General features: G+C 41.6%; 2 protein-coding genes across 2 annotated transcripts; one reads left to right on the forward strand and one right to left on the reverse strand.

Moving 5' to 3' along the window:
- Nucleotides 1–9,571: 9,571 nt before the first annotated feature.
- LOC103172895 (melanocortin receptor 3) lies at nucleotides 9,572–15,662 on the reverse strand. The gene is made up of 3 exons (XM_042341947.1): nucleotides 14,705–15,662; nucleotides 12,532–12,588; nucleotides 9,572–9,633 (listed from the first exon to the last, which is right to left on the reverse strand). Exons 1-3 carry the CDS (start codon nucleotides 15,660–15,662, stop codon nucleotides 9,572–9,574), a joined length of 1,077 nt encoding a protein of 358 aa, XP_042197881.1.
- Nucleotides 15,663–30,443: 14,781 nt separating this feature from the next.
- Nucleotides 30,444–58,627, forward strand: LOC103191116 (formin-H). Its single transcript, XM_007912072.2, has 17 exons — nucleotides 30,444–30,614; nucleotides 33,247–33,372; nucleotides 34,184–34,261; nucleotides 35,399–35,572; nucleotides 36,638–36,795; nucleotides 37,520–37,696; nucleotides 39,778–40,282; nucleotides 41,515–41,683; nucleotides 43,363–43,474; nucleotides 46,086–46,176; nucleotides 47,132–47,218; nucleotides 49,162–49,314; nucleotides 49,916–50,045; nucleotides 50,351–50,383; nucleotides 55,719–55,816; nucleotides 57,449–57,532; nucleotides 57,627–58,627. The coding sequence occupies exons 1-17, from the start codon at nucleotides 30,570–30,572 to the stop codon at nucleotides 57,747–57,749; spliced, it is 2,343 nt and encodes a 780-aa protein (XP_007910263.1). The 5' UTR covers nucleotides 30,444–30,569; the 3' UTR covers nucleotides 57,750–58,627.
- Nucleotides 58,628–67,088: the final 8,461 nt, after the last annotated feature.

Below are 67,088 nucleotides of genomic sequence, written 5' to 3' on the forward strand. Positions count from 1 at the left end.
CTTGATGAGACCAGAAGATTGTTTACATGAGAGTATGTCCCATGACATACACCAGGAACTTTGTACCCAGTTATATAAACATCAGCAGTGTTGCTGAAGAGGCTCAATACCAGCATAGAACGAAAAAATACAGGCACCGTGTTCAGCACCCCAATTGTCGAAAAGCTACTTGAATTACCACTCTTGAGTATCAATTGTGCATAATATCTTTTTCCTCTCCACTACTTTTTTTTTGTGCAGCCAGGTGTCTGACACATGCGGAAACCCTTCACCATGCCCAAGAGTATCCAAACCAAACAGAGATTTCCATGCATCCCATATATGCACGGAAATTCCAGAGACAGATTGTTGGAGTGGAATGCGCACTCTCTCCCTGGAGGGACCCATGCTGTTTACCTAATCCTGGAAAGTAATAGGTGCAGGTTGGCAAGAGCCAAAGCTTGGTGACCCCAGAGCGTGCGTTGGGATAACTGCTGGAGTCTAACCAGCTAAAACCGCATAGCTTGCTGTTGATATTGTTGCCTGGCAATATTCCCTCTTTTTCTCCTTTGCATTTGGAATAGAGCCTTGTCACGTCATTGTCAACATCTTAAAACACTTCACAGGATTCATTGTAAGTGTAAGCACTGTGTATTTTTGTGTGTGCAGCAATGCCCCGTAAACAACCATGGAGCGAATGACCAATTTTATCTGGAGACCAGGGAGACATTCCCTTCTGCTGAGCTACAATTGCACAGATGTCTTTCAGTATCTCAGTCAACTGGCCATTACTTGTTGTGAGCTTTGCCAGTGAGTGTTGGCAAGTTATTAGACTGTGGGAGGTATTACCTCTGAGCTCGATCAAAACCGCTGAACCCGGATAATAGTCGGAGGCCTGAAAATTGACCTTTATCCTGAAATTTATGATTGTGCAGGATTGTGTAAAATTCTTCATTTTAATTTGGAAGTTGGTTCTTAAAAAAAGCTTTCAAATTAAGAGTGAATTGAAGAATTTATCTTAAGTTTTGAAGCAAATACCGTGATGATTTTAGGTCCTCTGGAACAATAATAATAATCCTTGCATTTGATATAGTGCCTTGTCACGTCTTCGAGACATCTCAAAGTGCTTCACAGATATACTCTAAAGTGAATTGACTGTATATTTTGTTGGAGAAATAGCAGCCAACTTTGCACAGGAGTGTCCCCCAAACAATCGTGGATTGGAGGGCTTTGTATGTGAGGATAATAACCCTGGCCTCATTGATATATACTGAGGCTTTCATCTGTTTTTTTAAACTAAACCTCGAAAGCATTTTACCCAGCAAAGGGTTATTTGACCATGGGGTATGCTTTCCCTGAGGGCCCGAGATGCAGAATCAATTGAATTGTTTGAAAGCGAGATGGCTAGACACTTGAGAAGCAAGGGTGTTATAGAATATGGAGAAAAGATGGGGGAAAAGGGATTTAAGAGATTAAAAAGCTACAATGAACTAGCAAGAAGGAGGAGGCAGGCTGGACTACCTATTTCTCTTCCCTTCATCTTATTTTCGTGATGCTTGATATGTTTCCTCCTACTAATCCATGATCTTCCTTGAAATTCACGGTGGCAAAATTACAGTCCTACAGGTAGTTCTTATTATGAATCAGATGCGCACGACTCTCTCGTTAACTGCATTTCTCCTGCAGAGCTGCAGGCAGAGGGAAAGATTGGTGATACATCAAATACACTTTTGTGTAGAAATACATCACTACACTTTTACAGTAAAATTCTGTGAAACCCTCTGAGATGCCTTGATGATGTGAAAATTTAAAGATTATTTAATAACACCCACAGAAATTCTAAGTGTTCAGTGAGTGCAGACCTAGAATATATCATCTCAAAGACAGTCACTGAAGGCCATGAACTAAATTGAGTGAAAAGTCCATAGTTTATGTCAATCTGTTTAATAATTGGAAAGCACTGATACAATACAATACAAATTTCTATTTATATCATGTCTTTCATACAGGGAGGACGTCCCAAGGCTCTGGACTGTCTAAGGTTTGCACCCAAGCTGGGAGTGAGGAGAGGAAGGTGTTAATATTACTGGTGCATGTTCAGTGGAAAAATCTCTTCACTATGTTAGGTGTCAGCCTGACTCAGTTGGTAGCCTCTCAGTCAGAAGGCGATGGATTCAAGCCCCCTTTTAGGGATTTTGAATTCACAGTCTAGGTTAGGCTGACACTCCAATACTTGCCTGGGCAAATGCTGCACTGATTTAATGTCTCATCCAAAGGATAACATCTCTGACAATGTAAAACACCCCCAGCACTGCCATCTTAGACTATGTGATTTCAAGTCCCGATGCAGAGGCGTGAGCGCTAAGAATTACAGAGAAGCAATCTCTACAAAACTAGTGACTATTCTTGAGAATAATTCCTATGTAGAAACTCTGTTCAGCATTACACCTTTGGTGATGTGCACTCAAATTCCATCAGTGACTTACATTGTGAAAGATTAATGCTGTGATGTGATAAGGCAGTGTAAAATTGTAAGTTCTTTCTTTCTTGCTTCATTCCGAAAGCCAGAAGAGGTTTCTGAGTGATATTCGGACATCTATGCAAACCAACCCAATTATTCTGCACTACTGCAGACTGAGGTTATATGGGTAGAAATAGGGTTGTTCAAAAGTTGTGTTGGATTTCAAAAAGTTTCCAATTCTACTTGAAAACTTTCCTGGTAAGTGGTGTGCAACATTTATTCTTTAACATTGCAAAGAATTTTTTTTTATCCACTAACAGGTTTTGTTCTCAGCCGCCACGGACACTCTCTTCCTGGATGTCTTCCCCTGCTGGTTTCACCATGGCTCTAAACTTAATTATTATTTAGGCTTCAACTCTTCTTGGTATTGCTTTCCACAGCTCAACTGATTCTCTGATTATCTTGTAGTCAGTCCAAAACATCCAGTCTTCAGTCAATTGCAATTAATTTCAAACCAAGTAAGACGCTTCTAACCTTGACCACACAGCCTGATTCAGTGGTAGCAATCTTCTTCTGAGTCAGAACCTTGTGGATTGAAGCCCCATGTCGGGGCTCACGTAGTCTAAGCTGACAGTCTAATGCAGTGCTGCCCTGCCATCCTATGAGACGTTAAACCAAGGTCATGTCAGCCTGTTCAGGGGGACGTTAAAGAATCTATGGTACTGTTTAAAAAGAGAAGGGAGTTTCTCCTGGTGTCCTGACCAACAAAACCCCAGATAGAATTGGTCATTCACTTCATGACTGTTTGTGGGACCATGCTGTGGTCAAATTAGCTGGTGTGTTGACCTATACATACACAGATTTGCTCCAGCTGAGATTCCCTCCATCATTAAATGGCTTGTAGATACTATGAGTTGGCTCACAAATGAAGAGTAGAGTTACTGCTCAGTGCCTGGGGATCTCTATGAATCAGGGCACTTTTAGTAGGCGAATTGGAGTGGAAAACCATGTAAAAATACAAATAATTCCCAACCTGTTGCATAACATTACAATAGCACACTGCTCTGCCCCTATTCTACTTTATGGTGCATCCTGTGAAAGGCTTTGAGACATTATCCCGATGCATAGAGTGATATATCAAAAACAAGGTTTTTTTTTATTATTGTAATCAAAGGGCTCAGATAACCTCCTAAACCATTAGAAGGAAGGCAAGACAAATGATTAAATGTAATACAAATCAAATTATATTGCTGGCAATGGACATTAGCCTGAATGAACAAACTTTGTAGCAGTATAATATAGGCCATGGATATTATAGAATTGCTGGCAATCCATTTGTTTATGGTGAAAAGAAATGGGTAACACAGGGTAAAGGATTGCGGTTTGCTGATTGATCTGTAATGTATACCACACATTATAAGGTGAGGTGGTCGTTGAATTGCTCTCAACATTTCTGTTTATTTCTGTTGTAACTTTTCTTCCAAATCCTGAAACTGGAAGAGAATATTTATGACAGTTCCTTGTTAGCAACCGACGTTCTAGATTCCAATTTGCACCGACCTCCTAAGGCATTCTTTACTAAAGACTTCAAGTTGCAAGTAGGCAATCCTGCTGGTAACCGGAGGCATGTGAAGCTGACGTACAGGAACCCTGTCACCTCTATCAGTATGCTTCGGATAGCTTTTACTCAGATTGGCGTGATGTACATTTAGTTCCTAGCAGGATAGCCTGTTTGGGACTCGGAGTCTATATCGATGAATCAGGTTAGAAATGGCCCCAGACTAACGCTTGACAGCTGTGAGGCACTTAAGTTTCCCTCAGATCACCGAGCACACAATGGCAGAAGTGCATTTAGAGAGCTTTCTAATTTAGAATCCTGCCAGATCCAGCAGAAAATTGGTTTGATCCGTGCAATCATCCATAATCATAAAGTACTTATTCCGAGATTCTATATGTTTTCTACAATGGCAGATGTGCAATTGACAGTTTTGTAGATCAATTTGTGCAGACCTTTCTTGTCCCAAATTATACCAGTCTTACAACTGGCATTGACTCCTTTAATTTTAATTTTTAGATTGAAAATTTAACTTTCAGGAGCCAAGCGAAAGTTTCTTAATGCCCCACAAAGCTTTACTCTGTTATTTTCTACATTTTGGAGTTTCTAATGTACTGAGGTTTATTTAGTCTTGTTATAATCCATTTCTTAGAGATTCAGTAGAGCCCATTATAACATGTTTTGTTATAATGTGGTTTTGGTTACCTAAAAAATCCCAAATATGTGCACCCTCTTCGTTAGTGTTTCAAAATGATGGCCGACACATAAACAAGCCAAAATGGCGGACTTCTGGGGCATCAGGTTGCTGCTAATATCACTTCACAGGAATGTCACTTCCTATGCATCACTTTCTGCATCTGGTACTTTCTGATGCACTGGCAAGTCAGCCATTTTGGCTTTCTGTGTGCCGGCTGGCATTTTTGTGTGCCAATGGGTCCAGCTGTCTTTCTGCCCACATGCACAGTAAATGTGTAAGCACTGTCCGGCACGTGGGCCCTGTTATTGCACAGGTTGAGATTTTATGCACTCCTAAACTTCTGTTTTCTTAGGGGCTTCGAAGTTCCACCTCCCTTGCCTTTGCTATTTCAAAGAAATGTGAGTGTTTCTGGTCTATATTCATCTCCCAATCCAAATTCAAATTAAATGGCTTCTCATCACCATATTTATGAGGTGCCCATGGTGCGGATTAGCTGTTGCGTTTGTCGATGCAACAGCATTCACTTTTCATTTCTGTTTGATTATATTTTGTGAAGCGCTTTGAGCCATTTATTTTCAAGTGAGAGACAAGTTCTTATATGCCTTCGACAAATAATAGTTGGCTGTCAGTGCTCCGAGACGCTACCCTGCAACTATAACTTGTTGTTGTAGTGTTCTGAAAGCCTGTCCTGTGTGAAGGGTGCTACATAAATGCAAGTTGTTGTAATTTTATCAGCACATGAGGAGATGATTATTTTAGGTGGGAGTTGACAGAAAGAATCTGGTTGGCAGAATCACGCCATTCAAATGTACGAAATCAATCTAGCTGGAAAAAACAGTCAATGAATTCTCTAGATAAAAGGTTTTGTGTGCATTACAGGGCTTTCATATATTAGGTGAAGTAAGCCAGTGCTTAGCAACAGAGACTGCTAATGGTTATTGTTGGACTTCACATTGCAAAAGCCAAGCATTCAAAATAATGACTGTTGTAGATGTATTAAAGCACCACTGTAAAACGATATAAATAACAGACTCACTGTCCGGCCACCAAAAAATACCAACGGTAATTTATTTGGAACAGCCACAAGTCTAGTTGTGCTGTGTGATGCATAATATAGAAATATTCTTAAAATGTGTCTTGTTTATATAACTGATCATTCCAGGCAATGTGAATGTATCACTGTTCTGTGCAAAATTGCTTTTGATAATTAAGATTGTGAAAAAAATATTTTATCATAGCAACTTTGCACTGGGGTGTTGAGTTGAAGGGTATGTTTAAGTTACTCACAGTTGATTTCCCCACAGACTAATCCACTTTCCTTTGGCAAAATCATTTTGTTCATGTCTGATAGAATAAGATAGATTCTTCAGTCTGGATAACATTTATTGCAATTAGATTTCTCGGAAATTTCAACTTAACAGTTTGCAATAGGGGTTCAGTGGAAATGTACCCTCTCAGCATCAGGAAGATATATATATACATACATACTAGCTGGATACGGTTGCAAACAAAGGATCCCATGTGGAATGTAGATTGACACACAGACAGACAATATTTCATCTTATCCATACTAATCTGGGAGGACTCCTGTGGGAGGACTCATTTTTGCAGTACTGTTCTTTGAGTGGACAACTCATTTTGGCGTGCTGTTGCAGTCCTTTCAGCATTAAAGTGCAGCTGTGCTGTTCTTTGTTGTTCAGTTTCATTTAAGGGGCCTTCTCTCTTTGTCTAGCGTTTTTACTTATTCTTGAAAGGTTTGATTTTCGCTTAGGCATCTTTATAATAGTAAATATAAATGTGTAATTTATATTTACTATTATAAAGTTTGACTGTGAGGTTCTCCCGACGTGAAAGGCGCTTTAAAAACGTAATTTTGTTGTTTCCGTGGCTCAGCTTCGTCTGTGTTCTTTGTTTTGTTCCCGCTGCCGCTTGGCTACGTGCGTGCTCTGTGACACAGGATGCCACAGCTCCATGGTCAGCCAGTGCAGCCACCAGGTGTAACTGCAGTGCATATGCACATATGTTCGTGCTCTGTGACTCATGATGACACAGCGTTATTTTGACTCGGCGACCACAAGATTTAACTGCAGCGAAAAATGCAAAACTGAAATCATTTTAGGTCATAACTCATGAACGATAGGAGATACCCGAAAACAAATATGCCCATGTCACTCCCGGTTACAAGACCTTTCCAATGAGGTATACATCATGTATCTACGTGGGTTCTGACAAAGGCTCGTGGACCTGAAACTTTGACTCACTTTCCTTTCTCCATAGATGCTGCCTGACCTGCTGAGTGTCCCCAGTGACTTCTGTTTATGTTTCAGACATTGTTGTTTTATTAGTATAGATATTTACAAGGTGACCAAAAAGTGTGATATCTACCCTATTATCTAAAAGAAAATCATAATTTCTTTAAGACTTATTAGACATTGTAATGGTATCATGACATTTTAGTCACACTGTATATATATCTTTAAAGTATAACATGTATATACAATCAGGAAAGTATATTTCAACGACGTGATAAGGCACTATATCAAATGCAAGGATGATTATTATTATAAAGGGTCCTGATTTTGTTTAATGAACGATGAGTCAATTTGACAGAAGAAAAGGATTCATTATCTGAGTGGGTGGAAGATGAGAGTCTGCTGGTTGTATGCAGCCTTTGATATCTGGGTTCTTGTTTATGCTGAACACTTAATAATAATAATAATAATCCTTGCATTTGATATAGCACTTTTCACATCTTCTAGACGTCCCAAAGCGCTTCACAGAATATACTGTAGAGTGAATTGACTGTATATTTGTGGGCGAACACGGCAGCCAATTGCGCACAGCAATGTCCCACAAACAGTCATGGATTGAAAATAACCAATTATTTTGTTTTGGAAGGATTATTATTAGGCTCTGTGTGGAGTAAGGAAACTGCCCAAGGTTTCGCCCTCTGCCTGGAATTGAACTCAGGTCTCTCACTTGCAAAGCGAGTGCTCTAACTACTGAGCTGCAGGACTCCACTTACCCTAATTTTGAGCGGCAAATAGCATTAAAATTAATGATTAATTCCTGCTAAAATCAGAAGAAATAATCCTTTCATTTAGTATAGTACCTTCCACATTGGGAGGATATTTTGAAGCGCTTCGCAGGATTTACTGTAAAAGTGTAGTGACTGTATACTTTGTAGGTGAAAGTGATCGTCCATTTGCGCACAGCTGTGTCTCACAAACAGCCATGAAGTGAATGACTGATTTTTTAATTTTGGGGATTGTTGGCCAGGACATGGGGTCTCGCCTTCTCTTTTTAAGTAGTGCCACGGGATCTTTTAGTATCCACACAAACAGATAAACTGGACCTCGTTTGACTTACTGTCAAAGGACAGTAAGTCCAACCATATGACACATCCTCAGCACTGCATTGGAGTGTCAACCTGGACTACATGAGTTCAAAAGCTCAATGTGGGGTTTCAATGCACAACCTTCTGACTCAGAATTAACCAGATGACAACACTACAACCTGTTACCTCTTAAACAAGCATTAGTTAAGGATGACAAATCGATACATCTAGGTTACTTTACCTAGAGGCCATGCTTTATATGCAAGCTGAGGCAACGAGCATCAGCAGGGGCAATTTCTATGTGGGTCCCAAGAAAAAGCCTTGCGTTGTTACAGAAGGCGAGTGCTTATTAACAGAGATATCCTGTTTGTAGTTTTGAGTGTGCACTGAACAAATCATTTCAGCGTCTCAGAATTCAAATGGTTACACAAGGCTATTTTGATCGGTAATCATTTGTTCAACAACAACAACCTGCATGTATATAGTGCCCTTCTCAGAAATAGCCTCCTGGAGTGCTTAACAGCGGTGTGGTTTGGCTGAAAAGAGAGGGGAGGGAGTTCACATTGTAGAGCTTGTTAATGATCCTAAGTACTATAAGGATACTAATTCCAACTATGGCATATTAATCTTAGTAGCTATTGCTTCTCAGAAGTTTAGATAGCTCACTTTTACATAAAGGCCTAAGTGTTCTATTTTAAATTCTTTTTGATAATAAGCAGTGAAAACCAGAGTTAAAAGCCCTGCATTTGCTGCAATTGCAATTCAATTTGTTTTCAATATTAGAAGCCTTTGAGGAGCAGATGATGGTCAAAGCAGTGTTTATGTTCTGACTAAAACGTGAAGAGCTTCATGTACATTTGTTCCTGTTCTCTATTCCATGCTCGAAAGCTAGAAGCAAGCTGTGTTGTGCCTTCATGTGTGGGTGGGTTTGTGTGTGAGAGAGAGAAAGAGAGACAGAGAGAGGGATGTGTGACATGGAATTTTAATATCCGCTTCACCAGGCAGATGAGACTTTGGTTTAAACATCTCATCCAAAGGACGGCACTTCCGATAATGTGGCACCTTCCCAACACTGCCCTGGAATGTTAATGCAGAAACATTTCTGTTTCAGTTTGCAAGCCCCGATTACCTATTAGTTCCTCCTGACTTAGCTGCTCAGTACTGGCTGTGAATTTCACGATTAACAGTTGGTATTGTACTATATATTATCATGTGAGGGAATTGAATGGATAAGGAGAGGTGAAGCCTCATGTAGACAAACACACACACTGGAGTGATCTATTGGGCCGAATGGCTTGTTTCTGTGCTGTAACCTTGTATGCTTGTAATTCTATACAAAATCCATTATCAGGCACACAATGTATGCAAGTACTGTAATGTTCTCTTTTGTGCTGTATCAAACAACCTTAATTTCTAATTCAGCCTTTTCGATGCTTCCTTTTTGTTCAGAAGTTAAAGCCATCAGCAAAATCCATGATGACCGCTGTGATTTTAACCTTTTAGGTGTGCCTGTAGACATTGAATTGAAACAAACTCTTGCTCCTAAGTGAAGCAAGCCTTTGACAGCTTAGACATATTGTAGTAAATTCTGCACCATAATTTCTCTGTGCAAAGAAAGTACCTGTTTGGTCGATATGTTCAATATTAACAATAATAATCCTTGTATTTGATATAATGCCTTGTCATGTCGTTGAGACCTATCAAAGCGGTTCACAGAATACACTGTAAAGTGAATTGACTGTATATTTTGTGGGCAACCAGCTGTGGGTTGATTGACCAAATTATTATTTCTTTCTTGAGGGGATTAATCCCAGAAAGCTATCCACCAATTGACTAACAACAAGGTTCCTACTTACCGTAAGGTAAACAGAGGCGTGTGGAGTAAGGAAAGTTGCCCAAGGTTTCACCCTGCCTGGGAATCGAACGAAGATCCTCTCACGTGCGAGGCGAGTGCTCTAACCGATACATGACAGGACTCCATACGTTATGTTGCTGGTGAATTTAGTGAAACACTTGACGATAGTAGAGGTGAGTGAGTTGGTCATATAATTCTGCTTTCGCTATTCCATGGAAGAGAACTTCCATTTTTTCAAGCTGCATATAATAATAACTCTTATCGCTTTGAAGTGCATCACAGATTCCCTGATTCTGCATGAGAAATCAGGAAATTTCACGAGAGCCCCCATGATTAGTTCCTGAGCGACCCTCACGAATTTCCATCATACTGTACATCACAATCCTCAGCCCTTTCAGGGAGCGAGTGAATTGACATTTTGTGTCATGTTCATGTTCATTCAGCGCTCTTGAATTATTACGGATAATGCAATGACATTGCCAATTCAGATCATTAGCAGTTTGATTCGCATTATTTCTGCATCATATTTATATACAGGGCAATTACGTTAATGAACTGGCACAGATGCTCAGAATGAACGCTCAGAGGCTGTATCTCTTTATAAGAGTTTTCCATGGGATACCTACCGTGATACTTTTTCATTGAGAAACTTGCTGTTTTTGTGATTGCCGCACTTCACCAAATTAATATTGTGTTAACTGCGAATGTTCAGGGTTGACGTTTGGTTTCTCTCTTTTAAAACGGCTCAGAAAAATGGGAATCAGCTCTTAAACAGCTTGTCTGTACGCAATCAAAGCAAGCGCATTGTTAAAAATTGCACATCTCTGAACAAAATGAGAACTTGCCACTTTACAGTATATTCTGTGAAGCGCCTTGAGACGTCTCAACAACGTGATAAGGCACTATATCAAATGCAAGAATTATTATTATTATTATTAACAGTGGGAGGAATGCTCTGTGAATATTTGATCTCTTAGGGTTGGCAATGTGTATTCATTAATAGATGATGTTGATTTTCTTAGGTTATTTCTCTGTGATTCCACAATAGAGTTCGGGCAGCATCGAGTGCAGGCAGGATGTGGCAGAATATGAGACGGATTGCCATGGGGCAAGAAGTAGTTATTTTCACGAGTGTCAAAGGCAGCCTCGTGTGTGACCAAAATATTGCAGTGAAACAGAGGGAGCTTTATATCATTATTAACGTAGCACGCGCTGACGGCCTGAAACTTGTGTTAATAACCTTGTGTATCCTCGCTCTCAGCAAGCTCTGTGTGAGAGAGGAACACGAGATGAATCATGCTTATCGAGGGAGTGGCTCTTGGACATTAACAATCATTGCACTGTGCCTAAAAATGAACTCCTGCCAATACCTGGAACTCCATCACTCCAGCCCCTGAGAACTCAACTCTAACTCTCGATCCCATCAGAGTTGAGACCCTATCGGCAACTCCTTTTATGACCATGGTCTTTTTACACTCCAATACTGAAACACTATTGACAACGTGATTGTGTAAATTATAGGCATTGAAGTATTTTATTACAGTTCAGAAATGCAGGATGAATAGACAGACAGTGCACTGATAATTATACGCCGTGCAGGATTCTGAGATCCACACAGATTCACAGCTCCTTTCTAAATGGATATGAATTTGCATATCACAGGTTTTTCAATCAGCCACAATATCAGTACATTTATCAGGCAGCATAATAGGCACACTTTGCAGTTTATTAACAATTACGATGTCTATCCAGGCAATATACTCATTTGTTTTTAATTAATCTGCCACTACACAATGGAACACTTTAATCTACAGTTTTATTGCATAAAAAAGCAGTTACTACGCTTGACGGTAATCATTGTGAAGCACTTTGAGATGTTTAACATGATAAGGCCCTCTTTATAAATACAAGCTCTCTCTTCTTTCCTTCAACCGATTGAACAGCCAATGCAATAGCCAAGTGCAGTAAAGTAATAAAACTTTAATTGAACAATCACAAGTTTCTAAGCATGAAACAAAAAGCATATCACAGAGTATGTCTGTTTGTGTGTGTGTGTGTGAAAAATGTGGTACTTGATGTAATTATCTTTCCTTCTCCTGCCCTGAAAGTATCACTTTTTTGTTTTCTTTTAGCATAGGGTTCCACAAACACCTTCTGCTATCTAACTCAACTGACCATTATTAGAGTGTTGACAGGTTATTTGACCAAGGTGGCATTAACAAACAGATGGGATCTTTTCCTCACTTCAGGGTCACCCACGGACACCTTCCAGCAGGCTGTTCAGGAACCTGAGATCATTTTCCCTTCCCTACCCCCCCAACATTCTGGTTATGCAAGTCTTTGCTGTTGCCAATCTGCACCCAGGTGCTCTCTAGAATTAGGGAAGCAGGGTGCATCCCTCAAGAGAGAGAGTGCACATTCCAGATGCAGGGAAATGGCATACATATGTGGAACTCAGTCTGGTTTGAGTCTGGTGATGGGTTTCTGGGTGCGTCAAACACTTGGCTGATGGTGGGGAAAAAAGACCGCTGCTGATAACAATCAGATTTCCAAGTGAGAACTGGATTGAATTCTGCTGGGAAACCACTGTGTGGTCAAATAGCCTGTGACTGACATCTACTGTCTAGATTGATGGGTAAGGAATCACCATGTGAGATACTGCAGATCTGCTGGTATTCCTGACCATTCAGTGAGCAGTCATTGCCTTAAGAGACAGAAGGAAGACAATTTGGAGGGGTGGGCAAAGAGAACTTGTTCATAAAAAGGCTTTATCTTTATTTGTATTCAACATTTTATTGTACGATCTTCATGAAGTTAGAACAGAATCACTGCTATTGTATAAGGTGCAAAATGCTTTTCTTGAATGCCAATTTCATGGCCTTCCCGACGTGGAAGGCACTACAAACATGTGTGGTGAAGGCCGTAACTTATTTGAAGGCAAAAAATTATCAAGCATTCTTACTTAAAGCTATGACAATTTTTTCTTAGAAAGACTTTAACTTTTTCAACATAAATCTATTCAAACCGGATAGATTTTTTTTCTTGAAGACGGACTTAAACAAAGTATTAGGAACGTTTTCTTTTTGGACATAGAATAGCAAAATAACAGCAACAACTTACATTTGCAAAGCGCCTTTCACATCGGGAGGATGTTCCAAGGAGCTGGACAGTCAGGGATTTGGCCCCAAGCAGGGGGTTGGGTGGGGGTGGCGGGGTGTTGAAGGGCAGGGGTAGGAAGGTGGCTGGATGTGCAGTCTAAGAGGGTCTTGAGACGTGCTTTGAAGGAGGCGAGGGAGGGAACAAGACAGAGGGACTGGGGATGGAGGTCTAAAGGGTGGAGGCAGAGAAGCTGTCGGCCCAACCACCGTTGGCGCGGCGGGCCAGGCTGACTGGGAATGTGGAGCAGGCTGGAGCCTGCTGAGTGGAGGGAGCGAACAGAGTGATATGGGGTTAGAAGGTCACAGAGGTAGGAAGGAGCAAGGTCATGGAGGGCCTTGAAGGCGAGGAAGAGGATTTTGAACTGTATCCTCTGGATGGCAATGGGGAGCAAGTGGAGCCGGGCAAGGGTGGGGGTGATAGGATGACGGAGCCTGGTGCAGGAGAGGACATGAGCTGCAGAGTTCTGGATGATCCGCAGCTTGTGGAGGGAAGAGTTGGAAAGGCCGACAAGCAGGGAGTTGGGATAGTCAAGCCTAGATGTAATAAATGCATGAATGAGGGTTTCTGCTGCCTGAGGGGAGAGGCAGTAGCGGAGTCGGGTGATGTTGCGGAGGTCGGAGAAGGCAGAGCTGGTCATGACACAGATGTGGGATAGAAAGGACAGTTGAGGGTCAAACAAGATGCCAAGGTTTCGGTCTGGCTCAGTAAAAGCCGACGAGCACTCCAGATCTTATGAATAGTTAACAATAAACGTATACCAAGTGAAAGCTATAGAGAATACGTTCGATAAACTGTGCTGATGCAACAGCACAAAGTGAGCATGAAATAAAAAGTTTGCTTCACTTTCAAGGATTATCTTTGGAATGGCAAGTATCACAGGACTTGACCAGTTTTTGTGAACCTGCTCTCTAAATCTCACTTATCTTACCTTAGAAAAGCCAATTATTTACAATTATTTACAAGAGATATGGATTGCAGTAAACACCTATCGATCATTCTTTGAAAAATATATTATGCTGTCGATCTATATCTGGGCCATTAATAAGACATTAATTAAGCCCAAAAATGCAAATTCACTTTTCTTTGGTGATGATGTTTGGCAGGTGAACAGGAATTACAGAAAAGTTCAGACCAACCTTTTCACTCACAAATTAGGCTTGATCATAAAGAACTGATCTTGAGGCGAGCTTGCTAGAAAAACTCATTTGGTCTTGCAAAGCAGAAAACAGATGATAGCTTTCGCTCTTGGAAAACCAAGGGAACACCAATAAGGCTGTGATGCACGCGATCAAACTGAGAGGGCAACTTGATTAAAGACCGACGTCTTTCCAAAGTCACAATGACATGATGATTCACTTGTCCTCTCTGTTTCTGCAGCATTTATACGGTGAACGGAAAGTACCTAAAAGTCCTCCACTGTTAAGTTAACGGTCTGGTCCGATTTCTCGATGAGCAGCTGTCATTGTGATTTGCAGCATAAGAGTTCCTGATGACTCGGATCCAGGTTTCCTTCATTCAAGTCTTGGTCCAGAGATTTTTACATTTGATTTGACAGTGTTGCAGGGCGAGGAGTTAAATCAGGGCTCAAGTGTATCATATCAGATTGAAGGATCCTTGACTTTTTACAGCGATGGCAGATAACTGATGAGATTAGTATTTACAACGCGAGTTTAGATTCATACCGTAGCAGCAAGCTATCTCCTTGAAAGTCTTGCGCATCTCTTGACTACGAAAGGCATAAATCATTGGGTCGATGACCGAATTGCACATGATGAGGATCAAGTAAGTGTTAAAATGCGATGTGTAGCAAATACAATATGCGTTCTTTGGGCAGGATATGATGAGGATAAGGTGAAGAAAAAAGGGAGCCCAACAGATGATAAAGATCCCAAGTAGGATGGTGATGGTGATGGCCCCTTTCATGCAGGTTCTCGGGCGGACAATGCCATCAACTGGGAGTGCAGCGATCTTTTTGATGTGGAGGCGAGCAAGCATGAACATGTGGACGTACAGGGTAGTCATAAGGACAAGCATGGTAAAGAACATAGTGATGAGGCAGATTATGACCGTCTTGCTGTTCGAGTAGATAATGAAGATGATGCCACAGAAAATGCATGCAATCCAGATGACTATGATTAAAAGTAAAGCCCGTTTGACTGTCATGATGCTGTGGTAGCGCAAAGCGTAGAAGATGGTGATGTACCGGTCAATGGCAATAACCAACAGGTTGCAAATGGAGGCCACAAGGGAAATGCAGATCAATGAGTCAATAACATTGTCCATTATTTGGATGAATTGATCGTTAGCTACTAAGTAGCCGTTGTTCAACAAAGCCATCACAATTGTCTCCAAGGCATTGGATACACTTACCAGCATGTCAGCCACTGCTAAACTGCAGAGGAAAAAGTACATGGGAGAATGGAGATTTTTGTTCTTGAGTATTGCGAGGATGACCAAGATGTTTTCCAGGAGACTGATGATGCCCAGAGTCAAAAAGACTTCTGACTTAATCGGGACCTGCTCGCAGAATCCAGGATTGCTCCTGTTAAGGATACTGCTCTTGTTCAGGTCTCCTGAGCCATTCAGTTGCAAGTCAAACAAGAAGTGGGTTGAATTCATTGTGGGGAAACAAAAGATGACTTTTGCAAAGCTTGACGAGTGATTTGTTCACACTGATGCAGTTTTGCAGACAAATGACAGCAGCTTAACTTAAAAACAGCCTGCTCACAGCTACAGGCACCAAGTCATCACTCCTGAGTTGCGATTTCAAATTAGTAGCATCTTGTCAAGTCTCCTACCTGAGTCACTTCATTGCAAGGACAGTTGAAGTGCAATTATAGTGCAAATGCTTGAAGGCAACGCTTCATTCTTGACTCTGCAGATAGCCTTGGTCAGCGTGAATGGATTTCTTTCACATTACAGCAGTTTCCTCTATCATTGTGCGCAGTCTTAAGTAGCAGAGAAGCTGGAAGTTCTGTGTTGTTCTCTTTCATTCCATTCACAAGCGTGCAGAGCCTTGGCTGTGAACTGAGCTGATGGTTCGTTGCATTTATAGTCCACTGGCAGAGGGCAGCTCCGCCTTATCCCTTTGAGACTTAACTTGCTCTTTGATTGACAGTGAGACCCTACAAGTGATAACTTGATAAGCTGCTTGGTGCCCCCTTATGTTACTGCTGGGTGAGTGCAAATCTACAAATTAGAACATTATTGTACATCAGCAAATTACAACATTTAACTTCAACCGCTCAAAGTACTAGTTAAAATTACAACTGTGTACCGTTAGCTGTGAGTTAATGGTAATACAATCAATATTGATGTGCGTGATATCCTTGCAATGCATTCATATTAACAGCAGATGAGAAACATTGATTTTCAGCGAGAATGATGCAACAAGTGCTGTGTTACTAAGACAGAATAAAAATTAGAGTTTTGACTTTCCATTTATTGTTTAAAATGCCGAGTCTCAGACACCTTAAAGACTGGCTTCGGTAAGATAATAATACTGATTAGATATGATATAGCATCTTCCACATCGGGAGAGTGTCTCAATGCTCTTCACAGGATATACTGTAATATGTAGTGGCTGACTGTGTATTTTGTAGGCAAATGAAGCAGCAAATTTCTGGACAGTAATGTTCACAAACAAATTTCATTTGAGGAGTTATTCACCAGGACAAACTCCCTTCTCTTTTCGAACAACGTGATATTTAGCATGAATAGGCACCGCAGTTTAACATCTGATTCAAAAGACGGAATCTCTAAGAATGCAGCACATCCTCAACACTGCATTTGAATGTTAGCACAGACTACAGGAGCTGAAAGGTGTTTTTTTTAAAAAAAATATTAGAGGGTTCAGAAGGCAGCCAGGCCAGAGCTGGTGATGATAAAAGTGATGATAAATGTACACAAAAAGTTATTTGTGACCTATAAAAATGGCACCTCCCTCAATAAAACCCCTCATATACAGACTATTCAGGTTTAAAGTTTGCTGAGTTTTGAGTCTTACATGCAAGAAATAAGGTTGTAACATTTCTGTCCTGTTATTAAGACATGAAAATTATAATCTTGAGCACAAATGTTAATCAGTTAAGAGGAACCCAATTATAGGTACAGTATTTACCCAACTGCTCTGATGAGTGTGTGCACAAGTGCGTATGTATCTGTGTGTATGTGTGTGTGGGGGTGGTCGGTGGCTGGTAAAACTAATATGTCCTGGTCATTAAGATTTCACATCAGAATGTCTTACACAGCCCAGGTGTGAGTGAACAATTACTCATAAAACTAGGCTTTTGATTGAGGTCAATCAATCCCTAGGGTATTAAAAGAAATATTTTATGCAGCTTATTAGTGCGTGTACTTTAAATGCCAGAGTGGATAAATATTAAGGATAATGCCAAAACAAGTCTTTTAATCTTTAGCATTTATTTCAAATTTTGCTGATATTTTTCTACCCGGTGAAAAGAGCACAGGTTTTTTTCCCCACAAATCATCTCTTCCAGAATTTGTGTGTTTTTGATTTTTTTTTAAAAAAAGGTCTTCATCAATGTCAACGGGTCATGAACATCACAATGGGTTTGAGGAAACATTCAACTGCAGCTATTAGAGGTACTCAAACCTGACCCTTCAAAATCGAATAAACTTCAGCTGAATTTTCATTTTCTTCTGAGGTCATGGGATTATATCACTGAACCACAGAAGGAATGTCTGTACCTTATTCCCTTGATCTTTGTGGTTGATGGTTTATTTTAGCTGCATACATTGACTGGTTTTATCCCCCCACTTTTAAAGGGAATAAATATACCAGTAGTTATTCCAACTTTAGGTTTCCTTGTGCTTTGTATCCAGTACTTTCTGGTTGAGCTACTTATGTTACCTTTGCCTCACCCTCATGGGTCTCCTTTTCTTTCCTGAAGACCTTGACTAATTCATCTTTAAGTTTGATGTAGAGCTTTTCACATCAAGAGATTGTCATACACTCACAGGCAGAGAGAGAGCGAGACACATACACTCACAGACAGACAGAGTCACGTATACACTCAGAGAAACGCATTCACAGACAGACAGAGACACACACACTCACAGACACAGAGACATACAGACATACAGACAGAGGAAAGAGACAGACGCACTCACACAAAAGCACTCATAAACAGACATACACAGACAGAGGAGAGAGACACACAGACAATCTCAAGAGCGGGGCCTCAGGGTGAGAGAACAAGAAGCCCTGGTGCTGAAGAGACTTTATTTTTTACAGACTTTCAGTGGAGTGCGTTGTTTATAGCGGATTCTGTGAAAAAAATTGCAGCCGCAATTTTCTATTGGCCCAAGTAATGGGGTGTTGATCCAGTTTCCTTGGCTGATGATAATGGTCCTAGTTCAGAATCAGATTCAGGCTATATATTGCATTCAGTCGAAATCTAATAGTGTTATTAACACAGATGGTAACTCACACATGACTCAATTTGCCCATGTTATACCAACCCTGTTGTCCACTAATTTTGCAAGTGGTGGAACTCTGTTATCTTCATAAATGTAGTTCCAAAGCCTGAAGTAGTGTTGCTGACACCAACCTACTGTTCTTCCAGCATGTGGAAACAACACTGCCACTAAGAAGTGGACACCAATTTGTTGCATCTTATTACAGGGACCAAAAGGTTAAAAATGCAAGATTTTGTTTTCAAGCGTAAGGCTTTGCTTGTTTGCAGCTATAGCAACAATTTTAAGTTGCCTATTAATATTCCATTTCAGTCATTGACATTTGGATCATGATGCGAACATATTTTCTGTGAAGGCTTCAAGAAAAGAAACAAACTCAGTTTAGAAGAATGCTATTTTTTACATAGGAACATAGGAGTAGGCCATTCAGTCCCTCGAGCCACCAGCAACCACAGCCTTTTGGGGGTAGAGAGTTCCAGATTTCCGCTATCCTTTGTGTGAAAAAGTGCTTCCTGATTTCACTCCTAAACGGCCGAGCTCTAATATTAAGATTCTGCCCCCATGTTCCGGATTTTCCCCATCAGAGGAAATAGGTTCCTTGTATCTACACAATCGGAATCCTGTATCATTTATAATCCTTGCATTTGATAGAGCGCTTTTCACATCTTCTAGACATCCCAAAGCGCTTCACAGAATATACTGAATTGACTGTATATTTGTGGGCGAACGTGGCAGCCAATTGCACACAGCAGTGTCCCACAAACAGTCGTGGATTGAAAATGACCAATTTATTATTGTTTCGTTTTTTTGGAGGGATTATTATTAGGCTCTGTGTGGATTAAGGAAACTTGCCCAAGGTTTCGCCCTCTGCCTGGAATTGAACTCAGGTCTCTCACTTGCAAAGCGAGTGCTATAACCACTGAGCTACAAGACTCCAAACATCTCAATTAGATCACCCCTCAACCTTCTAAACTCAAAGGAATACAAGCCACATTTATGCAACTTGTCATCATAACTTTGACCCTTTAAGTCCTGGTATAAATCTGATGAATATATCTTTCCTGAAGCGCGGGGCCCAAAACTGAACTTGATCCAGATGGGGCCTGATCAAGGGAACAAGTTTATCAGGGACGCTGTACACTGAATAAATATGGTTCATGTTGGTAAGGAGCTGGGTATTTTGTGATGATCAGTTTCTGTTCCTTAAACTACATATTTAAGACCATAAGACATAGGAGCAGGAGTAGGCTATTTAGCCCCTCGAGCCTGCCCCACCATTTAATAAGATGATGGCTGATCTTCTTTAATTCAAACTACGCTGTTCGAATTCAAGATCCTCATCCTCACCTACATGGCCATTCACGGCCTTGCTCCCTCCTACCTCTCTGACCTACTATCCCCCCATGTACCTGCCCGTACCCTCCGTTCCTCTGGCTCTGGTCTGCTCCATATACCCCGCCCTAATCGCCCTACCATCGGTGGCCGGGCTTTCAGCATCTCAGCCCCGAGGCTCTGGAACTCCATTCCTCAGTGCCTTCGCCGCCTCCTCCCTTTCCTCCTTCAAGGCCGGTCTCAAGACCTTTCTCTTTGACCGAGCCTTCACCTCCCCTCTCGACTCTCTACCCCCTCCTCGCTCCCTCCCTTCCCTCCCCTCACCCTGACCATTTCCCCCCTGTTCTGGTCCCGACCCAACTGTCCAGCGCCTTGGGACATCCTCCCAACGTGAAAGGCGCTCTATAAATGCTTGTTGTTGTTGTAGTTTACTAAACCTATCCTCATAGGTCAAACCCCTCACTCCAGAACCAACCTAGTGAATCTACGCAGCACCCCCTCTTAGGCGAGTATGTCCTTTCTTAAATAAGAAGACCAAAACTGCACACAATATTCTAGGTAGGGTCTCACCAAGGCCTTATACAACTGTAACAAAACTTCCCTACTCTTGTACTCTAACCCTTTTGCAACGAACGCCAACATGGCATTATCTTTCCTAGTTGCTTGCTTTACCTACATATTAACTTTTTGTGACTGGTGTACAAGGACATCTATTTCAGTTTCTATCCACTGTGCTTTGTGTAGGTCAGTCTTTCTTTTTGAAATGGGTTAAAAAAATGCTTACTTGGAAAACTATGCTGTGCTTTAAGCACTCCTCCTACGTTATTCAGGGGCTGATTTCCAATCTGGATGATGTTCACCGTATGTAATCTTTCACATTACATATGTCAGAGTCAATCAAGTTCTTCCCAGATCGTTAACACCATTTAGGAGTTAATGATCCGTAATTGACCTGTGGTGCTCTAGCCTACAAGTATCCAGAGAACATCACTCACTCCACAGATGTTTGGCAGAATTTTCACCGCTGTCTTCTTCAGTTAAATGTAATTTTGTTGTTGTTTGTTGTTGTTGTAACGCTTTCACTGGCCTTTGGAAAAGTTAAAATTTGGAGTCTTGTGTTGGATAACACCTTAGGGACCATGGTCTAATGGTCTTGTTGGAAGGACGGCAAATGCACCAATAAGATAAAGAGTTTATCCTGTTTGTGTTTATCAAATTGCTTATCAGAGTTTTGTTTATCAGATTGCTTGGCAAATCACTTCCCAATAATACAAAATCAGCTTGCCTCAAAGCAATTCTCATCAATCAAGCCACCTTAGTTTGGTTTACTGTTTAGAAATATGCTCTGTTAACATATCTACAACCCAGAGCTTGGTTTTGGCTGTAAGCAGTCTAGATTTACAATACAATTCAAAATTACATTTGTATAGTGCCTTTCATGGCAAGAGGACGTAACAAGGCGCTGATTTGTCGACCTTTTATAGAAAATGCATTATTTCAAGGCTGTTACTGTAATGAGACTAGATTTGTGAGGTGACTTGATTCTACTTAAATATAAAGCCATGAAACTGAAAAGAGTGAAGAATATCTAGTTATGCAATGTTTCAGGATCACTTTTAGAGCAATTCTGTGCATTAGACACTCCCCATTGTGCTCAATACAGTCACAATTGGACAAGGCTTTTTTTAAATAAAGAAATGGCCATGGAAAAAGACAATAAAACACAAGAACAGTTTTCCTTTTAATGTCTTAAAATGACAGTAAAAGAAATAAGTCTTGAAGGATTTCATAAGTCTTTGAAAATAGGCATAGAGGGGGTGAGTCGGAGGTGAATCTGGCATTCCAGAAAGTGGGGGCATAAGGGCTGATAGCTCACCCACCGATGGTTGGAATTAGGTTAGGTAAGAGAATTGGGACACACTTGAGGGGAGCTTCACAAGATCAGAAGAGAGTGTCTTTCACGTTTTAAGACGTTAAAAGGAAAACTGTTCTTGTGTTTCATTGTTTTATTGTCTTTGTCCAAGACCATTTCTTTATTTAAAAAAAACCTCGGCAATTGTGACTGTATTGAGCACAATGGAAGTGCCTACTGCACAGAATTGCATAACTGCATGTTCTTCTCTCTTTACAGCTTCATGGCTTTATATTTAAAAGAAATCAAGTCACCTCACAACGTGAAAGGCACTATATCAAATGCAAGGACTATTATTTCAGAAATAGACAGAAAGAGGACAATCCTCCTCTTTTGTGACCTTGTGAAGCTCTACCCAGCCCCATCTGCCCAATCATCGGTGGATGAGCTGTCACCCATTGTACCCCCACTTTCTGGAACTCTAGACTCCCTCTGACTCACTCCCTCTAAGCCTATTTTCAAAGATTTGTCAAATCCTTGAACACTTGTTTCTTTTACTGTCATTTTGCCTCTCTGCCCCCTTCAAATCCTACCCTCTGGCTCACGTGCTCAGCCAATAGTGTAAACGTAGCAGCAAATTTGCACACAGCAATGCCCACAAACAGTCAAGAATTAAATGACCAATATATATTAAATATGGCCAAACATTATGAAATGTACAGCTATAGTGAAACGTGAGAAGGAACTAATAAAACTCACTTAAACATCAATCCAAGTCCCAGCTAAATGTGACGCAGAGTACCTGCGTCTGAGACCCTGCAAGTGAGAAACCTGTTGCAACTCATTAAAAATAATATGAAATTAACTATTGTTTATCTAGGGATAAGTACACTTTTTGCAATTGGTTGGAACATACGCCTACACTCCAGTTAAGACCTTTAATGAGTTGCCATTGAAGTGTTTCTGGCCTTTGCAATTATTGATGGTTGTTTCTATTGTTTGGAACCAACCCCTGTAATAATGTGTTACACTCTCAACCTGCAGCTGAATAAAAAAACAACAGATAACTGAAAAATAACTGAATGCTTCTGATAATTGTATTAAGTTCTCTGAATCTAATGGATGGTGTGACAGAGATTTCCTCCCCCACCTCCCCCCCCACTCGTTGTTTTCGAGCCAAACAGAAGCTTAGAGCAATTTTGTTTTGAGCGTGAATTACATTAATCTCCATTAGAGGAGTTTGTTGACAGTGCAATGCTATCACTAACACATGGCATAGTTTGGATTAGAAGGCCTGCCCTCTGCCTCGCAGCAATAAATAATCAGTTTAACTTGATGAAGCTAATTGCTGTTAAGCTTACTGAAGAATCAATAGTGAGGAACTACTCCTGTTTTTCTGTGAGTTCCATTAACCTTGTTTGAGTGGAAATCTATCTTATTTAACAAGGAAACTTCAACAGTTTACTCACAAACAAAATCCACTGCAAAAAAAGATCCCAGAGCCCTAAATCATCCTAGCAGGAACCCAGTTATTTATTTTCGACCTCAGACCAACCATTGTGTTTCCCCTTCGTGTAATGGTGTCTGCGAATCACAATGAAATTATATCCAGCTTTTGCTCCCTAACTGGCGTGAGCCTGGTTGGGTTGGTAGCACTCTCGTCTCTGAGACAGAAGTTGTGGGTTCAAGCCACAAATCAGGACTTTGAGCTCACAAGTCTAGGCTGATACTCCAGTGCAGTGCTTGGGGAGCGATGCATTGTCAGAGATACCGTCTTTCAGATGAGATGTTAAACTGAGGTCTGTCTGCCTGTTCAGGTGGATAATAATATAATATATTTGATATAGCACTTTATCACATATCTGGGATATGCTTCACAGAATATACTGTAAATTGAATTGTATGTTTTGTGGGCAAAACGTGGCAGTCAATTGCGCACAGCAGTGTCCCACAAACAGTCGTGGATTGAGTGACCAATTTGTTTTTTAAGAAATTTCAAGGATGTTAAAAGATGTCGTCAAAAGAAAATCTGCCCTGGCTCTCAGAGCAAGCTGCATTTTCAATCCCACTGACCTACTCTACCGTAGTAGATCACAGTAAGCACGGTCGAAGAGGAAGATCTTCAGATGTAATCTGAAAAAGGGGAATGAGAGGGCATCCAATTGGAGTCAGGACGCTGGACCTGCTTAAAAAGCAGTTCGATGTTGTGATAGGAAGACAGTAGAATGGGTGTTCTGGAAGAATGAGAACAAATCACACAAAGGACCTTCTGCAACCAAAACCAATCTGATGATCTTGTGATGTGAAAGTTGCTCTATGCATGTAAATTGTTGTTGTTAGTCAAATTATTGTACTTTCCATTCAGTAAAGCTGTCAATTTCTCATGCCAAACTTTCACATGCACAGATCAGATTACAGACTGCGAAGTCCTGATTCTTATCAGTACTTGGGTCTACAAAAGCACAGTGACTACACGTTACTGAAAACACTGTGAGTGTTTCGACATAATAATGCACCATAACAAATGTAAGGATTAGTATTCCTCACCAGAAGGTGGCTCTACAGATATCATCTTAGGTTGGCTCGATTGTCTCCAGGATAGTTTGAGGCACTAACACAGAACAACACAATTGTCTGAATGGTTTAGAACCACTTTATCTTTTGGTGTTTAGAGAAAAATCATACAGTATTTAGTTGCATCAATGTCAAATATAATCCTGATATTCTCTTCAAGCGGACTTTAAAGATCCCATGACATTATTCAAAAAGTTTCTCCTAGAATCTTGACTGATGATCCTCCAGATAAAATTGGTCACTCACTTCCTGGCTGTCTGTGGGACATTGCTGTGCACAAATTGGCCGGTGTTTCATCTACAAAATCCACAGTCACTATATTAAATATATCCTGTAAATTGTTTTCAGTCGTTTCGATGCTGTATTATAAATGTCACAAGGATATAATTCCATCCTGCAGTTCAGATAATCACATGCTTTTGTCGTAGTCCATGTTGTTCATCCCTTTATCAGCCTGTGACTCGTTCCATGGGATCAACACTATCACTTTGATTAACCACAGTTCCAACTTGGGCATCTAACGAAACATCTTCATTGCCATCGACCCCATGTATGTCTAATTAGCTGTGGAAAAACAGGGGTGTGGTAATCAAACTGTCTCCTCCAATATTACACGGTCACATCACAGGCGAGATTTGGGGGAAGAAGGTCTCTCAGGCCATTTAAACACAACCTTGCAGGACATTGCATTTCACCTCACAGAGTTAATGCTCCAAAAACACAGCCCGCCCAATCACCTGCTATTCACCATTGCCACCACGGGGTGGGGACATTGTCATTGTTTTCCCTGATTCACTGCTTCCAAAGTAATAAACTTGTTGATGGGTTTCCGCATGTGTCAGACACCAAAAATAAAGGAGCCCCAAAGGTTTCTTTGAGATTTCTGCAACTTGATTTGTCACTAAACTTCAGGAATCTTCTATGGCTTGTGTCCAAGGCTCATATAGACATAGACGGAATGGTAAAATGGGCAGACACGTGGCAGATGAGTTTGAATGTAGAGAAATGCGAAGTAATGCATTTTGGTAGAAAGAATGAGGGGAGGCAATTCAGGCTGGTAATACAACAACAACAACAACAACAAGATTCCATTTATTGAGCGCCTTTCACGTCGGGAGGACGTCCCAAGGCGCTGTACAGTCAGGTCAGGACCCGAGCAAGGGGGAAATGGTCAAGGTGAGGGGAGGGAAGGGAGGGAGCGAGGAGGGGGTAGAGAGTCGAGAGGGGAGCTGAAGGCTCGGTCAAAGAGAAAGGTCTTGAGACCGGCCTTGAAGGAGGAAAGGGAGGAGGTAAGGCGAAGGCACTGGTGGATAGAGTTCCAGAGCTTAGGGGCTGAGAGGCTTAATACAATCTTAAGTGGGGTAAAAGAACAGAGAGACCCCATCACCCCCATCCTTGCCCGATTCAACTGGCTTCCCATTACACAGAGGATACAGTTCAAGATCCTGGCCCTCACCTTCAAAATCCTCCATGGTCTTGTTTCCTCATACCTCTGTGACCTCCTAAACCCCCTACCATCCTGTTCACTCCCTCCGCTCAGCGGGTTCCGTCCTGCTTCACATCCCCCGCTTTGCTCGACCCACTATTGGCGGGCAGGTCTTCCGCCACTCTGCCCCACCCCTGGAACTCCATCCTGCAGTCCCTCCACATCGCCCCCTCCCTCGCCAGCTTCAAGACCCATCTCAAGACCCTCCTCTTCGACCGTGCTTTCGATCTCCCTGCTTCCCCCACTGCCCACCCTCCTCCCCCACCCCAACCCCCAGCTTGGGTCTATAACTCTGTCTGTGCAGCGCCTTGGGACGTCCTCCCGACGTGAAAGGCGCTTTACAAATGTAATTCTGTTGTTGTTGTTGCTTGTGTTGTGCATCATCACAACAACAACAACTTGCGTTTATATAGCGCCCTGTTAGATTATATTTGTGATGTTTACTGTTTTTTAAGGCTTTTAATTCATCTTTATATACGTTTAGAATGTAACCTACCCATAATCCTTTAATAAGTTTTATTTGATTTAATGACTAGCTTAGCAGGGGTTAAAAGGAGCTGCCGGTTGAGGTCTGATTTAAACGGGGACAGTCTCAATACCTGTCTATCTAAACAAGCAGGCTGTGGAAGGCTGCCCAGATATTGTCCATATCTTTCTTCTTATCGGCTATTTTTCCATGCGACAAGAGCCAGCTCAAAGATTGCTAGCAGCCTGCGAGGTGTGGGGGCTATCTCGGTGACAAGGGAAGGTGGAGTTAGAAACACATAAAAGGAAGATGTAACTTTGGAACAGTTGGAGTTGTGCAGAGGCTCAGCGCACTTCCCAGTGGAATCGATATTGATTCTACTGCGTCTACGTATGCGTACAGGGGTGAGGGAATTTACCTCCAGTAAGAAAGCGTGACCATGAAAAGCGAAAGAGGAGGGAGGAGTAGTGTTTTCGGTTCTGTTTGCTAGGCACAGAAGTAGTAACAGTAGTAATGGTTGGTCCGTTTGAAACACAGAAGTCAGGTTAGACAGTACAAGTGAGGTGCTGGGCTAAGAGCTGATTGTTTCGGTTGGGTTTCCAGGAGCCACTCTCTGTGATAATTTATGTATGTCGAGGTGTGATCCCAGGTCTACTGTTTAGTCTTGGAGTACGAAACAGGGCCTGGATACGTGTTGTCGTCCCTGCGTTGTTAGTACTTAAAAGACAGTACTGGGGATTGTCTTTGTGTGTGTTATCGTCCCTGTATCGTCAGGACTAAGAGCAGCAAGGTACTGTGAGAATCAGCTATATCTGAGGAGCGATTCCAGAGGCTGAACTCCATACTGGTGCCAGTTAAAAGACAGTGCTGGAGATTGTCTGCCTTCCGCAGTTTTGTGTTACAGAATTCAGTTGTCCCTGAGGGTTTTCCAGGGGCTGATCTCTGCTGTGTATTTTGAGGTGTGTTGTTTGTCTGGAGTACTGAGCAACCCCTGTGCATGCTGTGTGGTAAATGTTTTGGTCACATAGATGTGTTGTATTGTTGTTGTGTTGTTATATGCAATATAATTTGATTACAGATTGTTAAACCTTGTTTCATCTTGTGCAATAAACTCTATACTCTGTTCAATTATTAACAAATTAATGACCGCAGCAGGACCGCAGATAAGAACTAATTTAATTAACAGTAGGACAGTTAGGAGTAGTAACTCAGGGAGGACGAATAAGGAAATCAGATAACGCTCAGGGAATGGTAGAAATGTCTGAGGATAGCAAAATGAAAGGTTTCAGGAAGACCATTAAGACTTATGAGGGAAAAGTTCAGTTAGAAGCCAAACAGTGGCGCAAAGCATTTACTAAAGTGATGACAGGGTCATCAGAACCATATAAGATTACATTGCACCATATTGGTTTGTCAGGTCATTGATTCGAATCTTGGGGATCAGAAATCCCAACAGCCCTCCACGCTGGGCGACATCTCAATGGGCGACGTATCAATGCCGGAGGCCGAGGACGAGCCAGGGGGAGGGGGAAGGTGACCGTAGGTGCGGTCGAAGAGGACGGTCTTCAGGCGCGACCCAAAGATGGGGAAGGAGGGGGTGAAGCGAAAGGGTTGAGAGAGGGTGTTCCAAAGTTTCGGGGCATAGTTGCTGAAGGCACGGCTGCTGATGATGGAACGGAGGTTCGGGTGACACGAAGGAGGTCGGACCCAGTAGAATGGAGACAGCAGGTACTGCTGTGGGGAGAAAGGAGGTTAGAGAGATTAGGGGGGTGCCAAGGAATGGAGGGATGTAAACACTATAGTTTGTAATGATAGCTTTGAGTGAAAGCTACCTGAGTTAAAGGAAGCTGAATTAAAGGAAGTTTACATGACAAATTAAAGAGAAAGATTACTCTGCAGGAAGTATCTCCAGCACTCAGCAACATCCAAAAAATTAGCGATCGAGAAATGTCTATTGGGAAAGTATTTTAGCAAATAGCTGCAGCCTGGCATTAATCCAACCTGTTTAGACATAATTACATCTGTGGAGATGAGTCATGATGATTATTAATATTGTGCTTTTTGTTGTGCTACTTTGTGATTTCTTTGTGAACAAGGATGTTTATTTCACAGATGAACAGTGACTCACAGAGAGTGTCGCTGCCAAAATCATGCCACTGTTTGCAGATCATTACTTGTGCATTTGTGATTAATACCTCTGCAGGTTTAGGGTGATCTCTGTTATTAAACTGATGTTTTACAGGATAATGCGAGGTGTTATGCAGCAATCTGCACAAGGTGCCAAGGAGACACGCAGAGAAATCTAGTAAAAGGGCTTACATACTGGTTTTGGAAAGGAACAACACTGATCGAAAAGAGAAGGGAATCCAATTTACAATATACATCCTGTGAAGCGCTTTGAGACATCTCAACGACGTTGTGAGGCATTATATCAAATGCAAGGATTATTATTAATTACATTTCTTCGATGGATGAACACAACCTGAACTCCGATTATACAGACATACAACGAGGATGAAGGATAATGCACGTGAGGACTGGAACTGGCTCTTGATTCCTCTTTCACTTGCTCTCTGTGCATTTCAATCCTTGCCTCCCCCTCCCCTCTCTGTCCATATTGCTACATGAAGCAAGCTTCCTGTCTGATCTTAAATTGCTCTGGGTTTGAGTTGGCTTTGAGGTTGTTTTGAATGGATGAATGGAAAAAAAGGTCAAGAGACCGCAAACCTGGCACAACGAGGAGGTCGTTGGACTTTCTCATGAGGTTTAGTCAACATCATTGATTTTAACTAAAATCATCTGAAGATTTATTGGATAAATAAACAGAACACATAGTGGGGAAATAGTGGAATACTTAATTTCACTCGTAATGAAGTGCCCCAAAGTGCAGTGCGACTTCAGTATTCAAGAGTTATTAGGTCTTTCATGTTGATGAAATACCTGGAAGGCCTTGTGCTCTCTATCTGTCCCTTGAGCTCTTCGGAATAGGCTAGTGCTGACTAAATCAATGAGTTTCCATTTATATCTAATGCTCTATTCTGTAAGTAGTGAATTGAGGTTCTTTTTTCACATCTCGATCCAAGATTCTCCTATCTTGATGCAAGAATAGAGTTTGTTTTCATCACATTTATTTTGCAGTTAGATCTCTCTGACTGTGAGTGGGAAGCATTGAATCAGGTCAAAGGTGGCTCATACCCTGCATCCTGAGAATTGAACTGAACCTACAGAGCCTGGTTAACTCTGGAAGGTATTTAATAATCATTGCATTTGATATCGCGCCTTATCACACCAGCGAGAAAGTGCTTTGCAGGATTTTTACTGTGCAATGCAGTGATTGTGTATTCTGTACACAACCTGGTAGTGTACGTTTGAACACAGCAATGCTCCACAGACAGCCATGACTCGAGAGGCGAAAGTGCTGCCAACTGTGCCAGGCTGACAACACAACAGTCTTTACACAACACCAACTTGGATTTATATAGCGCCCCTCACCAGGGTAGGGTCCCAGAGCCCCTGAGCTCTACACATGAACAAAAGCTTCACAAGACAAAACTGATTAAAAATGAAGTGTCAATGTAGTTTTGCCAACAGACAGGGCAGTGAGTCTGTACCAGTGAGCTTCCGAAACAAAGAAGGAATTGAGCCTTTCTTCTTCCCTTGTTGGGATTTCCAATCCCCAAGGTTTGAATTTCCAATCCCCAAGGTTTGGACTCCATCCCACAGTCCCTTTGCCTCGCTTCCTCTCTGGCCTCCTTCAATCCCGGTCTCAATACCCTCTTCTTCGATCGTACCTTCAGTCGCCCTCCCAACATGAAAGGCGCTCTATAAATGTAATTTTGTTGTTGTAGCACCCAAGTGCATGGCACATTCCTATTCATTGAACCTGAATCTGACCTAAGGCTGAGTGTCAAATATGTGATCTGGTGGCTGGTGCCAAATATGTGATCTTCATGAATCCAACTCTGTGGTATTATTCACCTTAAATGTTCCCACCACCCACCCCCTCTCACAACCTCTCACCCACCCATCTAAATATCCTCACCCTCCACTGAAACTCTATTATAAAGTGTTTAAGTCCCAGCTGTAAGCCCTCCCTCTCCCTCTGATGAAGGTGATCTCAGCTCATGTCAGACTGGTTAGACAGGATCCAATCACAGGCATAAATGCCGACACAAAGAGGCCAAGGTGCACAAGCAGCAGATTGCGGAAATAGTTGGTTTCACCCTCCACAGCCTGAAGTTGCCTGACGTGGACGTGGAACACAGTGGGTGAGAGGTTCGTGAGGAGCAGCAGGAGGAGTTAGATTCACTGCAGTCTTGGCTCCTGAACTTTTGTGAGGCTCCCGGCCACTTGGCCAGGAATGAGCCAGGCGCTGCGATGGCCATGGACCTGAGCAGTGGGAGCGGCAACTACAATCACCAGGTGAGAGTTGAGATGAAGTTGGTGAGTTACAGTCTTGCACCAGAGGAGAATTTCCAAAAGCGACTGTAAAAGTGTTGGGCTGAAGGCTGTAAACTGGGGCTTGGAATTTCCCAGCCCTGGACAGGAAACGACTTGTTGATCTGAGTACTCCTTGTTCAGTGAGTGGTTTGGGGCTTGTATCTTGTTTTTTTTTGTGTGTGTGTGTATGTGTGTGTCGAGAGAGCCAGGTGATCGAAGGACAGACACTCTTAGGAAAGTTGCTTTAGAATAATAAATAGAATAACCTGTTCGTTACCTGAGATTGCTATATTTACAAAATATAAGGAATACTCCAGGTTTGTTTGGAGTTGAAATTATTGTGTGTGTGTGTGTGATGATTTTCTCTTTTGGAGGTTGTTTGATTTCATTACAACAGATGACAAGAGACCATGTTCCAACTCAAAAGGTGAGACGAAATACCAACCTCACCTGAGGAGTGTTTGGATCAATGATTTTGCCTTTAGCAATAATAAGAAAGAACATTCCTTACATTTAATTTTGTGCTTGTCACGTCAAAGCATTTCTCAAAGCGCTTCTCAGGGGTTTCACTTGAACAGTGACATGTAATGCAATGACTTGACTATATTTGTAGGCGAACAAGACCATTTAAGTGTGAATAATTTGATATATTACACTATAAATCACTTTGTCTGCATTAAACATTAACCACTGGATATGCAGAATGTGCTACAATATTTTAGGGTATGTAGTGCTTGGTGCCTTACATGCAGGTGTTTGGATTACTGACTTGTTTCGATTTGTGGAGTCCTGTAGCTCAGTGGTTAGAGCACTCGCTTTGCAAGTGAGAGACCTGAGTTCAATTCCAGGCAGAGGGCGAAACCTTGGGCAAGTTTCCTTACTCCACACAGAGCCTAATAATAATCCCTCCAAAACCAAAAACAATAATAAATTGGTCATTTTCAATCCACGACTGTTTGTGGGACATTGCTGTGCGTAATTGGCTGCCGCGTTCGCCCACAGATATACAGTCAATTCTCTTTACAGTATATTCTGTGAAGCGCTTTGGGACGTCCTCCCGACGTGAAAAGCGCTATATCAAATGCAAGGATTATTTTATTATTATTGTGGGCAGTTTCATTTTAATCACAGAGATTTCAATCCCCAGCATAATGGGGGACGAGGTTTGAGCAAACTTCCTTTTGATCTATATTAAAGGAAACTCCCTTTTAGATTCCCACAACACAATTTACATTCATATAACGCCTTTCACATCCTCAGCATAATGGGGGACAGAGGTCTGTGCAAACTTCCTTTTGATCTGTATTAAAGGAAACTCCCTTTTAGATTCCTACAAGACAATTGAATTGAAAAAGGGTCCCAGCTAATACCTGTTTTCTTTGGCACAGAGCCTGACATTTGTGTTTACATTGCCATAAACAGGTATTATCCATTATCAGCATAAATTCTCTGCAGCCTTGTTAAGTCTTCTATTCAGGGCATTTTTTTGGCACAGTCTCACCAGCTCAGCTTTGGGCTTTCCAGGTGATTTTGTTATGAAATCAGGATCCACACCTTCTTCTCCTAAGATTACAGCTATATTTGGCAGTGTGATAAATAGAGGTGGTTCCCTCTGTGAAAAAAATAGAGATGGTTTTCAATCGAACGTTCTTGTCATGGAGAAGCTGCTTGCAGGTTGTTTTATCTCTGTGTATCTTCAGAATATCTCTCAGCATTATTACTGTGGAACTAAAACAGTGTTTGCTGGAAACATTCAGCAGGTCAGGCAACATTTATGGAGAAAGGAAAGTGAGTCAACATTTCGGGTCCAAGACCCTTCATCAGAACTGTGGCATGTTGGGAAGGAGAGGACTGCAACATTTAGGACTACAACAGCAACAACAAACAACAAAATTACATTTGTAAAGCGCCTTTCACGTTGTGAGGACGTCCCAAGGCGCTGGACAGACCTGAACAGAGTTACGGACCCGAGCTGGGGGTCGGGGTCAGGGAGGGTGAAGGGCAGGGGAGGGAAGCAGGGAGATCGAAAGCACGGTCGAAGTGGAGGGTCTTGAAATGGGTCTTGAAAGTGGCAAGGGAGGGGGCAGGGCGGAGGAACTGCGGGATGAAGCTCCAGAGGGTGGAGGCAGAGGGTGAAGGCCCGCTCGCCAATAATGGGGCGAGTGAAGCGGGGGACATGAAGCAAGCCGGAGCCCGCTGAGCGGAGAGAGAGAGCAGGATGGTAAGGGGTTAGGAGGTCACAGAGGTAGGGGGAGCAAGACCATGGAGGGCTTTGAAGATAAGGACCAGGATCTTGAACTGTATCCTCTGTGTGATGGGAAGGCAGTGGAGTTGGGTAAAGATGGGGGTGATAGGGTCGCAGAGCTTAGTGCGGGAGAGGACATGGGCTGCAGAGTTCTGGATGATCTGCAGCCTGTGGAGGGAGGAGCCTAAATGGGCTTTTTTGCACCTTCTGAATAGTCAAATTATTAGTTGGTTTACTATGATAGCATAGTGACACAATTGATTTGCTTGAACTGATTATTGAAAAAAATGTCTATTTTGGCCTCAACTTCAGAAATGTGTGTTAACCGGCTGTGCTTTGCTGACTGTTAAATATTCTCGTTCATTGCAGCTAAGCAACGAGGAACAGATCTGGCTACTCAATGCTGTGAAAAACCAAAAAATCACCGTAGAGCGAGCCTGGGAGATTGCACAAACCATGAAGCAACCAGCTCAGGACACAACAAAACAGGAGCAAGTAAGTTAATTGTAATATTCTTTTCATTAGTTTTTTTCAGGTTTATTCATTCTTTTTTGGCCAGAAATTCCACCCAATTAAGGCCTGTTTGGACCATTGCCTTAAAGTTTAACATGGCACAGAGTTGGGCCACACTCTTACATTTGGGCTTAAGTTGAAAGCTGGTTGGGTTTTTTAAAAGATTCTTAAAAAGAATTCCAGGGCCTTTTACCCTCTATGTTAGTGAAATCACTTGGATATAGTTGTGTGATATCACCAAATAATCTGTCAAATAGATAATAATAATAATATTGCTTACATTTGCACAGTGCTTTTTATGTAAGTCCTAAAGCACTTCAAAATATATACTGTACAGTGACTGTGTATTTTGTGGGTGAATGAGACAGCCAATTTGCACACAGCGGTGTCCCACAAGTAGCCATGAAGTGAATGAACAATTTTATTTGGAGGGATTGTTGTTCAGGACGATAGTACCCTTACCTTTTCAACTGATGCTGTGGGATCTTTAACGTTCAACTAAACATACAGTTCTGGACCTCAGTTTAATGTGGGTGGATGGATGGGGGTAGGACTTCATAGAGGAACCTGCCTCTGACCCTCGCCTGCTGTCCACACATTGTCACCTCCGGCAGAAGGTCTCTGGAGGGCAATCAGGAACTGGGCTGATTTTCTGGACAAATGGGCAAATTGGTTGAGTGGCTTCAGTCTCTTGCGAACAGCTTTGAAATTTTCTCTGCAAAGTTAGAATCTGTGTATCCAAACTTTGTTGTACGCGGGTACCAACTAACTCTATTGATCTCCAATTGTTTAGCTGCCTGAATACGATACACAATACAACTTTTGTATCTACAAATACAACCGATACAGGTGGCAGAAAAGAGTACTGCAGGTAAGCTAACCTAAACGATTGCTCTGCTATTTGAAGCGGCACTTTTTTAGTATTGGTCCCTTAAGGGTGATTGTTTGTGTGCAATGTTCTGTGAAGCTGATATGACATTGTTTTCTTTTTCCGTTGAAAAGGTTTCAAATTTCAAAACTGTGCGTGTGTTGGACTAGGGGGATTGCAGTGAAGAACTTCAGCAGGATGTTTATGACTCCACTGCCCTTGTATCTAGATAAGATTAAGAATAATAATTAATCCTTACATGCAATGAAAGGGCAAAGCTTACTATTGACGCAGTGCTGATCCAGGTCTGAATTACTTGGGTGTATAAAGTGTTATCCAATTCATGTCACGTCTTTGATTTATTTCAGTTAACATTTTCTTGGAGAGTTGGAGATTGTCACTAGAGATTTACTGAAGGCATGTGACTTTATTCACCATATCCTGTGGTAGAAGTCAGAGTTGTACACTGGTGGGAAATAGTAATAATAATCCTTGCATTTGATATAGCGCTTTTCACATCTTCTAGACGTTTTAAAGCACTTCACAGAATAGAATGTAAAGTGAATTGACTGTATATTTGTGGGTGAAATGCCCTGCAGTGTCCCCTATGCTGATACCCAGCACCTCAAACAAGGATAGGGAAAGCCATTCACAAAGCAAAAGTCCTGATCAGATGCTCCTCACAACCCCACTGAGCAATATTTCCCACCATCATACAATACAATACAAAATTACATGTGGAAAGCACCTTTCATGTCGGGAGGACATCCCAAGGCTCTGACTCCTATCACAGGATATGGTCAATGAAGTCACATGGCGACAATCTCCAACCTTTAATGGGGAAAAAAAAGGCTACATTCACAGCAAAGAAAATGTTATGAGTCATCTGAAACAAACCAAAGACGTGGCCTGAATTGGATACCACTTTAGAAATGCATCAAGTTCAACAGATATTTCATAGGAAACTTGGATCCACATAACTGTCTGACAGCTCCAATACTTCTGGTCTGGCTTTCAATTCTCTCATGAAATAGTTTCCGTGTTTAGTGAGCTCGGATGCCTTGTCGTTTAAATGTGAGCTGCCCCATGCCACTGGATCCTGATTTGTTCAGTCTTTGTTTTGTGCGTTTCTTTTCCCAGATCGATTTTACGTCAAGGATCTTGTGTAATATTGCACAAGGTATCATTAAAAAACAGTTCTCGTTCAAAAACATCAAATCGTGTGAGCACATTGACGGGCAGAAGATCAGCATTTCCTTTTTAGGACATCATGACTACGAGGTTGAAGCTACCTCCGCTGAAGACAGAGTGAAGGTAACCTTTCTGCTCGTGCCCAAGCTGTGGTTCAGAGAATTCATTCGCAGAGTAACTGGGCTCAAAAGTCTGATTTCTATTTTTAATCCTTGGTCTAACCTGAATTGGGTTACCTGAGCTGGGCTGGCAGAAGAGGTACAGGGTGACGTGTGATGTGACTGCCAGGATGGTGGCAGGCTAAATGGATGGACCTTATTCTTCTTTCGTCTAACAATTCTTTTGTTCTTATGTTAAATTCCCGCCTTAAACCCTTATATAGGCAATTCTCCCACCACCTGTCCCTTGCCTTGCAAATGTTTCCCAAATGCTTCCCTAAGTTGTTGTTGTATGAGACGGCTTAGAATGATCAAAAATGATGTACTATTTTGAAGCACATTTGCGACCAGGATTCTGGTCTCTTTTGTGGTTCAAGTTCTTCCGGCACATGTAAAGAGTGACAAAGCTCTCATTAAGTTATTAGCATCACTGTGGAAGGCAGCGTCTTTAACGTCTGCTCATGGTGAGAGGGGCTGGCTTTCCAGACAGCCAACACTGTGGCAATATTATGGAGCTCTTTGCACAGTTCCCATTTCTGGCCCCCGTTCCATTGGACACTTCTTCATTAGGAAGATGGTCATCTAGCCAGTAGGACTATCCAATGCTTGTCCAGTACCCCTGTAGATATCTTCAGTGATGCTCTTTGTTTGATGTCAGAAGGAATCTCACCAGTCCGTGTACTCTTCCAATTATCTACCAAGGAGAGACATAATAATAATAATCATAATCTTTGCATTTGATATAGCGCCTTATCTTCGAAATGTCTCAAAGTGCTTCACAGAACATGCCGAAAAGTGAATTGACTATTTTGTGGATGATTGTAGAAATCCAGCAGAATTTTGATCTGACACTTAAATTAACTCGTGATAAACCATTTGTCTTTGGTTGCGAGTCTTTAAAAGTCAAACGTACGAGTTTGTTACATTTGTGTCTCAATTTAGCCACCCCTTGGAATCTTCGTTTCGGAGAGCTTCGGTGCATTTTTAAACAGTGTTACCGTTCGTTTTTTTCTTTTCATTTTCATTTCAGATTGTACAACTCGTGAACCAAATCATTCAAAGCAACATATACGAGATCCACAAGACAAGCAAGAGCGGCGGTGATGGTCTCAGAAAACAGCCAGGCGTCATAAAAGAAGGGCAGCTGGAATTACAAAAAGGAGGGCTGGCTTCAATGAAGTGGAGGAGGTAGAAACTGATTCCCTGTCCTGCTCAAGTTGTCTCCCGCTAAGTTTTTAAATGCACATCCCTCTTATGCACATTAAAGTCTTTGGAATGCTGTGTATTTCCCTCAGTCCAGTACAGGACTAACTCCTATCTTGCCTCTTAGTCAGTGGGTTCAAACCCCCATGTTTGCTCTGACACTCAGATACTGTGCTGGGGTGGATGTGCTGCAATGTCGCAAGTATCATCTTTGGGTGATGGTTGTTCCATAGGCGCCCAGGGCATCCTCTTCAAATCCTCCATGTTCCCAGCATGTAATGCGTCTCCCACAAATCTTTGTTGACAAATTTTTATTTGTCCCATTGTGTTGTAGTACTCAGTTTCAGACACAAGAGGACACTAAAGCATTGAAGTAATTCAACTGGTGGGACACGTGGGGCAGGATGCTCACCTGAAGATAATTTTCTCCACATCTCCGAGCGTGCAAAGTTGCTTAAATTCAGTCGTAATTTGGAAACGCTTCCCCACTGGCTATTTCCAGAAGTATAGGGATTCCAAGTTAAGATTGAACATGAGAATTTGCAAAAATCAGAGATGTCTAGGAAATAGTTTTAAGTATAGATCCACACAGATTTTCTGGCCACTGGAGTCTTAAGCTTTAGCACATCGTAGCCAGATATAAACCGAACCCGAGTCTCTGAAAAGAGAAGCCTTCAGTTTCAGTGCCATTGCATATTCTTTCTTTCAGATACTGCGTGCGATTGACTCTGGCAGAGCTGTGCTTTCAGCGCCTCAACCCTAGTGAAGCGAGTGAGCTTTTGGGCTTAGCTCCAAATGTGATTCATCTGTCAGATGGTTACGCAAGTGTGCATAAGGAGATGAGAACTGATTCCTTCACTGTGATCACAAAGAAAAACTGCTACTTGTAAGTGACCTGCTCTGTGTGTGGCCTTTGGGTAAATCTTACAATCTAATCAGCAACGGAGGGTTTCTGTGAAGGAGAAACCAATAAAGGAAGAGTTGCTCTGAATGTCAGAGCAATCATTGAATCATTTCTGCATTTGGGTGGAGTACGGTAAACTTCTTCTTCGTGTCCATTCTGTGTTTCCAATTTGCGTCAAATCTTTTCTGGCAGTTTTACTCTTGTACTAGGAGATTTCACATGTGAATATCCTTCCTTTCTTTCAAAGGAAATCTTGCGTCTTGCTGTACTTGTGCTTCTAGTGACCATTGGAGTGCAGTGAGAATCCTACCCTCTGTCCAGGAAAGGGGCTCTTGCTTGAGACGTGTTGATATGGTGTGAAGACAAGGGTTCTTTACAGTTCAAGATCCTGGTCCTCACTTTCAAAGCCCTCCATAGTCTTGCTCCCCTCTACCTCTGTGACCTCCTAACTCCCTACCATCCTGCTTGCTCCCTCCACTCAGCGGGCTCTGGCCTGCTTCACGTCCCCCAGCTTGCCCGCCCCACTATTGATGGGTGGGCCTTCAGCTGCTCTACTCCCACCCTCTGGAACTCCGACCCACAGTTCTCCGTCTCGCCCCCTCCCTTGATTCCTTCAAGACCCGTCTCAAGACCCTCCTCATCGACTGTGCCTTTGGTCACCCTCCTTCCCAACCCCTTGCCCCCCACCCTCCCCGGTCCTGACCCCCAGCTCGGGTCCGCACTGTACAAATGTAATTTATTATTGTTGTTGCTTATCATACAGAGATGACCACAGATAGCGGCAAGCTACAAGGGACTGTTTGAAGAGATTGTAGATTGCAGAAGTCCTGGCCATTCAGGAAGTATTAAAGAATCAAATGCAAGGATTATTATTTATTAAGAGTCCCCACAAGACAAATAGTCACTAGGACCACGTACAGCAGAACATAAGTGGATTTCTTTGAAAGAAAGGAAAGATAATCACATTTGACATCTCACAACTCAAGAGTAAAACTGCCAGAAAGGATTTGGCTTAAATGAGAAACCTGAAAGGCTTCATTGTGCTCCACTCAAGTGCAGAAATATTTGATGATTGCTCTAGTGCTGAAGAACTAGAAGGCTGATCAATGGAAACATGTCCTGTAAATGGCTTTGCTGCGACATGCAAACCCGCTTAGCATTTAGCCCTAAGTGTCTTGTGGGTTCCACTATACTCAATAAATGGGATTGAAAAAGTCAATACTATAGGATGTATCATGAGAGTAGAACAAGAACACTTAGGTATAGAGTTGGAAAAGACAATGTCAGGACAGACACCAGGAAGGTTTTCTTTACCCAGAAGGTAACCAACGACCGGAACAGGTTGCCAGGTAGTTGAGGCTAGGACACTGGACTCATTTAAAAAGCAGTTTGATCCAGTGATGGGTGGGAGGGTTGTTCTGGAGGGATGAGATTGGGATGGGCTGAAGGGCCTTCTTCATCCAGAACGATCTTGTGAAGTAATGTGTGGTACATGCTGAGTAACAAGATGACTATGCAATGACTTGCCCTTTTCTCAGTGTACATATATCTTGATAGTGGGTGTATATGTGGGCAGGGGGAGTTGGGTTGTTCAATTGTCACAGCTACGGAAATGTGAATGAGTAAGACTAGGGAAATCTGTGTTCTAGATGGAACATCTCAAACTGACAAAATAGTTATTTTGAGAAGTCTCAATGACGTGGTAAGCGCTATATCAAATGCAAGAACTAACATTATTACGGATCAACTCCTTTAGAAAAGGTCTAAGTTCCCTTATGAATCGTGATATACATATATTAGCTGGTTACATAGAATTACATAGATTACAGCACCAAAACAATGCATTTGTCCCAACTCATGTTTATACTTGACAAGAGTCTCTTAATCCCCCTCCCTAGCCTCCCCCTAAATCCTCTATTCCCTGCTCCCTTATGTAGTTAGCAATGTGCACTGAATTTGTGAGAATGTTTGAAGGAACCTATTAAGCATTATTAAACCTGAGCTTTTAATTTGATATTTAAAAGGTATCTATGTTGTTTAAAATATTTTTTCTTCGCTCTTAGATTCAAAATACCAGAAGCTGAGCATTTCAAAGTTATGGATGATTTAAGGAAGTGCCGTGATGAATGGATTGATGCTATTGACAAGTGCTGCCTGCACTGGAAGCGTATATCTCAGTCCCAGCTGTTTGCCGACAATAACCTGTACGAAGCTATTGAAAATTTGGCCCTCGAGATGGAGTCCACTGGTGAAAGTGCGTTGAAAGAACCTGGCTCCTCTCGAGAACTGAGCATGGAGAAGGATGAGACAAAGGTAGAGGAAAAGGCTGAAAATTTCCGTGAAGAGATAAAGAAGGCGGTGAAAGAGAAGAAAGGAAGTGAATCTCTCGCTCCAGTTAAGGAAAGAACACCACGCTCACCTTTTACACCAAGCGTGCTTCCCATTATAGCTCGGTACCTACCACCTCCACCACCACCTATTCCCTTACCACCTCCCTTCCCGTGTAAAGGGTCTGAAACTTCAGTGAAGACTAAAGTATTGCACTGGGAGGTGGTCGCTCCAGAAAAGGTGAGCAGTATCATTACGCCCTGTTTAAACACCCACCCTACCTTTCTTTCCCCCATCGCTGCATCAAGCTGCTTTTTTCCAGTGTCCCGGCCTTAGTCACGTTCTCCGGCAACCTGTTCCAATCACTGATTACTTGGTGCGTAGGTAACGAGCCAGGTAGCTGTTGGCATGTGCAGTAAACTGGCAGAGCATCCCCACCGGGTTGGGATTTTGTGTGTCAATCTGGCTCAGTGGTAGCACTCTCGCCGCTGAGTCAGAAGGTTGTGGGTTCAAGCCCCACATCGGTGCTTGAACTTACATAGGCTAAGCTGACACTCCAATTCGGTGGTGAGGTGTGTTTCATTGTTGCAGGTACCATCCTTTGGATGAGATGTTAAATCAAAGTCCCGTCTGCCTGTTCAAGTGGATGTTAAAGATCCAATGCCACTATTCCAAAAGAGAAGGGAGTTTCACTCACTCCACGGCTGTGCATTCAAAACTCTGCTGCCCGCATTCTCACCCGCACGAAACTCCGCTCCCCGATCACCCCAGTCCTTCCCAGAGAGGATCGATTTCAAGATCCTCACCCTTGTATTCAAGTCCCTGCACTCCTCTGCACCCCCTACCTCTCTGACCTCCTCTCTCCTCAAAACAGTACCCGTTGCCTTCGTTCCTCCGGATCTGGCCTCCTCCTCATCCCTCGAGTCCTCCGCTCCACCCTCGGCAGCCGTGCCTTCAGCCACTATGCCCTGAGGTTCTGGAACTGCCTTCCTCACTCCCTTCGTCTGGCTCCCTCCCTTCTCATTTTCAGGTCTCTGCTGAAGACCTTTTCGACTGCGCCTTTGGTCACCTTCCCTCCCCCTCCCCCTGACTCGGTCCCAGGATCCGTTACTGTAAAGCGCTCTAAGACGCCGTCCGGCATGGAGGGCGCTATATAAATCCAAGTTGTTGTTGTTGCGCAAATTGGCTGCTGTGTTCACCCACAAATACAGTCACTCCACTTCACAATAAATCCTGTGAAGCGCTTTGGGACATCTTCCTGACATAAAAGGTGCTTTACCAAATGCAAAGATTATTATTTCAGTATTATTTTTATTGTTTTATTGGATCCCAACTACCACATTATTTATAACAAGGCTTCACTGTATATGCAACATTGACACCTTAAAGAATGTGTTTGAAACCATTGTGGAAGAGTTACTTGAGACAAAGATCAGTGGCGGCTTGCATCAAGATAATTTATTTTCTTTCAGATTCCGAAATCTATTTGGGGACATAGCAATTCAACGAAGGTGCAATTGAACAGTGTAAGACTGCTTGATCAGTTCGCTATTCAAGATACCATAGCACTTAAAATCATAGTCAATGATTTTTCTCCCCATCAGCAGATCCTTCTGAACCAGAAAGTTGCCCACAATTTCAGTAAGTTTAAATACTGCAGTTGCTGCCATTGAAGAGAGATGACTGTACGGTGCGTCCTTTTCGGTCGAGGTGGCAATACCTTTGTTCATTGAGTGCTACGAGATTAAAAGTGTCTTGTCGCCTTTTATCGTTGCAATCCTTTGTTATTCATAAAAGGAATTTTAACGCACAAGGAAACAAATGGTGTAAAATTGTAATGCTGTGAAGTTATTTCGGTTAATTATTGTTGCGTGTGGCAGTTTAGGAGGGAGCACATGAGGGCAGATATTAGAACAGGAGATGAAGCAGAGCAGGATCTTATGTGGATGCAACAGATAGGCAGCAAGGAGCGCTTTTGGTCACAAAGTTGTCCTGCAGGCTGAATGTAACTCTACAGCTGATAATAACAACAATAAAAGTCATATAATTGATACAGTCCCATTCACGTCGAGAAGATGAATCAAAGCACTTCACAGGATTTGCTGTAAATTGCACTGATTGTATGTTATGCGGCTTGTTACATTAGGCAAATTGGTTGCCGTCTTTGTCTCCATCTAAGGAGAGTTCTGTCTGCCTGTCCAGGCGGATGTTAAGGAACCCGTGGCACGATTCTAAGTCAGAGGGAGCTTCTCTCGGGATGCCAGATAAATCGATCATTCACTTCATGGCTGTTTATGGACATTGCTGAGTGTAAATTAGCCTCTGGGTTTGCATATAAGTACAGTCACTGCATTTGACAGCAGTTCCCTGTGAAGCGATTTCTGACATTTTGCTGTTGTAGGCACTATATCATACACAAGTATTATTATTATTGTAATAAATGCTGGTACCAGCTGTTTCTCATAGCATGTATGTGCTTGAGAGTGTCTCCTGTGGGAGTGTTTTCAGGAATATAGATGGACTAGAGGAAGGAGAAAGAGATTATATCCTTTGTGGAAGATTTATCAGGTCAAGCATCAACTACGTGGATCTTGAGAAAGCAGTGGTGCTTGCATCTTTACCAGAACTGTTCTTGCTCATGTCTATTATTCCTGAACGCTGACCTGGAATCATCCTCTCATAGCCCCTGTTTTATCCAGAGATGTAATTTTCACCCTACAAGCTTTCTCCAGGCTTGAAGGATGAAATCTCTCAGTTGGATGTTGATTTGAAATATATAACCACATGCACAAAATACAGTCACTCCACTTTACAGTATATCCTGCAAAACACTTTGAGGCATCCTGCCGATATAAAAGGCACTATAACTATTGGAGGGATTATTCCCATCAACTTTTGGATTTGTTCATTTGCCAAACACTGTGAAGCAACAGGTGCACTCACGCAGCAAAGCCCGACTCAAATCACCTTAGTTCAGCTCTTTCGATCAATCGTGAGATGAATCTATGATAGAAGAAGGATAAATCACATTAGCTGTTGGGACATTCATGCCCACAGTGCTCAAAATTGTCACTCAAAAATGAGACCTCAAATAAATGGTCTAGTAAATGATGAGAATTAATTTTGAAATATTGCCTTTGACAGATATTTTTGATGGCCTTTCTCTTTAGCCTTTGCTTTATAGTTCATCGATGATGACTTTTTTTGTAAGGTACAAAGTGCCTATTATTTTTCCTTCCTATCTTAATGTAACAATGTTGTCATGAATAAGAAAGGAGGGAGGAGGTGGATTTAAGTGTCCCTTTTTTTTCTCCCCCCAGACATTTTTCTTAAAAGTTTCCCGGTCAAAGCAACCGAATTGAATGGAAAACTCTTGATATTACAGGAAGAAAATGGTGGATTAACAGACGAGCATATTACGTCATTGAGCAGGTAAATTTAGATAATAATAATAACCCTTGCATTTGATGCAACATCTTATCATGTCAAAGGCTGTTTAGTCCAATAACTATGTATTTTGTAGGCAAACAAAACAGTTAACTTGTGCACAGCAATGTCCTACAGTCAGTGAAGTCATTGATCAATTTTATCCTGAGAATTGTTGGCTAGGACAACTGGAAAATTCATTTCTCTTTTGCAATAGAACTGGAAAATCTTTAATGTCCAGCAGAATAGGCAGACTGGAGTTTGGTTTAACGCCTTATCCGAAGAATGGGGGCTTCATCTTAGATCATCAGCTCAAATCTGATCCCCCAATCCACAACCGTCTGAGTTGATAGAGATAATGTAGATGCAGTACCCAAGGAGATCACACCATATACTGTAACTTAATGATGTGTAGTTGGGTCCCTACCTAGTCACTACATCATTTACTGTCTGCAAATATTCTCAAAGAGTGAGCTGTCTGCTTAACAATGTAAACGGTATATTTTTCATGGACAAACCACTCAGCATGTGCTGCTTATATTGTCCCTTCAGATGTATTTTATAAAACAATATTTTACAGTGGAGTAAAGCGATAGATGGCCCTTATTTAATGGTGTCAAGCGTTATTTCAACTTGCAAGCCCTAGAGAGAAACAGGGAGAAAAGATTTGCTTCTAGATCAGTTTTGGTATAAAATGAAAAATTACATTCTGTATAGCATGCATTCAGTCATGCCAACAAAGCAATCTGAAATCACAGAAGAAAATGACTTGCCTCACAATGCCAGGCATTTCGCTGGAGCATCAAACTGTAGCACCCAGCAAGCTCCTACACACCGAGGTGAGCAGATTGGAGACACACTCAGAGCAGAACAAAGCACCGACTGAGCACCTTGCCCCACAAACCCCCACATAATTAGAGAAGGGGAGTTAAAGCACCACTTTAATCGGTTCCATACTAGAAAAGATAAGTACTTGCAGAACGAGAGTCACTTTTTTCCATTAAGATGAGTTTAGCAAGCGCTCACTTTTTGTGTATATATTATTTTCCCCATTAAAATCCATGTGAAAGCCAATGGTGAAAGCATAAAAGAACTTTCAAAGTTCTATTGCATGCTGATAGGAAAGAAGAACACTTGCGTTGTTTCCAACTGCACTGGAACCAAAGCACATAGGAATAAAGTGCACCATTAAACCCAGCTTTTTAAGCTTTTCATCTGATGAATTTTTAGCATGTAAACTGAATGCATTATGAGGGCTCCGGGGACATAAATTCTAGCCCAATTCTACCGCCAGCCTTCATCTTGTCTCCTGCAGATCATCCTCATGTATCCTCACAGTATATATGAGGGGGTTTGATGGAGGGGAAACATCTTTTATGATCAATATTGTGAAGTAACGGCTGCCGCATTTTGCCTACAAAATATACAGTCGATTCACTTTATGGTATATTCTGTGAAGCATTTTAGTTCGGGTGCCCAGCACTGATAAGCTTGTTGTGACATCTGACCCCGATATGAAAGGTGCTGTATAAATGTAAATTTGTATTACATTGTATTGGAAATACCAAACTCCCTGGATATGTCTGTGTAGATGCTCTCTACCAGTCCCCTTCAGTGACTGCAGCAGCTCATGCCTTTCCTCCCTTGATAAAAACATTTCAGATCGAATTTTGGGTAAGGTAAGATACAAGAAAACGCTTCACTGAGAGAGATCAGACAAGCAGGTTACCTAGTGCTACAGCCTGCCAATGGAAAGATCCTGATAATACAAACCTCACTACAACAACAACGTGCTCCCTTGTCCAGCATGCAACCCAATTGTACTGTGCACTGAAATGCCATCCGGCGTGAAGGACACTGTATAATTGTTTGTTGTTATTGTGATATAAAAAGTTTGTGACCACAAAGTAAGTCATGTATTTGGACTGCTGAAAATAACTTAAGTTTCACTCACTTGTATATTTTGTCTCACTAAGTCACCTTTGTATTTCTACAATAATATTATGTTGGGAAAACTGTTATGTGGAGGGGATTAGAAGATTCTATCTGCCACGCAGGTTAATGTAATTTGAGAAAGTTGCATACATGAGGGAGAAGGGAATAGAGGGGTATGGGAAAGGGAGATTGGAAAAGGGGATTAGGTGGAGGCTCATGTAGAGTACAAACACCAGCATGGACTTGTTGGGCTGAGTGGTCTGTTTCTGTAAAAATAATAATAATCCTTGCAGTTGATATAACGCCTTATCACGTCTTCAAGACGTCTCAAAGCACTTCACCGGATATGCTGTAAAGTGAATTGACGGTTTATTTTGTGGGTGAAATTAATCTGGTTAATCTGGACAAAATGATCACTGGATAATATAATTAATCATGTATAGATAATGTAATTGTATGAAACCAGTAAGTATATCATATGGAATCTGTCTAAAAGAAATGTAAAGTATAGTAATTTAGTTTCTACATTTCCAAAGTATAGCTATTTAGTTGATTTGAGATGATCCACCTAGAGCAAACAATTCCCAATCACTCATAATCATTGACATTGCACATTGCACAGCTGTATTTATAACAGAATGAAAGGTGTTCTTCTCATCCTTTGTGACATTTGTGTTTTCAGATATGTTCCCACACCAGATGATGTAGAAAAGTACAAATCTTACTCTGGCCGTCATAGTGACCTGCATATTGTGGACCAATATATGATGACGGTGAGGGAGGGCTCATTCAACTTTGCGGCATTCGGTAGTGGGGGGGAGGGGGGGTGGTTGACTGGCGGCTGAGTTTGCATTCGCACTGAACAAATCCATGTTATAGTTATGTCACAATTCAAATGATCCATTGCTTTTACAGAACACGATCTATACCACAATAATCATAATGCTTACATTTGACATTGGGAGGATGTCTCAAATCGCTGCACCGCATGTTACTGCGATGACTGTAATTTTGTAGGTGAACAGCTGATGTTCTTTATGTGGAATCCTGTTAAGCATTAAACACATCGTGGTTTTGGAGTAGATTTGGTGATGGACAACCAAATTCATACGTGAGCTAAGGCATCTGAGTTACGGGGAGAAACTGGGAATATTTTCATCAGAACAGAGCAGGTTGAAGGGAGACCTGATGGAGGTCATTAAAATTCTGAGAGATTGTGATAAGAGTCGATGAGGGAAACTTACTTCCACTGATCAGAGAATCGTTGGCGAGAAGTCAGCAAATTAAGATAATTGCTATTGCCACAGGAGCAAAGATCATTAGAGAGGTTCAGATGAAGAAGACCCTTTGGCCCTTAAACCTCATCCTCCAGACAACCCACCCTATAACCTATTTTGTTTTAAAATGGGTCCAGCGACCCAGCCTCAACCACCCTTCCCGTTAATTATCCTCTTGGTGTCTGACCTGAAATTGCCCTTGGCAACTCTAAACCTACATCTTCTTGCTTTCTTGTCTTGATGCATTCAAAAGTATTGTTCTGGGATTATGTTTTGAATCCCACGTCATACAATGTAGCACTGCGATGTGACACCACTATGAGAATTGGCTTTAACGTTCCTGTCGAAAGTGATGATTAAACTGCGTTGCTAATTTACAGAATTAAATTATGATGTATCTTATTCAGTTGCTCACAAAATGATGGTAAACATTATTTTACTTCCCCTATAGATGTGCCATATAACCTACCTAAGGCAGAGACTGGATTTGATAGTTACCGTACGAGAGCTTCCTGTTAGTATGCGCAATCTTCAGCCGGTAAGTAGTGATGTGTGATGATGCTATCAGATACTCATGTACAGTACAATGCAAGTTATATTTATATAGTCTTGCATGTCTTTCTCTCTTCTCACATCCTCCAGTAATGTAATATAGAGGTACAATCTTCTCAGTTGTTGCGTAACTACAGTGACTGAGACACCGTGAATGAGATTGTAGACGTTTACAATCGAAATGTGGTAATTCACTCCGGTTGTTACAAGAGCTCAATACAGAATGATGGAGGGAAGCAGTTATTTGATGGCTTCTAAATTGATGATGTAAAGTAAAAAAACACGTGGCAGTTAGCTACATGAGAGTTGATCTGAAAAAATGAGTTGTGTGTGCTTTTGAATTTCATTCGCTTCTATTGCTACGCCAAAATCATTTATCCATGCAGTCTAGGCTGTCACTGCACCACAGTGCTGCATCATTGGAGGTGCCACACTTCAGATGAGACGTTAATTTGAGGTTCTGTTTGTGCCTGTTCAGGTGGATAGTAATGATCCCATGGCACTGTTCAAAAAGAAGGAGGTTTGTCCCGGTATCCTTGCCAACAATTCCCCAGATAAAAATTGGTTACTCAATCCTTGGCTGTTTGTGGGACAGTGCTGTGTGCAAATTGTCTGCCGCAATCGCTCAGAAGAGCAACAACCATACAAAACAATATCAAAAGGAGTTGTCATCAGTTAGATTTCATGTTTTGAGTTAGGAAGACATCTTTTTGACCACAGTGGAGTTTGACAGTATTTTCTAAAAAGGCTTTTTGAAAGAAATGATGGAAAACAATTATCTTAAGAGAAACACCTGAAACCTTAAGTGTAGCTGAAAAGAAACTTATCTGTGTTATATTCAGGGAAATGCCAGGAAATGTTACAGTCATCAAGACATACGTGACCACGTTGAGCTGAAACAAATTATTGTTACAATGAGACCTCATTGTCATAGGTTTCTTCCAGGATATTATTTTTATTCTTTATGTGCGGTAAAGTGTTGCACTGCTAGGATTAAAAGTGCATTCTTTTGAGAAACCTCTTGAAATTCATACCTGGAGTGCTCCGTGCTCAATATCTTTCACAGAAAATCTGTGCCTGACGAGATATTCATTTTCAGAACCTTGTGGCTGTAACTGAGGTTAGTTTAATTAAGGTTTCACATGCGCAATGCCTCTTCACAGCAGGTTCTGTAGATCTGGCACATTGACTTAATTGTTTTAATGAGGAAATCTGCTGCTCTGGAGAAGGCTGAGATCCAATCCCACATTCACAGTCCACGCACCTTTATACAAGTCCTGTTTAGGTTGCGCAAATGCATGCTGAGTTTCGAAGAAGTCTCAGCTTACAATTTGCAGAAAGTTCAAGTGAACTATGTTGCATTGTGTGCTCAGCGCTTTGGGACGTCCTCTCGACGTGAAAGGCGCTCTACAAATGTAAATTTGTTGTTGTTGCTGTTGTAGTTTGCCAATTTGCTCATTCTCTTTGCTCAACAAACACAGCCCTGCTTCAAGTCCTCCGCCTTATAAGACCCCCTCAATCGATGGGCAAGCTTTCAGCCATCTTCCCCTCTCTGGAAGTCCATCCCTCTGACTCACTCCCTCCATTCTACATTCAAAGCCCACCTCAAGACTTACCTCTTTGACGATGCTTTCGGTCATCTTTTGCCTCTCCACCATCTTCAGCTCCCAGCCCTGGCTTGGGTCCCAGGCCAGCAGTGCGAAGTGCTTTGAGACGTCCTCTCTGCATAATAAATGTATTAGTATATATCGTTACTTTTGTTTACGGGTGTGACTGGAGTTCAACAGCACTGATGGTGCACTGTATGCCGATCATTTCAACAATTCTTTGTGTTACAATCCCGCCGTAAACGCGTGATGATGAGGCATTGATGCTTGATAAATTCCCCAAACATGATGTTTTCTCTCCTCACTTTGCTTTTCATTTCAGCTGTTAAATCACAAGATAAAAGCCTGCTCTCAGCTGTTGGAGAGCAGAATGTTTGTGTCTGTGCTCGGCCACCTGCTCGCTATCGGTAACTTTTTGAACGAGAATGCCAGGAAGGAGAAGATAAAAGGATTTCGACTTTCATCCCTGACCAAAGTAGGTTGTGGACTTGCAAACGGCTGTTGTTGCTTGTAAACTAAGTGGATATTTCAGACAGGGGAGGCCTGAAATGTGGGAAGTCTCGGACTTCAAATAACAACAACTTGCATTTATATAGTACCACTCATGCAGAGTAGCGTCCCAGAGTGCCTTCTGAGACTGAGTTCCTGTCTGATATTATACTATCCTTTCATACCAATACTAATTTTGGTTTGGAATAAGAAGATCCTTCGAACCACTTGATTTCATCCTTCCAGAATGTCTCATCCACCTTCGACAAAGACTCCACCACCCACACCCCCAGCAGTGCACTGGAGTATCAGCCTAGATCAGTGGTGGCTAACCTCTTTGACCTGCAAAGTAAATGTTTCTTGATTGAATATTTCTTGATTTATGGCACATAATTGCTGTTTTGTTATTTCTATGATTATTTTGTTGGCCAACCGAAAGAGGTGGGTTGAATTCACAACCTTCTGACCCAGAGGCGAGAGTGCTACTAACTGAGCTAACGTGACACCTTGAAAGAAACAGACTGATTAGCAACTGTCCCGAGCGTGTTGTAAATACTCACATACTGATGCAGATCTTATTGTTTCAGCTGGTAGAGATCCGAGGGAAGGACCGAACATTCACTGTACTCCATGCCCTCATCGAACAGATTATGCTGCAGGAACCGGCCTTGACAACCTTTACGCAGGAGTTGACTGAATTTGAAGCTGTGCCAGGCGGTGAGTTTACATTTACACCAAAAGCATTCTGAGCCGTGAAACACCACCTAACATTAGCCTGTGGTTTTAAGGTTAGTCTTAGTCTTAAGGACTAGTCTTAAAAATAGTACAGGATTGTACAAAATTCTAAAGTTCAGTCTCAATTTCAGAACACTAAGTTAAGACTTCTAACTGAGACTGAATTCCGGGCAATTTTATGACAAAATGGTTTTACAGTCTAAGACTAGTTGGAATTTAGGATTTGTAAAAGAGCAAAGTAAATTGGGTCCCATTTTTTATTGTGAATTCTTTCTGTTTCTTCCTAGCTTCAATTAAAGGTCTCATTGCTGAAGTGGATGGTAGGTGAACAATCAATTTGAAATAAGAATGGATTATGGAGCTTTCTCTTGTCTTATGTGCTGATCATTTGTGATTAATCTTCCCATAATCCTGGTAAAATAATGATGTTGCAGAAACCTTCTAATGATTTTAAAGAACAACAATTTAAAAAGTACGCCTCAAAGGACAAAAAGTACCTCTTTGACCACGCTTTTGGTCGTCTCTTCCCTTGCCCAGCCAGCTCAGGGAACGCACTTTGCGACATGCTGCCGATGGGAAAAGGGCGCTGTATAAATGTGAATTGGGTATTGTATTGTACTTGGGGAGTGCTGAATTTTTGCTAGATGCCGTCTTTCGGGTGAGATGTTAAACGGAGGTCCTGTCTGCCTGTTTGGGAGGACATTAAAGATCCCATGGCACTATTTGAAGACAGAAGGGAGTATCTTCCAGACTCCTGACTAATACCCCTCTGGATTGAATGGTCATCCGGCTCATGGCTTGCACCTCAGGCACTGACAATATCGGGATCCAAGGATGCACACTCCACTTCACCAAGCCAGTCAGGAACCTAGGCGTTTTGTTTGACCCTCAACTGTCCTTTCTCCCGTACATCTGTGCTCTGACCCGCTCTGCCTTTCCCCAATTCCACGACATTACCCGACTCCCCCTCATAGTCTCACCCCTCAGGCCGTCGAATCCTCATACATGCCTTCATTACAACCTGGCTCGACTATGCCAATGCTTGTCGGCCTTCCCAACTCTTCCCTCCACAAGCTGCAGATCTTCCAGAACTCTGAGGCTTGTGTCCTCTCCTTCACCAGGCTCCGTGACCCCCATCGCTCAGCTCCACTGGCTCCCCATCCCTCAAGAGGAACGAGTTCAAAATTCTCATCTTCACCTTCAAGGCCCTCCGTGGCCCTGCCCCCTCCTACCTCTCCAACCTGCTAACCCCTTATCAAACTATCAGCTCCCTCCGCTCAGCAGGCTCTGGCCTGCTCCATGTCCCCATTCTGCCTGCCCCACCATCAGTGGTCGGGCATTCAGCATCTCTGCCCCCACCCTCTGGAACTTCATCCCACATTCCCTCGCTCCCTCCCTTGCCTCCTTTAAGGCACACCTCAAGACCTTCCTCTTCGACCGTGCCTCCGACCACCTTTCTGCCCTCCACCTTCACTTATCCCAACCCTCCCGCTCGGGTCCTAATCCCTCACAAATGTAGTTTTGTATTGCATGGCTGTTTGTGTGACACTTCTGCCACAAACGAGAAAACAGGGAAAACTCGTCCAAAGATGAGTGTCAGTACGAGTCTCAGATCGAGAATTCATGGAAGACAGATTGTGTTTGAATAATTTTTGGCATGTTTATACTTCTGTGAAATTGTTCTCTTCTAGTAATTGTATGTACCTAGAATAACACGTGCCACAGCATTCGTTTAAAGCTGTCAAATTCTTCACACGTTTTCCCAAGATATTCAATTTGGGATTCTTCCATGGGATTTTGCATTTTAAACCTTAAGATATGTTTATGCAAAATTTCCACCATGCTTTTTAAGAAAAGTGGTACCTTGTGTTTGCAGGCTGCCTCTCCCAGCACATTACCTCTGGAATTGGTTCCGCTCACTCCAGCAATTTAAACAGACCATTTGTCACACGTTCTTTATTTTTATTTATCGCTTTGGCTTACTGTCTGTAAGTTACATTGGATACGAGTCCCATTTACCAAAAGTGATTTCACTCTGCCTATTTTTCTGTGTGGGTTTGTCAGCATGTCTCGCTCTCACTCTCTCTGCACGTGTGCTTTCTGTTTCTTTCTGTCTGTCTGTCTGTCTGTCTGTCTGTCTGTCTGTCTGTCTGTCTGTCTGTCTCTATCTCTCTCTCTCTCTCTCTTAAGTGTTTCTTTGCCTCTTTCTGTCTGTCTGTCCGTCTGTCTCTCTTGCTCTTCCACTCTCAGTCTCTCTGTTATATTTAAGTCATCAGAATGCGCATTATTGTTGAAATCCAGTTTTGTGCTTCAGGATAAAATACACAGAAAACAAAACGCAAAATGCTGCAGATGCTGGAAATCTGAAACAAAAACAGAAGTCGCTGGGAACACTCAGCAGGCCAGGCAGCATCTATGGAAAAAGGAAAGCGAGTCAACATTTCGGATCCACAACCGAGGCTAATCCCTGATGGGCTCTGACAAAGGGTTGTGCATTCGAAACGTTGACTCACTTTCCTTTCTCCATAGATGCTGCTTGATCTCCTGAGAGCTCCCAGCAACTTCTGTAAAATACCCAGATGCTTGTTTAGTGGCGATACATTAGCAGGAACAGCCAGGCATTGTGCAATTTGCATGCACTTGTTACCTTAGTCAAGGAATGCATGCGTGTTGTGTACATGCATATACTTAAATTTGTTTTAGCTTTTAAACTGAACATAATGGAATATATTTTTAATGAAGGAGGAAGGTGTTCACCCCAGGGGTTGGAGCATCAGGGCCTCATGAGTTGAGTTTACTTTGGAAATCATCCTTGTGCATTTGACTTTGTTAGGTGATTTACCCGAGAGGAAAGTCCCAACACCAGTCATTATTCAGAACGTGACACTTTGAGATGTTGAGACTGCGGGATTAATTTTAGGACAAATCTAAGATTTTTGCTACAATAAACAAGGCTTGAATCGCTGAGGCTGGCAGGGATCTGGGAGTTGATCCTGGCTTGTGCTAGTGAATGTGTCTAGAATTCATTCAATGTTGATACAGTTTTTAGAAAAGTAGAATGGGAATGACAACGCTCAACTTGAAAATCTGCTTTAGGAAGAGATTTTAGGTGCCTGCTGTGCTGTGCTGTGATGCTCCAGCAGTCATCAGCATATTTCCCCGTTAGCAACTCTGAATTATTGTTAGTGGTTCCTAAAGAGGCAGGTGGGAGCCTTGGCTTAATGTCCATTGAAGGACGACAACATTTGACAATGCATCAGCTCCCCCTCCCAGTGTCCTGGTACTGCATTGCACCCCAGTCTGTGAATTTTATGTATTTTCAATTTTATAATTATTATAAATCTGTGACACTCACTGTGCTTTACAGAGTTCATTTGTTCTATAGATGGGTAACCAGCAGGGACAATGTCACTAGACCATGAGATGATGGGGCATTTCCTTTGGTCTTGCCAGCCCTATTCCTCAGCAGTTATATACAGTAGTTGTCTCCAAAATGTTCCTGCTGTTTAATAAACTAGTTGGTTTTAACACATTCCCAAATATGCCTCATGTGATTGGACTGTTTGAGACTGCTGTTTTGGCCTCGCTGATGGCAACCTAGTGTAGTGTGACTGCCTTAGATACCTTAGTTTTTCATATTGTCTGAACCTTACTGTTTTAAGGTAAATTTGCAGCCATTACATTTCGATAATGTACTGCAATTTGGTTCTCGCAGACAGCTGTAGGGTGGCTAAGTATCTGCTAGGTGGTGCTGTTAAGCTCGTAGGAGTCCGCCTTCTCACTCCCACTGCCATTTGGTCATCAGAGGTAACACAATCCTAATTCCCTATGTTCTGTGCAATTCTAGAAATCTAGAAAATCTGCCTGTTCTGAACAGTTGCGTGCTGGCTTCCTATAATTGATGTCGCACTTGGGTCTAAATGCAACAGCATCATTTGCAATTTATGTACGCCCCAGGCTTCAAATCTTTGTGTGCAAACCATTTTTTTTCCATGGATCAGTTTAAAAATTTGTTTAATGCAGATAATGAATAATTAAGATGTCAGTTTAGCTGATCTTAGAAATGGTTTAGTACTGTGGCTCTTTTTATCTACGCTTTAAAGTGTTCTTAACTCTCAGAACGCTCAGTGTGAAGGTCAAAACAATAAAGACTCCAGATTAATTTAATAATGTTTGTAAAAAAAACAATTGTGATAGCTGTGGCAGTTATGGGTAGTTAGAGGCTGCACAATAAAAGGCTCAAACCAACACTGGAAGCAGTTTAAGGCAATTAACTAAATGATATAGTCTGGTGTTGACTTTAACCTGTGGAACCTATAAAGCCAAATTTACTCATCATCCAAACCTTAATAATAACAATGCGTGCATTTGATATAGCGCCTTAACATGTCTTTGAGACGTCTCAAAGCATTTCACAGAATGTACTGTAAGGTGTATATTTTGCGGGAGAAATGAATCAATTGAGTATTTATTGCCTACTTTTTAAAGTCTTTTAAGCAATTTTTCTTCACCTATTTGCAACATAACAACTTGCATTTATATAGCACCTTTCAAACGGGGTAGAATCTCTTTAAGATTATACTTTCACTCTGCTCCACTCTCTGATGAATAGCAGAAGCAGGGAACTTGTTTCATTGATGGTATCCGCATGCTAGTTGCTGGGAGCCATAAGACCATGACTTGAGTTTGCTTTCATTCCCTTTCTGCCTCTCCCTGGATGGCCAAATGAGATCAGCTGTTTGTGGAATCATGGGTGAACCCATGTGTACCATATTGTACTGATAATGGAAGTGTAAGTGCTTTCCATCCCCTATCCCCTGTAACTATTCATCTTTTCCTCCCTCTCCCAGGAAATGTAAATCGTAAAACACTAAAATCCTCCAAATAAGTCTGTATCTGCAAATCCCAGGACTGACCATTCAGTCAGACCCCTTTATCTCACTGGTGACGTAAGCCAAAGGGACCTCAGTGGAACATGTGTATTTGCTAGTAATTATGTCAATGCAATGAGTCAATTTCACTTCTGGAAAAAGCTTGTCAAGACACTGAGGTTTCTTTAGAAAACAAGCTTTGTTGTCGCCACAAAGTTAGTTTACTCCGCATTGTAATTCTTTATAAATCCTAAGATTCAGATCTGTGGAACTGTTGTTCACTTTTCATTGCTGATGACAATTCTCACCAGTGATAATGGCTTAGGCTTTAAGCGCTCTGGGTTGCTACCCTGTGAGAGGGGAGCTATATAAATGCAAGTTGTTGTTGTTGTTGTTGTTAGAAAGTAACACTTTCCCCACTGGGTTGTGAACCCCCAGAGTGTTGTGAATTCAAGTTCCATTTCAGGAATTGGACTGATGCTCAATTGCTGTCCTAGCAGAATGGTGAATTGTTGAATGGTGTCATCCTGTGATGGACATTAAGCAAGGTCTCACCTTCATGTTCAGGTGGACATTACACATCCCATGACATGATTCAAAATAAGAAAGGAGTTTCTGCTGGTCTCTTGGTCAACAATCTTTCATTCAAGTTAAGTGTGCCTATTCGGGGGATCTTGCTGTATAGGTTTAGGCGCTATATCACACACAAGGATTAGCAAACATATTGTTCCCATTCCATCTGTTATGCTTCACACCCCATCTCTTTGTTTGCCTGTTGAAACAGTTCTGAAGAACCAGTTGGAGAAAATTAATCAATACAAAAAAATATTTAAATCGAAGAACAAAGTGAACGCAGATAGAGAATTCTACAAGGAACTGAAGGTAATTTTCCACAGCACATCTTTATAGAGAAACAATGGGCAGTGATTTCAAATTCTTCCTCTTGTGGGTTCAAGCCTCACGTTGGGGACTTTGAGTTGATACAAAACCTGTGCCAATGCGGGACTAGGGATGCGCTGTGTTGCTGGAGGTTAAACAAAGGTTGAGTCCACTTGTTCAGGTGACCGTTAAAGAGTTTCTCCAAGGGTGCTAGCCAAAAATTCCCCAATAAAATTAGCTATTCACTTCATGGCTGTTTGTGGGACATTGCTGTGCAAACATTGGCTGCCGTGTTCACCTACAAAATACACAGTCACTACTTACAGTGCATCCTGTGAAGCGCTTTGAGAGAGAGTCCTCTTGATGTGAAAGGCATATTATTTTGAGCCCAATGAATGGTCTGTGTAATGCTGCATTTGGAAGTCATATAAAACACAGGAGCATATAGAGCAATTTTAATGGTTTCTCTGTCATATAAAACACAGGAGCATATAGAGCAATTTTAATGGTTTCTCTGTCAATGTGGTCATCATAAACAATGCACATTAAAGCTTATGCCAAACTATTCCAGTGAAGGACGTGTTATACTGTACAGACTTTTTTTTATTTGGATTCTCAGTTAATGAGTAGGCCATGAACAAAATGAGCTACATTGAAAGTTATTTTCGATCAGCGATTGTTACAGAGAGAAGTCACAGTAATTCAAAACAAGCTAATTTCTGTATTTCACACCTTCACTAAATGAGATTTCATAAAGTGTGCTATTTACTATTTTCCATTAGATAATAAAAGCTGGAGGGTCAGGGTTCAATGGTAATAATGCAGCCACTTATACAAGTGCCTTCAGGTATCTCAGTTTCGTCTGAGATGATCACCTTTATGGGTTCTGCAAATCTCTGAAGTTACCTTAGGCTGTTTGACATGCAGTTCAACCAATATAAGCACTGCAGCATCAAAACCAAAATCTAGGTGGCTTAGGCATCGTGCATTATATTTTAACAGCATTTTAATAAAAACGCTGAACAGAGATCAGCTGCCAAATGATTATGGTAATGAATTCCGGATTTTTTGCATCAGTGACTAAAAAGGTTAGTTACAGTAGCACATACTTTCAGCCACTATGCCCTGAATCTCTGGAATTCCTTGTTTCAATCCCTCCGTTTTGTCCACCCCCCCCCCCCCCCACTTTGCCTGCCTTCAAATCACACCTGAAGACTTTCCTTTTCAACTGTGGCTTTGATCACTTCCCCGATACTGGTGTGAAGTGCACTATAGAAATGCAAGCAGTTGTTGTTGACAGAGGAATATAAGTGAAAGATAGATAGATAGAGAGAGAGAGAGAGTTGTAGGGGAACAGACCCGCATTACTCATTAGTATGTTAACTTTTTGCTACCTTGTGGGAAGCTAAATCCGTTTGGAGAGCCGGATGAAAGACAGTGTGAGCGGAATGTCATTTTACCCGAGTATTTGCAAAAATAATCTTGTTTAAAAGATCAGCAATGAAACTTGACCGTAACAAATACTTTTTTTCTGTTGCCTAACATTTCACAAGCAAACAAGATGTCAGGCAACAAATGTTTTGCTTGTGAAAACCTTTACACTAAATGGCACTTTTTTGGTTTGTTCAATTTCAGAGTCTAATCCAGAAGTATGAAGCTGAGCTCATTCAGCTGTCCAAACAATGTGATGAAATGAAGAAGCTCTACAGTGATGTCTTGGTAACATTAACATAATAGCCACCAATCATTTGCATGGAATTGTATTTGTCCCTTAAAATGATGTCGACCTCACAACTGTTCATGTTCCTGACAGGTGAAGTTTGGAGAACCACAGAATCAGGACTCGCAGGAAATGTTTGGATGGATCTCCTCCTTTGTCAATGACTTCAGCAAAGCCTGTGCAGATAAAAAAGCACTGCAGACTGGAAACAGATGAGAAGTAACACTGCACATTATGTTAGATAAATCTTTCCTCTATCTGTGTTTTCCCTGCAATATCTTTTTGTCCTCCAGTAAAAGATCAGTTCAGCTCTGTGAGCCTCTCTCTATAATATCAAGCCCTATGTACATAAGAATTTGCTCAGCGAAAGAAGACCAAGGACCATCCAGTTCGCCTTCCACCGTCCTGACAGTTGCATGCACATCATGTCCCAAACTATGTACTGTATCCTGAGATATTATTTCCTAAGGTTATGTCCCAGAACATTGTTCGTTGTTCTTCACTGAGCCCTTTCTGATATGTCAATGTTCTATTGCAGATAGGGCACCCAAATGTTGCAGGTAAAAGGGGTCTTTCACTTAACTCGAGTTATCGTCCTCTTTATTAAAGGCTCCTGCTCTGAACCCAAGCCATCATTCTTCACCTCGGAAACAACTGTGACATAAAGATAAGAATGGCTGTTACATTAGTACGGAACAATTACCATTTGAAGTTTGAAAGTCCCTTGATATTGAAACTAGGGATTAACTTATGCTGATCGCTACAAGTAGTGAATTTTTTAATATATGCCCTTATGATGGTAAATCCTATTAAAGGCTGCTATTTTTAGCAATCAGTGTAAAATATTCCCCACTCAGTACAGAAGCTTTAAATTAGTTGGGGCCTGGCGGCTATCATTCCTTATTGCTGTGATACACTAGGTATAAAGAGAAGGGGTTTCCCTGCAAAAATAATATCAATAGAACCCTTGTAAATATTTGAAAATTTCATTTTTTAAAATCCTTATTCCTTCATTTTTTTTATTGTTAGCACTGATTCTCAAGATCACAAGGTACATGATAAGGCGCTATATCAAATGCAAGGATAATTATAATCACAACAATTATATAGCACTCTTCAGGCAGGGCAGCATCTCAAAGTGCATAGAATTATAAGATCAGGTCTCCCATCCACTACCATCCATAAAATCCAACTCATTCAGAACTCTGCTGCCCACATTCTCACCCGCACGAAACTCCGCTCCCCGATCACCCCAGTCCTTGCCAGACTGCACTGGCTGCCTATCCCAGAGAGGATCGACTTCAAGATCCTCACCCTCGTATTCAAGTCCCTGCACTCCTCTGCACCCCCCTACTTCTCTGACCTCCTCTCTCCTTAAAACAGCACCCGTTGCCTTCGTTCCTCCGGCCTCCTCCTTGTCCCCCGAGTCCTCCGCTCCACCCTCGGCGGCCGTGCCTTCAGCCCTGAAGGGCCGTGCCACTATGCCCTGAGGCTCTGGAACTCCTTTCCTCACTCTCTTCGTCTCGCTCCCTCCCTTCCCATTTTCAGGTCTCTGCTGAAGACCTTTCTTTTCAACCGCGCTTTTGGTCACCTTCCCCTCCCTCCCCCTGACTCGGTCCCAGGATCCGTTACTGTAAAGCGCTCTGAGACGCCGTCCGGCGTGGAGGATGCTATATAAATCCAAGTTGTTGTTGTTGTTGGACGAGTTTCACGTGTCCCAGTGTGTTACGAAGATTGTAAAGTCAGGAACAAAGAAAAGGTTGTGCAATCCTTCTCCCTTGCTATGCTATTTGGACCAAGTTTACGAAACATCACTTTTATCTCTCTTTTGCCTAGGTGCCAAATTGGTATTTCTACTTCATTTAGAGGCAGGAATGTGCTCTCTTTGCGATGTGTCCCGAATGCATTGAGTTAACTGATCGTCTATGGTACAGTATTGATGACCACTTGTTCTGCACAAAGAAGCACTCCATGTCTATGCCATTGGAGACCTTCCCAATTTGAAATGATTCTTCACGTTCATTTCAACTTTTTTTACAACACAAACAGGTTTGAGATCTATGACTTAGCTCTTTTCAGAGGTTACAACCAGGGTCCATTTGTATTTTTTTTAATACTTTCCACGGCTTCTATAATAATAATAATAATCCTTGCATTTGATATAGCGCTTTTCACGTCGGGAGGACGTCCCAAAGCGCTTCACCGAATAGACTGTAAAGTGAATTGACTGTATATTTGTGGGCGAACGCGGCAGCCAATTGCGCACAGCAATGTCCTACAAACAGTCGTAGATTGAAAATGACCAATTTATTATTGTTTTGTTTTGGAGGGATTATTATTAGGCTCTGTGTGGAGTAAGGAAACTTGCCCAAGGTTTCGCCCTGATCTGCCTGGGATTGAACTCAGGTCTCTCACTTGCAAAGCGAGTGCTCTAACCACTGAGCTACAGGACTCCACTTCTATGTCTTATACGGAGATGTCTTCTATGTCTTCTATGCCAACGGCTTCTATGTTTTCTATCATGGCTTCTATGCTGTAGAACCTTGCTGTAGTGTGCAAGGAGTTAATATTCTTACTCAGTCTAATTAATCGATGTGAAGTTTTTTTTAGTTTTTAACATGCATTTAACCTTGGGCCTGAATGGACTAGATAATTCGTAAAAATGAATGATATGTGGGACATGTATGTATAAAATATCATTATATTCACTGAATTTGGTTGAGACTCTCAACTACGGACTATTAGAAAAACTGATTTGAACACTTGAAGTGAAGGTGGATGGGGTTATGCAACAGTGCAATGTTATGTTTTCTTTCCAGCTGCAGATTAATAGTAATTAACCATAAATGACTCACAATTGTCAATAAACCAATTTGACATGCAGTGCACGGTAAAATGTTATCTAACCTACTGTCTCTTATTACTGTTTTCTGGTGCGACTATGAATACACATTGCAACAGCTGCAAAGGGGTGCAATTTTGACTTGCTCCCTACGATATTGCGATCCGCAACAGTAAATCTTTGCAAAGTAATATAATGCCGCCACACCTTCAAGAGTTGCTGACAGAGCAAGTTAATTAATTTTAAGATGAGCTTCCACAATCATAATTCATAGAATTATACAGAACAGAAGGAGGCCATTTGGCTCACCGTATCTGTGCCGGGTCTTTGAAAAGAGCTATCCAAATGAATCCCACATCCCCGCTTTCTTCCCATAGCCCTGCAAACTTGTCCTCCCCAAATAATTATCTACTCTCTTAAAAGTTGTTATCGAATCGGATTCCACCACCCTTTCAGGCAATGCATTCCAGATCCGAACAACTCGTTGTGTGAAAAAATTTCTCCTCACCTTCTGTTTCTTTTAACAATTATTTTAAATCGGTGTCCTTGGGTTACTGACCCACCCGCCAGTGGAAATTCTCCTTGTTCACCCTATCGAATCCCCTCATAATTTTGATAACTTCTATTAAGTGTCCTCTTAACCTTCCTCTTAAACTTCTCTGCTCCTAGGAGAATAATCTTAGCTTCTCTCGCCTCTCCTGATAACTGAAGTCCTCATTCCTGGTACCATCCTGGCAAATCCCCTTTGCACCCTCTCCAATGCCTTGATATCCTTCCTGAAGTGTGGTGCCCAGAACTGAACACAGTCTCTCGCTGAGGTCTAACCAGTGTTTTATAAAAGTTCATCATAACTTCCTGACTTTTGTATTCTATGCCCCTATTGATAAAGCCTAGTATCCCGTATGCTTTTTTAACAGCTTTATCTCCCTGTCCTGACACCTTCAAAGATTTACTTATATGAACCTCCAGGTCTCTCTGTTCCTTCACTCCCTTTAAGATTCTACCATCAGCTTATATTACCTTTGCTCATTCTTCCTCCCAAAATACATCACTTTGCATTTATCCACATTAAATTTCATCTGCCACCTGTCCTCCCATTTTACCAGTCTGTCTGCATCCTCTTGCAGTCTGCTACTATCCTCCTCAGTGTTTACTACTTTTCGTAGCTTAGTATCATCTGCAAAAACTTGCTTACAAGTCTCTTATGTGGCACTTTATCAAACGCCTTTTGAAAATTCATATAAACTACATCAACTGCACTACCTTCATCCACCCTTTCCGTTACTTCATCAAAAAATCAGGTTTGCCTTTAACAAATCCATGTTGGCTGTCCTTTATTAACCCATATTTGTCTAAGTGAAAATTTATTTTGTCTCGGATTATAGTTTCTGAAAATTTCCCCAGTATTGACATTAGGCTGCGGGGCTTGTAGTTCCCGGGTTTATCCTTCTGCCCCTTTTTGTACAGGGGAGTAACATTTTCAACCCTCCAGGCCTCTGGCACCACCCCAGTGGCCAAGGAGGATTGAAAGTTCTAGCCAGAGATTCCGTTATTTCCACCCTTACTTCCCTCTGTACCCGAGGATGCATCCCGTCTGTACCGGATGACTTATCTACCTTGAGCACCGACAACCTTTTTAGTACCTCCTCTCGGGTTATTCTTATTCAATTTCTCTACCTTCTCCTATGATACTGTGGCATTGGCTGCATCGTCTTCTGTTGTGAAGACAGATGCAAAGTATTCATTCTGTATACATCAGCTATGCCCTCTGCCTCCACAAGAAGATTTCCTCCTTGCTCCCTAATTGGACCCACCCGACCTGTACACCTGCACTGCTTCCATTTGAGCAAAGATGCATCTTCCAGTATTTCCTCTAAATTCTGGTCAGCAATTGTTTCCAGGAACTAATGTTAATAATAAACTTGCATTTGATATAGCGCCTTATCATGTCGCCTTAGATTATGTGATTCCTTGCCCCAAACCCACAATCTTCTGATTCAGAATGAAAGTGCACCAGGTTGACCCACAAAAAAGCTCTTGCTTTAAACTATATTGCTTTATTGGCAGAATATCCCTTTCAGTCTAATAATCCTCGCACTTGAAACGTCATCACCTCATAGCTCTTTACAGGATTTATTGTAAAGTGTAGTGACTGTGTGGATTTTTTTTGAAGGTGAATGCAGCCAAGAATTTGTGCAATGTCCAGCAGTGTCCTACAAACACCAACACTTACATTTATTTATCCATGAACTGAATGCCCAACTTTATTTGGGGGGATTGTTGGCCAGGATACCTGGAGAAATTGCATTCTCTTTTCTAATGGTGCCAAGGGATTTTTAATGTTCACCTGAACAAGCAAACGTGACCTTGTTTTAACATGTTGCAGGTGTATAGATTTAATACTTTGTCATTCCTCCGGTTTATACAATCTTATACGATTCAATTCAAAGTGAGTTTGTGTCTGTTGAAGTGCAATTATTCAATCACAACACATACGTGCTTTTACTTTTTAACATACCCACTTTACAGAGTTTGCCCAATAACTGACTGCAGTGAGTTCTATAAATCGCGTTACTCAAGTGATTGAGAATGTTACAGTTCTCAAAGGCTGACTTCAAAGTACACCCAAGGTCACTTATTTACCAAGTAGGAACAGTTTACTTTTGTTTGTGGTCAATGAGTCTCTTTAATGAAGATACTTCTGTCACTCAGCGTTACTCTAAATGATTACAATAAATAATTTGCTAAATTGTTCTATTAACATGGTTGTCTGATTTGATGTTGTCTCATCCTTCAATTACAACCATTGATTGACCTTACATGCTCACCCTGCTCCAAGTTGTTCTCACCTTGTTACTCAGAGTGTTGACTGGCTGGTAAATATTGTGCATTTCAAACTGAGCCTGGCTCAGTTTGAAGCACTCTCTCCTCTGAGCCAGAAGGTTGTGGGTTTAACCATCACACCAGGACTTTGAACTCACATAATCTAAGATGACACTCCAATGCAGTGCTCAAGTGAGGTACTGTCCGTTGAATAGGATGTTGAAACGAGATCTTGCCTGCTTGTTCAGATGGACGTTCAAGATCCAATGACACTATTTGGAAGAAAAGGGAGTTTCTCCTGCTCTCCTAGCCAACAACTGCCCCAATAAAATTGATCATTCATGTCATGGCTGTTCGTGGGAAATTACTTTGTGCAAATTGACTGCCGCATTTGTCTACAAAATTCACAGTCACTACGTTTAGAAGTAAATCCTGTGAAGTGCTTTGAGACAACTGGATGACGTAATAAGGCGCTATATCAAATGCAAGGATTATTATTCCTATAATTTGAGGTGTAATTTAATAGACCTGAAGCACGACCCGAATAACAACTGTGTAATTGATCACTCTATCATGCCTGAAGGAGCTTCCCAACCATTAAAGTGGGAACTTGATTAAAATATGCCTGGTGGAGTACACATATGAATCCGTTGTCATTTACAGAACTATTAAGATTTATTAACATTTACCTTGATGCAATCACAGAACAGCTTTGGGATTTCTAAGCAACCTCTGTAATCTGAACCACGCACAATGATTATGCTGCATTACACAATTAACTTAAACAGGGAAAGAATGTTTAAAGGGATTTCTTTCTGTCTTTAAGCACTCACCCCGAGGGAAAATGAGTCGTTATAGCAACAGCTTTCAGTTGTTTAGCACCTTTCATGTAGTACTGAAGCTCTTTACAAAATAATAATTAGAAATGGTTTGAATGCTAAGGTAGCAAATGTTTCATTAAGAATGTGATGAGTAGACACTTCATCAGTTGTTTTTGGTGTGGGTGGTGGGCGGAGGGGGCTGAATCTGAATGAGGAAGGGATATTAGCCAGGATAACAGGCAAAAAAAAATCCTCTTTTCTTTGACGTAGCAGCAAGAGAATGTTTTAACCGCCATCTGAATCACAAGATAGACGGGACCAAGGTTAAATGACTGATTAGGAAAAGAGACGATGACTTGGAATAAATTACTTGCCTTAAATACAACGGCTTGTCAAGTCCAATCATCTTGAACTGCTTAAATGAAGGAGTGGCTTTGAAGAAGGGAATTAAGCGTTAGATAGAGTAATAATACAGTTTACTTTTAGCAAATAATTGTTGCTATTCTACATTACTGGAAGCTACATCCCCTTTTACTGGGCCACTCCACTGACGTAACTGAGCAGCTTCATTGAGTTTCATGGAGAGTTGGACACTTATTCTTGACAAGTGCATAGTCACTACACTTTACAGTAAATCCTGTAAAGCTTTGAGATATTTCGACAGTGTGAAAAGGTGTTATATCAAACACAAGNTTTTTTTTGTTTGGTCAGCTGGGTGACAAGCAGAAGTCCATCACCATTCTTAAGAGTATCCAAATCAGACTGATGGGTCCAAATATGCATTTCTACCTACACGCATAAATTTCCTTATGTCTGGAATGGAATGTGCACTCTATCCCTGGATGGAAACCTAATTCGGGAGAGTATTAGGTGCAGGTTGGCGAGAGCCAAAGCTTGGGGACCCCAGAATGCATGTTTTGTTCTGAAATGCAGTAGACTGTCCAGGCCCTTGGGACGTCCTCCTGACATGAAAGGTGCTATACAAATGTAATGTTGTTGTTGTTGATTTTGTTGGTGTTGTTGTTGTTATTGACAATGTATGAAATACATACAATAACAACAATTATTTATCTCATAGAAACCAGGGAAATTTACAGGACAAAAGAAGGCCATTCTGCCCATCATATCTGTGCTGGTTCTTTTAAGTACAATCCTTTCAGGCACATTTACATGCCTTTTTCCCATACAGTGAATGATAATGTAGTGTTTGTAATCTCTTATAAAATGATATGTAATCCTTTTCCGTGAAATGCAAAAAAGAACAGGAAATGCTTACGTATCATTTTATAAGAGATTACAAACACTACATTACCATGGAAACAAATGGAAAACGGTTTCTGTTAATATTGTAAGACATTATTCATATGCTGCATATTCATATAGCAGATTCAGATACTGGGCATTGTGGAATCCTGTAGCTTAATGCTTAGAGCGCTCACCTCACAAGCAAGAGAACCTGGTTCGATTGCTGGGCAGGGTGAAACATTAAGCAAGTTTCCTTACTCCACACATCTCTTTTTTTACATAGCAGTAAGTTCGAAGCCAGTTGTTAGTTGATTGGCGGATCATTTTTCTGGGGGTAACAATCCCTTCAAAAAAAAATAATAATAATTTGGTCACTCAATCCACAACTATTTGTGGGACACTGCCATGTGCAATTGGCTGCCTTACTTCGCCCACAAAATTTGCAATCAACTCACTTTACAGTATATTCTGTGAAGCGTTTTGAGATGTCTCGAAGACATGATAAGGCTCTATATCAAATGCAAGGATTAATAATAATAATAATCCTTGTATTTGATATATTATGTATTTGCTATAATAATATAAGAAATATTATTTGTATTATCATAGCACAATATCAAATAAAGCACCCAGTTTGTGTTGCACCCCTATCACGCAGAGATAGTAGTTAATTTCTGTAATCATTTCTTTGTATTACTATACATTTTTAAAAAAATCTCGATTAAAAGCTATTTGTGCGGATGTGGCATTAACATTGCTCCAGAATAACAGGGACTGACAAATTGGTTGCCATTGTCCTTTCCTTCGTTTATGCCTCTGCATCTCAATTTATAACGTCTAAGGTTTGCAGTTACACAAATAAAGCAGAGCTTGAGCCAACACCCAGAGGGAACAATACTGGAAACACTTTAGTTACAAGTGTAAACTTTCTCTTATGCATTGACTGAATAACTCATTCTGACTTGTAATCATTTCTCTGAATCCTGTGTTCAGTATTTCTGTTGTGAAAAATGCCTCCGGTCAGGCTAAATGGTTTGAAATGAAACGTGGAAGCATTTATAGCAAGAAAACTTCACAAAGTTTGAGACATCATATTTTTTTAATTCAGATATCAAAAATTCAGGGCATTTTAATCATATTCATGGTCTGTTGAGGTTTCTGCGGAATGGTGATAAATACTGAGAAGATTTTCTTTGATGAAGATCCAGCAATAATTGTCCTCACAGTTAAGTGTGCTTTCCTAAATTGATAAAACTAACACTTCATACATTGTCAATAACAAAAAGAAAGTGATGGAAATATTTAATGAAAGATGAGTCTTACTTCCTTTGTAAGTTGCAATAAAAATTCTTGCATTTGATGTAGCACCTTTCACATCAAGAGAACGTCTCAAAGTGCTTCATGGTGACTGTGTATTTTGAAGGAGAAAGTGGCAGCCAATTTGCACGCAGCAATGTCCCACAAACAGCCATGCAGTTCTAATAGTTCCATGGGATTTTTAACTTCCACCTGAATGGGCAGAAGGGACCTTGGTTTAACATCTCACCCAAAGGATGGCACCCCCAACAATGCAGTGCACCTCTCAGCACTGCACTGGTGTGTCAGCCTCGACTGAGTTCAATAACAATAATAATCCTTGCATTTAATATGGTGCCTTATCACGTTTTGAGATGTCTCAAGCGCTTCACAGAACATACTGTAAAGTGAATTGACTTCATGTTTTGTAGTGAAAATGTCTTGATGTAGGGCTTGAACTCTGAATCCCCAACTGAGACAAGTTGACCTGACTTCCCAACCCAACTCGAGAAAAGTACCACAAAAATT

This window comes from Callorhinchus milii, unplaced genomic scaffold (genome assembly GCF_018977255.1).
Source record: "Callorhinchus milii isolate IMCB2004 unplaced genomic scaffold, IMCB_Cmil_1.0 Scaffold18, whole genome shotgun sequence".
NCBI lineage: Eukaryota > Metazoa > Chordata > Chondrichthyes > Chimaeriformes > Callorhinchidae > Callorhinchus > Callorhinchus milii.

What these genes read in the sequence shown, in the direction of transcription:
- LOC103191116 (XM_007912072.2), top strand. Translation starts at nt 30,570, where the DNA reads ATGGCCATGGACCTGAGCAGTGGGAGCGGCAACTACAATCACCAG. An exon ending in TGGACCAATATATGATGACG is followed by an intron (nt 46,177 to 47,131) that starts GTGAGGGAGGGC and finishes CTTCCCCTATAG; the next exon opens with ATGTGCCATATAACCTACCT. An exon ending in AATTCTACAAGGAACTGAAG is followed by an intron (nt 55,817 to 57,448) that starts GTAATTTTCCAC and finishes GTTCAATTTCAG; the next exon opens with AGTCTAATCCAGAAGTATGA.
- LOC103172895 (XM_042341947.1), bottom strand. Translation starts at nt 15,662, where the DNA reads ATGAATTCAACCCACTTCTTGTTTGACTTGCAACTGAATGGCTCAGGA. An exon ending in TATGAATCTAAACTCGCGTT is followed by an intron (nt 12,589 to 14,704) that starts GTAAATACTAAT and finishes CTGTCTCTTAAG; the next exon opens with GCAATGACTGCTCACTGAAT. An exon ending in GATCTGCAGTATCTCACATG is followed by an intron (nt 9,634 to 12,531) that starts GTGATTCCTTAC and finishes TTCTTTGCACAG; the next exon opens with AGAAATTATGGTGCAGAATT.